The following is a 72,089-nucleotide window of genomic DNA, read 5'->3' as shown; positions in this document are numbered from 1 at the left end:
GACCAATAGCCCACTGACTAGGATATCGATTATACACAACCAAGGTTAACTCGAGGATAGACCAATCTAGGCACGACGCATACAAGACATTATAAAGTGAGAAATGTACTAAGAAGCAAAGATATATTCATTAAAGATTTGAAGGCAAAATGATGTGCGTCATCTAAGAGATAGAAAAAAAAAAAGCTAAAAGTGAGAAACTACAAAGAAAAGTGGGGTAAAGTCTATTACAAACCATCTCCGAGCCCGATGGACCCACCCAAGCAATCAAATAATGTAGGTTCCCCATCTCAATCCTCTCCATGCTAGGTCTTTGCCACGAGGTTGGCAGATCACTACCAGTGGGGCTTTATCATTTGCTTTCAACTCCCTCTTGGGGTCGGCAAGAGAATCCTCACCCTCACTTATAACAATTTGATCCAAAGGATGAATAGTTATTGATATGGAATACCCTTTAATCGTATGATTATACGTATGCTCGGGATTTGCGTAGGAAACTGAAAAGGTTATTCCCCAAACACTTCCGACCACCTCGTGCTTTTCCAGATCCGAGCCTAACTAGGGATTAACCCGTATAGGATTCATAGTTGCGCTTTATGTTAGGATTACGTGTTGGAAAAAATGGCATAAATGGCATTTTAAGTAGTCATTTTGTGGTATAAATATATGTAGGGTCCACATCCGATTTGGGTCGGGTCAAAGTGGATTCGGGTTCTTCATAGTTAGACGAAGAGATCGATATATTATACGCTCAAAATGGATAATGGGTGAATGAGAAATTGATTCTCAAAGTAGACCCATTTGAGATGGAATTTGTGTGGAAAAAGCTTTAAGTAAAGCCTTTTGTCCCACATTGGTTGGGAATGAAGATTTGACCCACTATATATACAAGGGTCTTTTTATGACTTGTTAACTTGTATAGCATAGATGCTCTCTCTCGCGCGCAGGGGGGGTGCAAATCAAATCCCAAACTGAGCCTGAAAAGGCTTGACTCGTGTACGCCGGCACCTGCGGGCACGAATGTCACCCCGAAATTGGCTGGCCTTGCGGTCTAAGTTATGTCGAATTCTGAGAGGTCGATCTCTCGCAGCAGCAGCGAGACATGGATGTCTCGAGGTTGGGTTACGCCCGCGCGACATGGACAACGTTCAATGTCTCGTGGAACGATGTTCGCGGCAATAACGTGATATGGATGTCTCGAGGTTGGGTTACGCCCGCGCGACATGGACAACGTTCAATGTCTCGCGGAACGATGTTCGCGGCAATAACGTGATCTCTCGCAGCTCACAGGTCAATCTCTCGTGGCTAAGAACTGGTCACTCTCAGTCCGCTCAAATCGACATCTCGATGCTATGAGTCACGTCTCGCAGGCGATCTTCCAGCGTGACCTTTGGGTGACCTCTGGTCACTCTCAGTCCGCTCAAATCGACCTCTCGATGCTATGAGTCACGTCTCGCAGGCGATCTTCCAGCGTGACCTTTGGGTGACCTTGTGTGGACAATTTCCGGCCTAAACATTTCACCTCCGTGGTGACCGTAATGGGGGTTAGTGGAGAACTGTTACATAGGTTACTTAGCCAGAATTAATTGCCATATTGATGTGCCATTATTCCATCATCTCTTATATAATTCTAGGTGGAGCAATAGAATTTTATAAGTTGAAAAATAAATAGCCTTTCACCTCGAAACTCTGCTCCCCCTTCCTTCAAGCCACCTGTGTTCATCCCACGTTCTCATTCGCCGGATCTCAAGTTTGTGTGCTCAAACGCAGGGGTCGTAGTACGTTTTATCCTGGGAAACCTAGGCCGCAACGCTCCAGCACCCCGGGATGCGGTAAATAAGGTTTTAAGGATAGAGGCAACTCGACTCGTGCTTACAACTACCCAAAATTCGTCAATCTTCGTCCGCGAGTTATTCCAGGTTTATCTAACCTTTGTGTAGGTTTAAATTCCTAGAATTATATATTTTTATTCATTGTGGATTTTCCATTTGCTCCATTTTTTTTGGGTTTTTCGAGAATTATTTCCAACATTACGACCCCCGAGAACGTACGATCGAGATCGTTGGGCGTTGACCGAGTTCAACTATTGCTCGATTCAACACATGGCATTGTGGCTTACCATGGAGAGATGTGGTTAAATGGTTAATGTCCACCTACACATCACTAATTGGTTTTAAGTAAGATATGACAACTAGGGATGTCAATCTTAGCCCGAACCAGATGGGCTAGCCCAATAAAACCGAAACCGACAGGTCGATGACCCGAACATGCTAGCCCGATAAAAAATATTAACCCGATAGGGTTAGCCCGAAATTTAATTGGCTAGCCCAATAGCCCGAATTATTGAAAGTTATTCTTTATTATAGAAGTGATGTGAAATATAACATATATGGAGTTTATAGGTAAGTTCATCTTTAGTATTTTTAATTACATTTTTAAATAAAATTTTAATAAATATATTACAAAATAAAGAGTTATTTCCAGTTTTCAAAAAAAAAAAAGAAGAGTTATTTCCAGTTTTGGTCTCACGAGTATGGGACCATTTTCACATTTGGTCCCTGACAATTAAAATTTCCACTTTTGGTTCCACGACTTTTAAATCCTACCACATTTAGTCCTTCCGATCAAAATTCCGGTCACCGGTAATTATTTCCCAGCGGATGAATTAAATCAAGGACAAATTTTTCATTTCATTTTTTAATTAACACCCCCCCAACCCTTCTTTCTTCCACTGCCGGATCTAATTTTCCAAATTATTTTCCACGAGTGTAGGTCTTCTTCTTGTCCTGGAATTTTACCTCACCTGCCTGCAACTACGTAGGTTTTCTTCTTGCACTTGGTGTTGGTCTTTTTCTTGCCTGGAAAGATTATGAAAGTGGGAGATATATGGGATTCAAGCCACCCTGTTGAACTGTTGAAGTGAGCCACTTCACAATTTCATATTTTAACCAAAACTTGAGAATCAAGTTAACTAGATACTCTATGTAACTAGGTTCAGAAGAAGTGCCAATTTCCTTGTACCTAAAAGAAACACAAAATTCGATAAACAAGAGATAGAATCAGCAGGGTTTCGATGAATAAAACTTAAGCAACTGGGGGAAGAGAATGGTCTTCTGGTGTGTCAATAACTGCAGGAGCTACAAACTACCACATCGGGATTCAGGGTAGCCAACGAAAGTCACCAGCTTGCCGCTTACAAGTTGATGAGGCGCAGGGAATGGAATGGTAGTTACAGGCGGGTGAGGTAAAAACCCAAGACAAGAAGAAGACATGTGAACAAAGAAATTTTGAATATATATTAAAATCTAAATTTCTTGTTACAATAAGTATTAATGCGGTGTGGGTATAAGTTCTGGATGGTCCTTCGATTCTTCAATTGATGTCTTGAACACTCCATTGTAGAGTCTCCGGATTTCAAGTGGCTTGATCTTCAAAGAAGAACTTACACTCCATTGAAGGGTCTCCGGATTTCAAGTGGTTTGATCTTCAAAGAAGAACTTATATGTTTGTTCTTCTAAAGGGCCTTCGGGTTCAAATGGCTTAATCTTCAATAGGAGGTTTGGATCAATATGATAAGCATGATCTGATCATGAGGCTTTTATTTTCAGGATCATAATCTCTAAATAAGCTTGAAAGCCGTTTTTATGATTTTTCGTAGTATGAATACATAGAAATGAGAGGTCTTATTTATAGTTGTAGGATAGAAGAGTTTTTATAAGTTTAAACTCTTTTGATATTATCTAATTAACAAATTAGATAATACCAATATTATCCAAACTCTATTTAAATATACTAATTTTAAAAAATAATCATATTTAGCAAATTTTATGTGTCAACAAATGCCCCTTCGAGACTTGTTGTACACCATTTGAGAGTATATACCACTCGAGAGTATGTAGTTTAAGGAAGTCTCGACACTACAGCTCATATGGTGATAATTAAAGATATGAGACCATTTTTAACTCGTGCCAAGGAGTATCTTGAAAGAATGGTGAGGCTATTTTGACTCGTGCCAAGGAGTCTTGATGGATATGAGGTCGTTTTAACTCGTGCCAAGGAGTTCTGATGGATATGATGTCGTTTTAACTCGTGCCAAGGAATATCATTTAGCCTCCTCCATTTCAAATTTCATACGGGATTTGCCCCCATATCTATTGAAATCTATGTGCCTATGAAGAGATGAGAGGCAGAGTTGTCCCACTGGGCGTGCCAATTTGTGAACAAAGAAATTTTGAAAGTTTTTAAATATTAAAATCCAAACTTTTAGTTAAACGAAATATCAATATAGTGTTTGAGATTATTATTGAAATTATTATTGGGCCTAATTGTGAGATTTATTATTGGACCAATTTAATTAATTGGGCATTGAATTAATTTAATTAGCCCAATTAAATTTCATGTTTGATTATTGAATTAATTAATTAATTGGTCCAAACCCAATTCATATTTGAATTTAATTATAATTATAATTTAAATATAATTTTATTATATTTGCATTTAATAATTATAATTTAATTCAAATTTGAATTAGATGATAGGATCTTGAACCTAGACTTAATAGAGCCCTTCATTTGACATTTGTGAATATTAGAGAACAACTTGAAGATTGAGGCCAAGGACCTTGTAGTCCAGTGGCATCAAACCCTTCCCTTTATATGGGAGGCGGTGGGTTCGAGCCTCAGTGGAGGCAATACTGACTCTTGTGCTTCAATAGGTTGAGAAAGTAGTTATGAACAGATACTGCATTGTAAATTGAGACTCGACTCTTGAAGGCATTTGTAGCAGTTACAGACTTGAAGATTGACGGTTTTGGTTGAAGATCACACCACTTGAATCCCGGAGGAACTTCATTCAAACACGTTAGTGAAGAATCAGAGGATGTTTAAATTACACAACGTAACCCAATTTTGTGAATATATACAATTTTGTCTTTTTGTGTTTATAGATTTTGGCACACCTAGTGGGACAGCTCTGCCTCTCATCTCTTCACTATTGACTTTCAAGCTCTACAAAAAATTCAAATGGCATCAAGAAATCACTTCTCCAAAAAAGACTTACGCTCAAGCTACCGGTTCTAGGACATATTCTGTTGCTAGTTCCGACGACAGTCGCGAAGTGCAAGGACCAATGACTCGGAGTCGAGAGAGAAACCTAGGGCTGGAGTTGAACATGACCCAAAGCATCGCCCGCAACATCGTCTGAAGGCTTGGAGGCGGCTCCACCAGGTCATGAAATGCTACATATGACCAGGGTTCATCTTTAAGAACAGAAACTATTGGTAGCAAAACTCCTACGAGCCCTACTCCCTCAAGTAGAACTACCAAAAGTCCTACTCCATCAAGCGAATCCCTTAGCAGCGGAAGCTCATCTCCTAAATCTCAGTCATCGCTTATGAGGAAACCAGCATGAACTCGTGTCTACACAGTTATGCCCGCTATGACAACGAACGCAGCTTCGAGGGAATTAGCGTGCTTCGTCACAGTCAAGAAAATAGGCTCAACGATCTCAGTGAAAAGATTGAAAGCGGGAGAAGAATGGAAGAGACACCATTGACGTTGAGTCACCACATAATCAAAGTAGGCTCATTACAAGAATGGAAGAGACAATCTCTCACCCACATCCCATTGAAAGGAGTGTTCAAATTTCTAGGGGCATGATACCTGTCGAGCAGTTGAATGATTACATCATGGGAGCAAGAAAGGGAAGGCTCGAGGGAGGACAACCTTCATACACTTACACCAAGCCTTAAACCTAGAGGATTGAAGAAATGAAGAAGTCGTTGGGCTACCAACCTCCCAAGTTTCAACAGTTTGATGGAAAAGGTAACGCAAGGCAGCACATTGCCCACTTTGTGGAAACCTGCAACGATGCTATGACATATGGAGATCTCCTTATCAAGTAGTTTGCCCGCTCTTGGAACATGGCTGCATCGATAGTTGGAATGACATGGAGCGTGAGTTCCTGACTCACTTTTATAGCACAAGAATGATTGTTAGCTTCTTGGAACTCACCACCACCCGCCAATGGAAGGATGAAGGCGCTGGCGCTTACATCGAAAGGTGGAGCGAGTTTCGCCTCAACTGTAAAGAAAGAGTATCACAAAGCTCAACGATTGAAATGTGTATTCAAGGCATGCACTTTGAGCTCTCATACATCCTGCATTGAATCAAACCTAGAACATTTGAGGAACTATCAGCAGTGCTCACGACATGGAGTTGAGTATTGAGGCCAATGGGGGGCTTAGCATGTCAAGTATGTCTAGCTCATCCAAGGCACTTATAAAGCAAAGAAGTCAAGAAAAGGGGCAAACCCTTCCCAAAGTAAGAGAAGAAGGAGGCTATGAACGTGAAAACAGGACCAGTGCTGGTTTTCACTAGAGTGACTGAGAAGCCTAGGCCCAGGTCATTCCTTGGTCCATCAAGGAGAACTAGAATCATTGAAGAGATGCAACAGAAACAATATCCGTTCTTGGATTATGACGTTTCACCCATGTTTGATGAGTTTTTAAAACTCAAGTTGATTGAATTGTCTGAGATGAAGCGCCCCGAAGAAGCTTCTAGGGTGGATGACCCCAAATATTGCAAATATCATCATCTCCTCGGATACCCAATTGAAAAATGCTTTGTTTTTAAAGATAAGGTGATGACGCTCGCTCGCGATGTGAAGATTGAACTTACTGATGCAACTGCAAGCTCTAACCAGATCTCATGTAGAATGTTTGCACCATTACCCGTAGACGATAATGAGAAGGATGGGGGCAAGCAATGCAAACGCCCGCTTCCATTGATTTTGAAACGTACGGAGAAATAACACTCAAAGCCGCCACAGGTTGATCCGGCCTACGAGAGGGATTGGGTACGGAACAATGCTGGGCCTGTTTGGCTATCAAAGAGCATGACGAAGTGATGGATTGAGAAAAAAGCCAGTAAGAGACCCCGTCTATGACTCGAAGAAGGGGCGGCCCAACAAGCCACGAACACTAGTTACCCTAGCTCAATACATGCCAAAGGCGCTTCATCTACATGGGACAGGTATTATTGGAATTGGCTTGAATACAGCTTGAAGCAAGAAAATGTTCTTTCCCCGTGATTGAAGGAAGTGGCAAGGTCCAAGCCCACAAGGCCACGTCTTGCACTACCGAGATAAGTACCCTGTGTCATGTGATACATCTTACAACCTATTGTTGGGTCGACCTTAGATACATGAGAACGGCGTAGTCCCCTCGTCATGGCACCAATGCTTAATGTTTGAGAAGGGTGGTGTGATAGAGAAGTTCGTCGCTGATGAATGTCTATTCACCGAGGCAGAGTCATACTTCGCAAATGCGAAGTTTTACTTGAAGAAACAAGTTATTAAAGATGACACTGATAAAAGCAATAATGATACACCTCCTGATCCGAAATGGAGGGGTAAACAAGTCGCCGACCAAGCTCATTGCAACAAGGGACTTGTATTCCCACTTGCAAGAATTGAACCATTGAAAGCTCCCTCAGTCAAACCACTTGTGTCAAGCATGTAAATTTCATGCAAATTTTATCCATCAACCTCCAGAACCACTTCATTCGATACTAGCATCATGGTTGTTTGATGCATGGAAACTTGATGTGGTTGGCCCTATTACACCGAAATTGTCAGCAAGCCATTCATATATATTAGTGGCCACCGAATATTTTTCAAAGTGGGATGAAGCAGTGGCTTTAAAGGAAATAAAGAAGGAAAATGTTATAGACTTTATCCGAGTTCACATTATCTATCGCTTTGGTATCCCTCGGTATATCTTAACTGACAATGAGAAGCCATTCGATAATAAGTTGATGGATAGAATCTGTAAACTTTTCGATGTTGAGCAAAGAAATTCCTCGGCTTATTATGCAACTGCAAATGGACTTGTCGAGGCTTTTAACAAAACTCTATGCAACCTATTGAAGAAGGTGGTGTCAAAGTCAAAGCGCGATTGGCATGAAAGAATGGAAGAGGCATTGTGGGCATACAGGACTACATATCGTACACCAACGCAAAGTACTCCATACTCATTGGTATACGGGGTCGAAACTGCTTTGCCTCTTGAGTGTCAAATGCTTCATTAAGGTTAGCTATTCAAGAAGGTCTTACAGATGAGGAAAACGCAAAGTTGCGGTTGGCCGAATCATAAGCTCTTGATGAGAAAAGGTTACAAGCTTAACAAAGCTTGGAATGCTATCAAGCCCAAATGTCTAGAGCTTTTGATAAAAGGGTGAGGGTTCGCTTATTCCAAATTGGTGACAAAGTATTAACTGTTCGTAGAACCATTATTATTACAAGGAAAACAGGGCATAAGTTTACTCCAAAGTGGGATGGACCTTATGTGATCCAAGAAGCATACTCAGTAGGTGCCTATAAGTTGATTAATAAAGATGGTGCATGAGTAGGCCTGATTAATGGGAAGTTCCTAAAGATCTATCACCCCTAAATGGAACTACTTGATGAATTGACTTATCCATAAAAAATGTTGCACGTGGTTAAACTGCTAAAACATCTCGCTTGTCTATGGGTGGGCCCAAGTCATAGACGCTCCTGACCCGCAAGAGCTTAAACTGTGTACCGTAAACTCCTGGCCCACATGAGTTTAAACTATGAACGACCCTACCTATTCAAATGGTTTTTTTGAACTACGTTTGACTTGATCTCTTTTGCAGGAGTATGTAGGCAGCTTAGAAACACTTTCTTTTCTAAGTTCAGTCATAATTAAAATAAACCCCTTTGTGTCAAGTCTAATAAAAAAAACTTAGATTCATTGGAGTTTAATCATTTCATTGCATGTTATGATTTAATGTAAATTCTCTTGTTAATTACTTTCGAAGTAACTCATTTGGGTTTAGACTTAGTTTTTTCTATTCATATTCAAATTCAGTTACTTCTCATGAAGCTCACTTTCGCGCTTGTGATCAAAGAAAATTGTTTGCAAGTCTTGAAAAAAAAATGATGAGTTCAATCCATGTCAAAGTCTCGTTTGCAAAAAAGAACTCATACAAAGTTGACAAAATAAAAAAAAAAATAAACAAATGAATAGAACTAAAGAAGTACGATAACTAGGCATCGAAGATCTATAGTATTCAAAAATTCATCACGTCTTCCTTGTCTACTTCTAGATCTTTCTTGATTGAGGAGAGTTTCTCTTCATCTTCATCTTCATCTGTCAACATGGGAGTCTCTTGAATACGTTTCACTTCTTCTTCAGCAGAGATCATAGCCTCTTGTGATGTTTTGTGTTGTTCTTGAGCCTTAGTCACGAGGTCTTGGAGCTTTGGCCTATCATCATGAATCTTCGTCAACTTCTCCCTTGAATCCTTTATGGTATTCTCGGCTTCCTTTATGGTCTTCTCAGCTTCCTTTATAACTTCTTCTAGGAGGGTTACTTGTCTATCAGAATCTTCAAGGATTTTTTGCTACTCCAATAGAAGTGTTTGAGTTTCAAAGAGCTTTTGTTGAGCATCCTTAAGAACACCTTGCGCTAGACATAACTCTATAACTTGAGCTTCAACCAAAATGGCTTCTAAGAGCTGGGACCGAATTTTATCATAATCCTCAGCCTTCTCAAAGAACTCACCTACTCTGTTCTCTAATGATGACTTCTAAAAGCTGGGAGTGAATGCTTCTTCATGAGATGGGTTTGAGGGCGGCGGTGATTGATGAGATGCTACCACTTTATCAAGGGAGTCAGAATTGTCTCTATTTTGCACCTCGCCTATAGAAGAATGTTTATTCGACGACCGGGCATCATTACTGACATGTGGCCCAGCATAACCCTATAAAAGGAATACATATGTCGACAAGGCTACAGTTCAAATCATTATGAAAGGAAAACGTTTGGGAAAGTTTCTTAACCTCGTTCGATGATCTTCTTCTGTTTCGTTTAAAATTGCGATCACTACTAGCATCTTCGTCCAAGCTTCGATGCCTCACTTGCTCCTCCCTCCTCTTTTGAGTTGCATGTCCTGATGCTTGATCGTGGGGGGCATCTTGTACTGGTGCCTTACCTTTCCTCAAAGTATCCAGTTGATATCTTTGCTCTTGAGTTATTCCCTCATTAACAGGTACGTTTGGGTCACCATTAACGACTATATCTAATATGCGAATCTCAAGGAGTTTTGCATGCACGTCGACCAACCAAGCTTTGTACTCGTCTGAGACATGTTTCTTTGGAGCAGTCGGGTTCAGGGGAAATGTTGCCTTGGACAAAGAGTTGAGATTATGATATTGGCGATGGAGTAGACATCCCTTAGTAAGCGAGACGCTACGTTTTTCAGTCAGCAACAAGCTGGGGGAATGCGCTTGGTAGAATCCGAATTGACGACTAAAGCATTGAGGTACATAAGGCTCAGCTTTACACTGGGATCCTTGGCGTAGAACGAGAAAACTAGGGCGCAAACATTGTAGTATTCAAAGTTCTCTTTGATCCCTCTCTTGTCGTCATAAAAAATGAAGTCTCTATCATTCTTATGAGATGTGCAGAGCCAAGACACGCATTCCCCATTAACGATCCTCTTACGAGCATTCGTCTTGTCGTAATGCTTTGCACCGCCTTCTCTAGAATAAATGACCATCTTTGGATACAATCACACGAGGCTAGGGGTATTGAACAGAGTTTGGAAGTAAGCTGATAGCCATCCATATATATAATGGATGGGGAAAGGAGTTCCCATTTGACCAGGAGAGGCAGACTCTGAAATTGAGTCTAAGCCATAGTAAATACTAGCAAGGACTGGAGGCGCGAGGCATACCTTATTCCCTTTCGCCATTTTGCATGACATCTTAAAAGTCTCAGGGCGAATGGTTGTCATTGGTTCGCTTGGTAGTACAAACGTACAAAGCCAACACGCTAGGAATGCTGCTAAGTAAACTTCATCTTCAAGATTTCGAGGGATGCCTAGTTCAACAAAGGGCGCTTTGCTCACGTGTGAACATCTGGAAACTTCAAGGATCCCGCTTGGGTTGTGAGTGGTGATATCTACTATTTTGTACAATAATTCACTCATTATTTTAGTTGTTTTGATGCTTATTTTCTTTATCCTAATGAAATTAAGAATTGTTTGTGTGTTATATTGTCCAAGGGTTGAATTATCCACAAGGAGCAGCAAAGGAAGAATTTTGGAGCAGTTTGGACAAGTTTTGGAAGAAAATGAAATTACCAAGAAAGGATAGGAAACAAGAATAAGAATTGGAAAAGAATTGGAAGTTGTCTCATGGGCCCAAGGCCCATATATCTCCTATATATTCTACATATTCTCTACAATTTAAGGAGGTTCCCTTACAGAGTTCTGAACCCTAGTTAGTTTTAGTTTATTTTACCCTTCTCTTTATATTTCCCTACCATAGTTTAGATTAGTTATACATTAGATTATTTAATTTCAAGCTTGGAATCTTGGATTATTGAAGTTGGATTTGTTCTTTATCAGTTAAGTTTCTCTTCCCTTTTAATTCTTGCAATGTTTATGGTTATTTATTATTGCTTTGCTGTGTTTACTCCCATCATGAGGGAGTAATCCATTGTTAATCTTGATGTTCGATTTATGATTAATTGCATAAAGGGATTGAATCTTTTACCTAGGGTTTATGTTGATTTGGGGATTTCTTTGCACTAGTTATTGGTTTGTGGTCAGAATTAATTGCTAGTCTAGGAGAGGGATTCATTACAACGACAGTTGGATGGAGATCTCGAGCCTTACCAATTTCAACCTAATTTTCCTGCTATGAAAGTAGAGGTAATATTGGGGGCTTACAATGCTTAGGTGCTTAAGGTTATGATTGATGCATCACGACAGTGGGGCAATCTTAGCCTAATTCTCTTATTGATTACGAAAGTAGCTGAGTAGAATTCTTTTGTACATTGCCCATATATCCCTTGGTTAATTATTCTTTCACTAATCCTGAGTTTGTTAGAACATCAAGGTTACAATCCCCCTAATCTGGCTCATACTTTTATCATACAGTTACACCTTAATCAATTGCTTTCTTTTACACCATTCAATCTTTGTTGCTTGGATTCTATTAATTCATATACTCTAGTGCTTGGTAATTCACACAATTACGTGCCATAGCCCCAATCCTCAGTGGAACGACATTACACCCTTTTTACACTCATCATTTATACCTCATCAAGTGGCCAAAGGGATTTCTTATTTTCCTTTCGAGGTGGAGGAGTTGCATATATTCGGGTTTTCCTACACTAGAAGTCGATCCATCGAGATGCTTAAACATAGGTGGTGTCATCTTCTTGTTGATTTAAATGGTAGAATGCCTCGAATAACCACGCACAACATTTGTGTGAGCCCTTAGCCAAATCCAAGGCATTTGGAATGCGCTTGTCGTAAATGTTCCCAGACAATGGCAACCCTCCGAGTATGTACAAATCTCGAAGTGATATAGACATCTCTCCCGAGAAGTTAATCAGGGTGTTGGTTCGTGGGCACCATGCTTCGCAAAAGGCTTGGACGACATTGATATCATGTTTGAGGCGTTATTTATAGTGTACTGTGAGAAGGTGTTAGAGTTGGATTACACTCCTAATATTATCATGATTGAATGAAGAATGAGATAACTAGATTTAGTTATGCAGCTGGAATCATGTATGAGATGAGTTCAAGTCCTGATTCGGTTATTTCATCACATGGTTGTTAGTGTTGAAGAGGAGTTTGATTGTCATTAGACTTTGAGTTAGCCTGATTTCATGTCGGGTTAGCCTGATTCCAAGCCTTTTGCGAAGCATGGTGCCCACGAACCAACACGCTAATTACCTCCTCTAAAGAGATGTCTATATCACTTCAAGATTTGTACATGCTTGGAGGGTTGCCATTGTCTGGGAACATTTACGACGAGCGCATTCCAAATGCCTTGGATTTGGCTAAGAGCTCACACAAATGTTGTGCGTGGTTATTCGAGACATTCTACCATTTAAATCAACAAGAAGATGACACCACCTATGTTCAAGCGTCTCGATGGATCGACTTCTGGTGCAGGAAAATCCGAAAATATTCAGCTCCTCAACCTCGAAAGGAAAATAAGAAATCCCGGCCAAAGGCCACTCACAACCCAAGCGGGATCCTTGAAGCTTCCAGATGGTCACACGTGAGCAAAGCGCCCTTCGTCGAACTAGGCATCTCTCGAAATCTTGAAGAGAATGTTTACTTAGCAGCATTCCTAGCGTGTTGGCTTTGTACGTTCGTACTAACAGGCGAACCAACGACAACCATTCGCCTTGAGACTTTTAAGATGGCATACAAAATGGCGAAAGTGAATAAAGTATGCCTCGCGCTTCTAGTCCTTGCTAGTATTTACTATGGCTTAAACTCAATTTCAGAGTCTGCCTCTCCTGGTCAAATGGGAACTCCTTTCCCCATCCATTATGTATATGGATTGCTATTAGCTTACTTCCAAACTCAGTTCAATACCCCTAGCCTTGTGTCATCGTATCCAAAGATGGTCATTTATTCCAGAGAAGGCGGTGCAAAGCATTACGCAAGACGGATGCTCGTAAGAGGATCTTTAAGGGCGAATGTGTGTCTTGGCTCTGCATGTCTCGTAAGAATGATAGAGACTTTATTTTTTATGACGACAAGAGAGGGAGCAAAGAGAACTTTGAATACTTCAAATGTTTGCGCCCTAGTTTTCTCGTTCTACGCCAAGGATCCCAGTGTAAAGCTGAGCCTTATGTACCTCAATGCTTTAGTCGTCAATTCGGATTCTACCAAGCGCATTCCTCCGACTTGTTGCTGACTGAAAAACGCAGTGTCTCGCTTACTAAGGGATTTCTACTCCATCGCCAATATCATAATCTCAACTCTTTGTCCAAGGAAACATTTCCCATGAACCCAACTGCTCCAACGAAACATGTCTCAGACGAGTACAAAGCTTGGTTGGTCGACGTGCATGCAAACCTCCTTGAGAATCGCATATTAGATATAGTCGTTAATGGTGACCCAAACGTACCTGTTAACGAGGGAATAACTCAAGAGCAAAGATATCAACTGGATACTTTGAGGAAAGGTAAGGCACCAGTACAAGATGCCCCCCACAATCAAGCATCAGGACATGCAACTCAAAAGAGGAGGGAGGAGCAAGTGAGGCATCGAAGCTTGGACGAAGATGCTAGTAGTGATCGCAATTTTAAACGAAACAGAAGAAGATCATCGAACGAGGTTAAGAAACTTTCCCAAACGTTTTCCTTTCATAATGATTTGAACTCTAGCCTTGTCGACATATGTATTCCTTTTATAGGGTTATGCTGGGCCACATGTCAGTAATGATGCCCGGTCGTCGAATAAACATTCTTCTATAGGCGAGGTGCAAAATAGCGACAGTTCCGACTCCCTTGATCAAGTGGTAGCATCTCATCAATCACCACCGCCATCAAACCCATCTCATGAAGAAGCACGACCTGAACCGTCCAATGTCTCTATCCTTCCTAGTGCAAAATCCTTTAGTCAAGGTATATGGTCGTTATCGCAGGCCTTTGGAATGATATCTGCGAAAAGTTAAGGGAAACTCCAGCTAAAACTGTATCCACTTTAAAAGGAAGTGTTGCGAATCAACTCCATTTTATGAAACGAGATGGGGTAGATTTGTCATCATTAGAGAACAGAATAGATGAGTTCTTTAAGAAGGCTGAGGATTTTGATAAAATTCGGTCCCAGCTCTCAGAAGCCATGCTGGTTGAAACTCAAGTTACAGAGTTATGTCTAGCATAAGGTCTTCTTAAGGATGCTCAACAAAAGCTCTTTGAAACTCAAACACTTCTATTGGAGCAGCAAAAAATCCTTGAAGATTCTGATGGACAAGTAACCCTCCTAGAAGAAGCTATAAAGGAAGCTGAGAAGACCATAAAGGAAGCCGAGAACACCATAAAGGATTCAAGGGAGAAGTTGACGAAGATTCATAATGATAGGCCAAAGCTCCAAGACCTCATGACTAAGGCTCAAGAACAGCACAACACATCACAAGAAGCTAGGATCTCTGCTGAAAAAGAAGTGAAACGTATTCACTCCCATGTTGACAGATGAAGATGAAGATGAAGAGAAACTCTCCTCAATCAAGAAAGATCTAGAAGTAGACAAGGAAGACTTGATGAAATTTTGAATACTGTAGATCTTCGATGTCTAGTTGTCGTACTCCTTTAGTTCTATTCATTTGTTTATTCTTTTTTATTTCGTCTAATTTGTATGAGTTCTTTTTTGCAAACGAGACTTTAACACTGATTGAACTCATCATTTTTTTCAAGACTTGCAAACAATTTTATTTGATCACAAGTGCAAAAGTGAGCTTCATGAGAAGTAACCGAATTCGAATATGAATAGAAAAAACTAAGTCTAAACCCAAATGAGTTACTTCGAAAGCAATTAACAAGAGAATTTACATTAAATCATAACATGCAACGAAATGATTAAACTTCAATGAATCTAAGTTGTTTCTATCAGACTTGACACAAAGGGGTTTATTTTAATTATGACTGAACTTAGAAAAGAAAGTGTTTCTAAGTTGTCTACGTACTCCTGCAAAAGAGATCAAGTCAAACGTAGTTCAAAAGACCATTTGAATAGGTAGGGTCGTTCACAGATTAAACTCATGCGGGTAAATGAATAAGGTAATACTTCCCCTTCTGGCGTAACAAAACAACTCCAGCTCCTGCTCCCTCTTTATGTGTCACTCTATCAAAGTACATCTTCCAAGGGGGTAAACCTTCAATGACAAGCACATCTTCATCAATTAGTTCATCAGACAGTTTCCATTCTGCAAGAATTGGATGATCAGCTAGAAAATCTGCTAAGGCTTGCCCCTTGATGAACTTTTGTGGTACATAAATGATTTCAAACTGCTGAAATAACAAGTATCATCTTGCAAGGTGATCGGAAAGAACAACTTTTGCCATGACATATTTCACTGGGTTTACCTTGGAGACTAGCCGGACAGTATGAACTTCAAAGTAATGTTTGGGTTTCTTGACCGCAAATACGAGTGCCAAACACAGCTTTTCAATCGGCAAATACTTGAGCTCGTTCGACGTCATCATTCTACTCAAATAATAAAGGGCGTTTTCTTTCTCATTATCATTTTCATGTGCAAGTAAAGCACCCACATTACAGGAACAAATGTAGTTGAATGGAACAGCAGGCGGGTTACACGTTCCGTTGTGCCGAGATGTGAGGTGCAGGTGGTGATGATCACCCCGGGGTATGCGTTAGCGCCCTTGACAGGCACTCCAGAACCCGCCAACGCTCGTGAAAACCCGGTCCGGTCGGTCCTCCATTCATCCGACCGGGGGTATGGATAACGAGGCCACCTTCACAACCTTCTCCCTTCTGTCCCTATGTTGTAATAAGGTAAGGCAGTTCGCTTGAGTTGCTCAACCGCCCCTTAGCCCGGTGCTCATGACGCGCTGCGGAACCTCCACAGAGCTTTCTTGAGCAGAGATGTAAAGAATCAATAATCATACTGGAATCGGAGAAGTTAGCACCGGCGGCTTCATTAAATATGACTTGATGCTTTGAAATGCATTTTTGCATGCCTCATCCCATATAAACGAGACACCTTTCTTCATTAATCGGCTAAAAGGTTCGCATCTCCCTGCTAGATTTGATATGAACCTTCTAATGTAGGCCAGCTTGCCTTGTAAGCTCATGAAGGTTCCTCGGTTCAGGCATCTTCATGATAGTGTCGATCTTAGCTTGCTCAATCTCGATACCTCCTTGTATTTATCACATGTCACAGGGTGCTTGTGTTCAATGTTCCGATCCTGAGATCAAGTCTGATGATACCTAGGGCCCTCTGTCCGCCTTGATTAAATCCTTGAATCATCAAGCGGCTTTGAGAGACCTCATCAGTAGAGATGCCAAGTTCTTTCATAGCTCAGAGTGATAAAATGTTCACCGCTGATCCTTGATCAATCAAAATTCTTTTGATCTTTTGTTCGCGAGCAAAACCTTCAACGAACAATGGACAATTGTGAGGTATTCCACCTAGCAATAGATCTTCATCTTTGAAAATTATCTCGGTGGTACAAGACGTGGCCTTGTAAACTTGGACCTCGTCACTTCCTTAAATCACGGGGAAAGAACATTCTCCCGCTTCAACCTGTTTATCTTTAGTATTCAAGCCAATTCCAGGAATACCTGTCCCATGTAGATGAAGCGCCTTTGGCATGTATTGAGCTAGGGTAACTGGTGTTCGTGGCTTGTTGGGGTGCCCCTACTTCTTCGAGTCATAGACGGGGTCTCTTACTGGCTTTTTCTCAATCCATCGCTTTATCATTCTCTTCGATGGCCTAATAGGCCCAGTATCGTTCCTTTGCTTTCTACGGGTAACATGAGATTTGGTTAGAGCTTGCAGTTGCATCAGTAAGTTCAATCTTCCCATTGCGAGCAAACGTCATCACCTTATCTTTAAACACAAAGCATTTTTCAATCGGGTGTCCGAAGAGAAGATGATATTTGCAATATTTGGGGTCATCCACCCTAGAAGCTTCTTCGGGGCGCTTCAACTTTGACAATTCAATCAACTTGAGTTTTAACAACTCATCAAACATGGGCGAAACGTCAAAATCCAAGAACGGATATTGTTTCTGTTGCATCTCTTCAATGATTCTAGTTCTCCTTGATAGACCAAGGAATGACCTGGGCCTAGGCTTCTCAGTCACTCTAGTGAAAACCAGCACTGGTCCTGTTTTCACGTTCATGGCCTCCTTCTTCTCTTGCTTTGGGAAAGGTTTGCCCCTTTTCTTGACTTCTTTGCTTTGTAAGTGCCTTGGATGAGCTAGGCATACTTGACATGCTAAGCCCCCTATTGGCCTCAATACTCAACTCCATGTCGTGAGCACGACTGATAGTTCCTCAAATGTTCTAGGTTTGATTCCTTGTAGGATATATGAGAGCTCAAAGTGCATGCCTTGAATACACATTTCAATCGTTGAGCTTTGTGATACTCTTTCTTTACAATTGAGGCAAAACTCGCTCCACCTTTCGATGTAAGCACCAGAGCCTTCATCCTTCCATTGGCGGGTGGTGGTGAGTTCCAAGAAGCTAACAGTCCTTCTTGTGCTGTAAAAGTGGGTCAGGAACTCACGCTCCATATCATTCCAACTATCGATGCAGCCATGCTCCAAGTCAGTGTACCAGTCAAAGGCAGTGCCCTTCAATGAGCGGGTAAACTACTTGATAAGGAGATCTCCATATGTCCTAGCATTGTTGCAGGTTTCCACAAAGTGGGCAATGTGCTGCCTTGCGTTACCTTTTCCATCAAACTGTTGAAACTTGGGAGGTTGGTAACCCAGCGACATCTTCATTTCTTTAATCCTCTGGGTGTAAGGCTTGGTGTAAGTGTTTGAAGGTTGTCCTCCCTCGAGCCTTCCCTTGATCGTTCCCATGATGTAATCATTCAACTGCTCGACAGGTATCATGCCAGAAATTTGAACATTCCTTTCAGCGGGATGTGGGCGAGAGATTGTCTCTTCCATTCCAGCCATGGGCCTACTTTGATGATGTGGTGACTCGACGTCACTGGCTTCATCTTGGGTTTGAGGCCGCTTCTCGGAAGCTTGACTTGTTTCGCCATTTCTCCCGCTTTGAACCTTTTCACAAGACCGTTGAGCCTCCTTTCTTGACTGTGAAGAAACACGTTAATTCCCTCGAGAGCTTTGGTGACGTTTGCTAGTTGCTCCTCCACCGAAGCTGCGTTCGTTGTCATAGTGGGCATGATTGTGTAAACATGAGTCCATTCCGATGCTGGTTTCTACATAGGCGATGGCTGAGATATAGGAGATGAGTTTCCGCTGCTAAGGGATCCGCTTGATGGAGTAGGACTCTTGGTAGTTCTACTTGAGGAAGTAAGGCTCGTAAGACTCTTGCTACGAGCAGTTTCTGTTGTTACGGATGAACCCTGGTTATGTGTAGCGTTCCGTGACTTGGTAGAGCCACCTCCAAGCCTTCGAACGATGTTGCGGTTGATGCTTTGGGTATCGTTCAACTCCACCCCTAGATTCCTCGCTTGACTCCGAGTCATTGAGCCTTGCACCTCGCGACTGTCGTCGGAACTGGCCACAAAAGATGTTCTAGAACTGGTAGCTTGAGCGTAAGTCTTTTTGGAGAAGTGATTTCTTGATGCCATTTAGATTTTCTGTAGAGCTTGAAAGTCAATACTGAAGAGATGAGAAGTATAGCTGTCCCACTGGGCATGCCAAAATCTGTAAACACAAAAAGGCGAAATTGTATATATTCACAAAATCGGGTTATAGTGTGTGTAATTTAAACTGTGCAGGAACAAAATCTCTGTGCAGTTCTACTGAAGTGCCTCCGGGATTCAAGTAGCATAGCCTCGGGGATTCAATTAGTGCAGCTTCTAGGATTCAAGTGGCGTAGCTTCCGGGATTCAAGTGTCGTGGCTTCCGGGATTCAAGTGGTGTGGCTTCCGAGATTTAAGTGGTGTGGCTTCCGAGATTTAAGTGGCGTGGCTTCCAGGATTTAAGTGGCGTGGCTTCCGGGATTCAAGTGGCGTGATCTTCAACAGGAACCGTCAAGCTTCAAAATAATCAACTCAGAGCTTCAAAGTATCTTCAATAGCTTCAAAATCTTCAAATGCTTCAAGTCCTCAAATACTTCAAGTTTGTAACTGCTTCAAATGCCTTCAATGCCTTCAAGAGCTCTCAATCTTCAAGTTTTTCTCTAATCTTCAAGTTGTGTTTTTAAATGTCAAATGAATGGCTCTATTTATAGTAGAATATGTAACCACCATCCCTCAACAAACTCCCTAATTATTTATTAAATTAAATTAATTAATTATCTAAGAAAATGAACATTGCCAACAATAAGTCTAGGTTCATTAAGATCATATCATCTAATTCAAATTCGAATTAAATTATAATTACTAAATTCAAATATAATAAAATTATATTTAAATTATAATTATTAAATTTAACTATAATAAAATTATATTTAAATTATAATTATAATTATAATTATAATTAAATTCAAATATGAATTGAGTTTGAAGCAATTAATTAATTAATTAATTAATTCAATAATCCAACATCAAATTTAATTGGGCTAATTAAATGCCCAATTAATTAAATTGGTCCAATAATCAATCTCACAATTAGGCCCAATAATAATTTCATCAACCCATTTCGAGTTCAAATTTTCTGCGTTTACAAGACTTACACTCGCCGAAAAATAATTCGGAAAATCATATCCGACGGCGAGAGAAAGAAGGGTTTGTAGTTCTTTTTAATTAAAAAAAATAAAATGACAAATTTGTCATTGATTTAATTCATTTGCCGAAAAATAATTACCGGTGACCGAAATTTTTATCGAAATGACCAAATGTAGTAGGGATTTAAAAGTCGTGAAGTCAAATCTGGAAATTTTAATAGTAAGAGACCAAATGTGAAAATGGTCTCATACTCGTGGGACCAAAAGTAGAAATAACTCCAAAATAAATTATTTTTATGATAATAAATCATGAAAGATTAAAATTTTACTGTAAATATTATATTATAGTGTAAGTATATTAACTATTTTTAATTGAAATTTAGAAATTGAAGTTTAGATTAATTGAATGATGAGTTTGTATTTATTAGTGTAAATGTCAAAATGTGCTTAGTTTAAAATATAATTATAATTTATTTAACATTAATATTATAATTTATATTTAATATTTTTATTTTTACTTTATAATTATAATATTATTATGTATGAAGTTTATAAAATGTATAGTTTAAAAATATACTTAATTTATGTAATAAATAAAATTTAAATTAATTATATATATAATTATATTAATATTATTATAAAATTACAATCCAACTTATTAATTAATACTTGTAAAAATTAATAATCATAATATGACTAAGTTATATATATATATATAGGATTATAATCAAGTGTGATCGCGCCTTAACGTGCGGTCAATATGGCCGCACCACTATGTATACAAATATACACCACCCAATGTTAGAAAATGCACCACACAAATATGCACCATTAAGGACGCATCACCAAAAATCACACCACTAGGTATGTAAATATACATCACACAGTGTTAGAAAATACACCATTAGGAGCAGGGGAGTTATGGTGCTTATTTTGAGTGTATGGTGTATTTTTTGGTATTTTTGTGTATTTTTATTATGGTGCATTTTCTAACATTGAGTGGNCGGTCAATATGGCCGCACCACTATGTATACAAATATACACCATTAAGTACGCATCACCAAAAATCACACCACTAGGTATGTAAATATATCACACAGTGTTAAGAAATGCACCATTAGGAGCAGGGGNCGGTCAATATGGCCGCACCACTATGTATACAAATATACACCACCCAATGTTAGAAAATGCACCACACAAATATGCACCATTAAGGACGCATCACCAAAAATCACACCACTAGGTATGTAAATATACATCACACAGTGTTAGAAAATACACCATTAGGAGCAGGGGAGTTATGGTGCTTATTTTGAGTGTATGGTGTATTTTTTGGTATTTTTGTGTATTTTTATTATGGTGCATTTTCTAACATTGAGTGGTGTATATTTGTATACACAGTGATGTGAACCGCACAAATATACACCATTAAGTACGCATCACCAAAAATCACACCACTAGGTATGTAAATATATCACACAGTGTTAAGAAATGCACCATTAGGAGCAGGGGAGTTATGGTGCATTATTTTGAGTGTGGTGTATTTTTTGGTATTTTTGTGTATTTTTATTATGGTGCATTTTCTAACATTGAGTGGGGTATATTTGTATACATAGTGGTGTGAAACGCACCGACCGCACGAGAAAGCGCGACCACATGTGAACAGAATTTTATCTATCTATCTATCTATCTATATATATATATACACACACACACACACATCCTGACATGCTTAACCACAAAGTTCTTTAACTATCTGATTGTCATATCTTACTTAAAACCAATTGGTAATAAATAAATTGACACTAACCATTTAGCCACATTCCTTCATGGTAAGCAACAACTCCACGTCTCGAATCAAACAGGGGCTGAACTCAACCACCCCGCGTTCATTAGTATTCCACGAACCAAACTTCACCTTATTCTCTAATGGGTTTGCTCCTGACTTCCTATTTGTAATGAGAAAGGGGACGTACCAAATTCTAAGACTTATCCCACTCAATTTGATCAATGTGGCCATTCTATCATAATGCACCATAGCTTTTTGCCTAATTGAAGTGGTTATCATGCTACATCGGAACTAAAGCTAATGAAAATTTTCACACAACCTAGTACCTACTAATCTAGGGTCAGCAATATTGTTTATAGCATGTCATAATTTAATATTTCACATGAAGATATCTTTGCAGCAATTTTCATAAGTCATAAACTCATAAAAGGCTACATATATTCCTACCAATTACTATTGATCAATGAAAAAACAAACACCTAAAAATACAAGTATATGTTAAGTCAATGGTTATCCACCATTTCTTTTACAAACCCCTTACCTCACCAGGCAGCAGGTTTCAAGTTTCTCCGCTCTAATTTTAAGGCAGCCACTGTGCCTAAAAATGCAATTCTGTTCTCACTTTTTTGATACTTCGCCTCAGAATTTATTAGCCACGCCCACGACCCCCACCTGTCACCAAAGTCAAATCAAGGGCAATGAATACAATTCTGAAATAAATAGACTCACAGACACATCTCCTAATAACACATTTTAGAAGAAATATCTTGAATTGGGCCGCCTAAGCATAAGATATGAAATTTTGATTTTTTTTTTTTCCCGGCAAATGGGAGGGGGAATGAGCCTTTGCAGAAGCCATTAACATTAAAAGAACTAGTATCAGCCTTTACTTAATAATATATAGGAATGGTAGAACTTAAAATATTTACAGATTAGGATGGCCTCAAAAATTAACCTAGGATATATTGGCGTGGATTTATACCTTTGCCACTAGCCTTGCCACTAGAAAATCCTTTTCCACGGCCCTTGGCACCTCCATCATCCACCCCACGCCCAATTCCTTTTGCCGGTCTTCCAGCAGCACCGTCATCCCTACCTCTTCCCCTTCCACGTCCTACTCCAGGTGGTTTCCTATCTGTGAAACCATGTAAGAATATATTATAAATGAAAAGAGCGACAAGATGGTTGTTCAAGCCTCAAGCACATTTAGAGAATGAAAAGTTTATCATAAAAAATTAAGATGGGCTATTGTATTCCAAGTACATTAATCTGGCATTATGTTTATTATTTTTCTAGCAAATATTCAACAAAATAAAAATAAAAAATAAAAAATTGATTAGAATTTCCCATTGAAAGCTTATCCAATCATACATCCACTCTCTACACTTAATGCCCAAGCCAAAACACATGTTTATGTCTGAAAACATATTCAACACAAAATATACTACTTTTTTTGGAAAAATGATTTGTCACTTGGTCCATATATTCTGTTAAATATGGTAGTATTTGGATGTGAATGAAATTAAATAACACTGGTTAAAGAGAACACAACTTTAGTAGCAGATTCAGATAAACGTATTGCAATAATTCAACAGTTGGGAATTAAATTTGTGTATATACCTGTTCGGCTTTTTGTTTCTTCCTGAACTTTATCAATCACCTTAAGAAAAAAATAGAAAATAGCACTATCCATCAGTAAGTATTGTAGAAATACAATTAAAAAAGTATTTACAGATTGCTGACTTCCAAAAATACTTGAGATTCCCAATAAAGGCAAAGTGATAAGATTCTAGAGGGAAAATTATTTTTTTTAAAATGAAAATATTTGTTCATAGGAACTTGAAATGACAACTAAGTTTAACACCATGCTTATCCTTTTAAGTTGCAAGGAATCAAAATTGAATGGATTGCATAATGAAAGATCTGGTCAGCAATCAACCAACTATATGTCTTTATGTGTTATCTTCAAAGAGATATACTTCTGCAGTTCTATCTAAGGTATCATTTAAAACAGAAATACCTCAAGGAGCACATCAACATCTAATTTGCCTAAATAGTATCACTCTAGACAGTTCTTCTAATGAAATAAGCAGACACAAGAACCTGCTACTGCTTCAATTCAATTTTTTTTAACCCTTTTATAGTGGTCTAGTGGATTAACAATGTAGTAGGACATCTGCCACTATCAACTCAATCTGCATATCATATATGTGACTTCGGCAAGGCAAAGGTGAATTCCAGACTTTAGAGACCAAAGTGGCAAAGTCAATCATCTTAACTCCAACACATTTCAACTGGAAGCAGACTCATGTAAACCTTGAAAAAACCTAAGAGGTACAGTTCCTTCTACCCAAGTAATTAAAAAATTAAAAAATATATAAAATAAAACCCAAGAAATGAGGATGCAAGTAGCACTAAAATTCATTCTAGATCTTCACATGCAAATTATATATATATATATATATATATAGAAAGAAAGGAGAGCCTAAATTGAACTTATGGAGCAATAGTACAATGATATAGTTTGGTTCATAAACTGCACCCACATATCAGAAGCAGGGAGTCCAGACTTTCTCAATCTCCTACTCAAGCAACTGGCATTTGTCTTACTTCTAAACTGAACTCACTTGAGAGCCTAAACATTCACTTGGGACACCTCAAATGGAAAAAAGCTGAATATAAGATCCCCACTATCAATAATCCTTCTAAATCAGTTTTCCACTATGCTTAATACTATAGGCTTGGTGAATCAACACAAACCAAAGCATCTGTGCATGAAGCTATGTAAATAAATATAGTATTCCTCAAATTAATGGCTCTGACCACCTATGATCTGATAGTTACTGTTAGGATGAGCACTTTGTTGCATGCACATGGTAAGAAGTGTAGGATTAAACAATTTTTAGAACAAGATAGGATCATAATGGTGTAAAGTAAATTGAGTAGGGACACAAACCTCATCTGGGACACGAAGATACTTAATTGTATTGCCGCGAATGTAACATTCTGGCATTCTCCAAAATCTATCTCCATCCTGCACAATACAGCAATAATTCATAATATACCATTATACCTTATAGAGACTTAGACCATATAATTCAAAAGATAATCTTTGACATCCAAAGGGATCAATGCAGAACACATGGTGTAGTACCTTTGATGTGCAGATGACTTCACGGAGATGGATATTCATCCATGTATCACAGTTCACCAAATGTCCATTATAAGTTTCCCCATTTTTTAGTTCCACCAGCTTCAACAATAAACAAATGTTTCAAACAATGCACTTCTTTTACAAGAAGCTGCAATTTCTTGCTAAACCAAACAGTTAGTACTAAATTATGACTACCACAAAATTTCGGAAAGTGAGGCTCTTGAGGAAGCAATACCACAATGAGCATAGTAGAAAGGAAAACTTGAATTATTCTCATTCCAAATTTCATTCTTATTCGGTTACCACATCAGCTACTTAAGTAGCCAAACTGAAATTATAGAAACATGTAGACTGTAGAGCATTTGAGTCATTCTAACAAATTTGGTGTTTACAAGAAAACATCTTGATCAATTTCATCCTGTTATCTGAGAATTTAGTCATTCAGAACTAGACAAAAAACATGTACTCAGAAGGAACAAAAACTGAAAAACAAAGTACATTCATGAAACAAATACATCAAAGAGTGGGTTTTATTTTATTTATTTATTTTCAGGAATCAGACAGAAGAAAGAGTGCAACTTACCATGGGATGACCCTGGGCAGTTTTGAGGAGAGAAAGTGGAAGCTGAGAAAAACATAAAACTTGTAATAAGTAACACGAACTTTTTGAAAATATAAAAATTTCAATAAATAATGAAACAAATTGTCAAAAACCTAACCCTACAGACAGTAAGAAAAATAAAATATACCATCTTGAGGAGCTCGACAATCCAAATCTTTCTGCACCAAATCGCCTGCAAAACTAAAATTAAAATTATAAAGAAAAAGTTAGAAATTAAACCATCAAGGCATTTTTTTTTCTGAACGAATTTAAAATTAAAAACATAATCTTTAAGAATCTTTAAGAAAATATAATACCTTTGGAGTTGAATCACTTCTTCTTGATCTTCTATCTCGACTTTGCCGGAGCTTGGAGCGTAGTAGGGTTAGAGAGTTAGCGTTACTTCAAACTTTCGACTTCATGGTTTTCTTTTGAAAGTAAAAGCGTAGAAGGGGTGGACTTGGAAAGTGAATATTTTCCTTTATGCCCCTGAAATTTATAACAAAATCTCATAGGTTGGATTTTATGTATTACACTTTTTTATATAAATAATACAATTTTCCTCATAAATAATTTTTTAATGCTTAATATTATATTTTAATTTAAAGATCCATTTAAGAACTTGAAAAATATTTTTCAGAAAATAATTATTATATTAAAAATGATTATTTTTTAGAATATAATTTAATTTTTTAATGTATAGTTGAAGGTTAGAAAATCATCTTTCTTTATTTTGTTAAAAGTTAAAAATTTATATTTTTTTGTTTGATGCATCTTCAGGAAAATAAACATATTATTTGTTATAAAATAATAATAATAATAATAATAATAAGTAGTAGTAGTATTACGATGAAAGGTGACTAGTGGTCTCCTTTTGCCGGAGAAGGCAACTGACGGCAAGTATTGTTACCAGGTATATTTGATAGAAGTGGAATATGGTATTATTTGAGTGTAATGGGTAAGTACAGTAGATGAGTGAGTAACAATTGTTCCAGTACCACAATGTAGATCTATGTATTTAGTGACAGTGAGTGATTTGAGTAAAGTATAGTAGTGTTGTGTATCATAAACAAAGTGTTCCCCATCCTCTACCACAAGTCTGCTACTTATACTATGGTTGCAACGGCTCTTCCTCTGGTGAGTGTAACGGAGTGCTAGTAATGGTGAGCATACATTGAGTGTTGGGTCATAATAATGGAGAGCGTTGGAGTAATTATCATCCCATCAATGTGTCGTCTTTGTGTAACGGGTGACCGTTTGTTGCCTTCAGGTCAATACTGATGATTCGGATCGGGTGCTGCATGCCCAATTATCCTGTCAACAACCAACTGATCGCCTCCTCTAGGAGACGGTCAAAATGACCCGTAATAGCAAGTTATTTATCAATTCTTGAACTCCATTGCCTCAATATAACATGTTAAAATGTGTAATTGCACTTTTTAAAAGTTTAGAGACCTAATTGACTTTTTAGGTAAAATTTAAGGGCTTAGTTGATATTTTTTCAAATAATCTATATCTATATATCTATATATATATATATATATAAACAAAATCCTCCAAAACGAAATCCTATTTCCGGCCCAAAATATTTTACATTAAAACAATTAAAACAATAAAATAATATTAAAAGTACAATAATATTAAAACACGAAATCCTATAACATCAAAACATTGTTATGCATTAGGATTAGTACATTGTTATAATCTTTATATATATAAAAAACAAAATTTCCCAAAACGAAATCTTCCTTTCCGCCCAAAATATTGTACATTAAAACAATTAAAATAATAGAATAATATTAAAACAATTCAATTCCTATACTACAATTCACTACAATTCCAATACAATTCGTATAAACAATAGAATAATATTAAAACAATACAATTCCAATACAATTCGTATAAACAATAGAATAATATTAAAACAATACAATTCATATACTACAATTCCAATACAATTCGTATAAAATAAATCTACTATTAAAACATGAAATCCAATACTACAGAATAATATTAAAACAATACAATTCATATACTACAATTCCAATACAATTCGTATAAACAATAGAATAATATTAAAACAATACAATTCCTATACTACAATTCCAATACAATTCGTATAAACAATAGAATAATATTAAAACAATACAATTCCTATACTACAATTCCAACACAATTCGTATAAACAATAGAATAATATTAAAACAATACAATTCCTATACTACAATTCCAATACAATTCGTAGCAAATAAATCTGCTATTAAAACACGAAATCCAATACTACAAAATGAAGTCTACTATTCAACAATTCCTATACTACAATTCCAATACAATTCGTATACTACAATTCCTCAAATAATCTATATCTATATATCTATATATATTATACTATATACACAAACCTCCAAAACGAAATCCTATTTCCGCCCAAATATTTACATTAAAACAATTAAAAATAAAAAATATAAAGTACAATAATATTAAACACGAAATCCTATAACATCAAAAATTGTTATCATTAGGATTAGTACATTGTTATAATCTTTATATAATATAAAAACAAAATCTCCAAAACGAAATCTTCCTTCCGCCAAAATATTGTACATTAAAACAATTAAAATAATAGAATAATATTAAAACAATACAATTCTATACTACAATTCCAACAATTCCACAATTCGTATAAACAATAGAATAATATTAAAACAATACAATTCCTACAATTCCAATACTATACTACAATTCCAATACAACGAATCCAATACTACAAATATATTAAAACAATACAATTCTATACTACAATTCCAATACAATTCGTATAAACAATAGGGGAATAATATTAAAACAATACAATTCCTATACTACAATTCCAATACAATTCGTATCAAATAAATCTGCTATTAAAACACGAAATCCAATACTACAAAATGAAGTCTACTATTCAACAATTCCTATACTACAATTCCAATACAATTCGTATACTACAATTCCTATACTACAATTCCTCCGTCAATTCGTATTATAAATACATACATCAATTAGAAAATTTATAACCTGTTCACACAAACCGAAATAGTAAAACGATATTGTCACGCAAATCTTTCAACAATATTGTTCTTTCACTAATGGGGTCTGTTTTTGTCTCTGCTTCCGACCTATCTCCCAAGACGAGAAGGAGTTGTATTAGACTCCGACTAATGCGTTGTTATTTGTCAAGGAAATATCACACTGGAGTGCTTACTCCATGACCCCCAGGTAAATGCTGTTAAGTTTAAAAGTGTATATAAATTAGGGAGAGCAGATTGTGCCTATATCGTGGCCGAATTTACTTCTATGAACTAGAGGAAAAAAGGTTGTGTAAATTTTGCGGTGGTTGGCATTTTGTAGTGAACACTGTAGCCATATTTAATATTTGCAGCTGGAGAGCATTACAATATTTTTTTTCTTTCTTCAGGGAACTTGTATCCACTTACAAATCCCTAAAGAGTTTGTGGTTAAATTCAAGAAACATTGAAGGCTCCCGGAGGAGTGGATAGCAATATGCTAATTGGTAAATTCTTCTTTAAATCTTATTCTATACTAGATGTGTTTTTATTTCTTTTTGTTATACTAAATTTCTAATAGTATATATTCATGAATGCCAATTTTAAATATTTTGTCAAGAAACATTTTATCAGACCAAAATAATATTAAATATACATGCATCCTTATTAATACTTTAAATATTTAGTTGCCAAAAAATATATAAATTTTAGTTTGGCAATATAGGATACAAAAGGTCCTTTATTTCGAATCTTTTGTTTGGTTTTTTGCAGATTTGATTGGCTGTGTTGTTTCCATTACTGAGCAAAAAGTTGTCCAAGTTAATTCAAATCCTCAAAGGTTGATTGATTTTGTCATTGAAGACTCTCGGTATGTGTTTGTTTGGATGTCGTTTTTATTTGTTTAAGTATAAATTTAGGCATCATCATGCTCATTGTTGTTTTCACTACTCAGGGGTAGTCGGCTCACTGTTACCCTATGAGAGGAGCACGTGGATTCTGTCTTGCCTTACTATAATGTTGATTTGGCAGAACCATTTATTGTCCTTCAAGTTCTAGCATAAACAATTCTCATTGATATTTGCATATGCATGACTATAAACAAAAGCTAAGGCCAAACACTAACTCACGTTGGGTTATTGCTAAAAAAATCGGTCTTTAGTCATGGTCAATTGTATGTGGCTTTCTCCCGAGTCAGTCATCCTAATGGTCTGAAGGTGTTAGCGGTAGACGAGGATGGACAAGATTGTGTTGCGACTTCCAATGTTGTCTACAAAGAGGTTTTCAATAATGTGTAAATATAATCGATGATATTATGTTTTTTTTTTCAAAATAATAAGGTTGCTATATATCTAGACAAAAAAATAATTATTATGATAATAACACTGGTCGTTGAATTTATTTTTATAATAATTATAATTAAATTATTTATCATTTTTCTCATATTTATTTTAGTAATAATATAATTACATAAGTCATATTACATATCGATCTTTTTAAGATAATTGTAGACAAACAAGTCATATATATTTCAATTAATTGAGTTATACTTTTGCACTAATCTTATAATCAAATAAATGTACACGTTCAATATTAGAATTTTTTATATAATAAAAAATTTATTTGTGCATCGCACCTGTTGTAATTGAACAATTATTTGCTCTAATTCAAGCAAGGAAAACACCAGACAACATAATCGATCCAACCAATTTCATCAATTGCGCTATACAATATTCGATGTTATAATTTATATAATTGTATATCGATCCAAATATTCTTAAAATATTATAACAAATCCATTTCGTGCAACGCACGGGCGAAAATACTAGTTAATACAATAACATGATGGCATGTTTTAGAAGAACAGAATTTTTGTTGTTGAAAAAAGGAAAAAAAAAATATTGAACAATAAATTTAATTTCAATGCATTTTTTTTGTTAGACCACATGTTTCCTCATCAAGATATATTTACCCTAGAAGTAGTAAGACATATAATTAAGTGTGAAAAGACTTACGATATCTTATACACACCTCCATGGGCTAGTTGCCTATTTCAATGTGTTTACTAGCAAGGAAACTAACTATCAATTTTGGGAGAAAGAAGCATATTTTCCATATTAAGTGATTTTGCTAAATGATTGAAAATATAAAAAGATCCTGATGAAAAAAGAAACGAAAATTAAGAAAGTTGAAAAATAAAAAGGATATTACTAATTGACTTAAAATTATTTAAAAATTTTGAAAAAAAATAATTACACTTTCCTTTTGAAAACTTTAAATTATTTAAACTTAAAAAAAAAAATTAAACATGGGTTGTTAGAAAAAACTAAATGCGGTATGGTGAAAATGAATATACTTAAGGTATAAAAGTATAATTGCACATATATTAGATATATTAGTGTAATTGACTAATAATAATTGCCTAATAACTATTATGGTAATTAAGCTACACATTAGTCGTTGAATTTATTTTTATAATAATTATAATTAAATTATTTCTCATTTTGAATAACTAGTATTTTCGCTCGTGCGTTGCACGGAATGGATTTGCTATAATACGTTAAGAATATTTAGATCTATATACAATTATGTAAATGATAATATCGAATATTATTTAGTGCAATTAAAGAATTGAGTTTGATCGATTATGTTTTCTAATGTTATCATTGCTTAAATTTGAGCAAATAATTGCCCCAATTAATAGTCAATGTGTATACATATGCATCCGATGCTGAAACTTTAGACATTTTATATATCAATATTTATGATTTCTATTAATTGGGCTAATTATCTCGTTGTCCAGCAACTCAGTTATAGAAATTATTTATACAGATCGATGATATATTTTCTATGTAAATATATAGCAAGTTTGTCATCTTTGTATAAAAAGAAAACATAATAGTATATCAATGTAACTGTTTTGAATTACACATTATTGAAAACCTTTTTGTATAAGACATTGGTAGTATATTATATATTGTTATTGTAAATTTTTATACTTATTTTACATCACTAATGAAGTAAATTAATCTAGAATTATAATTTTTTAGTGCTTTATTCAGAATTACTGGAATAAAATATCCAGAACCTTAGTACTTCATGGATTATAAGATATTTCTAAAGCAGGTATGTATAGATTAGCTCTGTTTTTTTTTTTTTAAAGTGTATAGATTAACTTTATTTCATGAATGTTTGATTTGCGGGCATGTTTTATTTGTTGTGTATTTTTGCCTAATAGTTGGGCTGTATAATGTGTTAAGAGCTATAATTCTACCTAAACATGTCAAAATTTGGCTCTTTAGGTTACACTTTATTTATCCTTAGGGTTTTATCTGTGTAATTAATTTGGTTAATTTTTTTAACGTGTTATAGTTAGACTTCTTAGAGTAAAATAATGATGTTTGCAAATAATATGGTAATCAGATGAAAACTGTATAGCTTGGAATTAAAAAAAAAACCTACATTGGATAAGCTAATTTATTTATTAATATTTAAAAAATACATTTAATTTTTTTTAAAATTGTAAACATAGAGTTCTAAAATTATGAACATGAACACGAGTCCACCTTGCAAGGTGGACCCGGGTCCATAGCATAATTTACCCACCCCTACCACGACCGTTCCCCCCTCTCACTCAATCTGAAAAATCAATTTCGCTCCTCTCTCAATTTATCCGTGCGATGCATGAATAAAAAATTTTTATTATATAATTAGATAATAAAATAAAAAATTAAATTATAAACAATTTTAATATTTGAAAGTGTACATTTATCTGAATATAAGATTAATGCAAAAGTATCACTCAATTAATTGAACAATATATGACTCGTTTGTCTACAATTATCTTGAAAAAATCTATGTGTAATTATATTATTACTAAAATAAATATGGTTAAAAAGGGAAATAATTTAATTGTAATCTTTTTTTATCGTAAACAATTTAATATTTGAAAGTATGCATTTAATTGTAAATAGTAAAGGTAAATTAAAAATGGAACGGAAATATTTCACAATAATATTTTACATCATCAATTAAAAATGGAACGGAAATTAGGTAAATTGAAAAAAGAAATGAATATTAATAATTGATTGAAAATTAATAATAGAAAAGAGAACGGAAATTATGTCAATTGGAAAAGGAAATGAATATTAATAGTTGACTGGAAATAAAAAAAATATCCATAATTAATTAAAATGGAAAAGGAAATGGTCAAATCATTGCATTTAATAGAATAAATCAAATCACAATTAAATCGTAAATCTTTCACAATTTTAAACCATGGAACGGAAATTAAAAATGAAACGGAAATATTTCAATAATAATATTCTACTTCATCAATAGTAAAAATAAATTAAAAAGGGAAAGAAAATATTTCAATAATAATAGTCTACATCATCAATAGTAAAGACATATTTTAAATTTTAAAAAACAGTAAATGTACGCATGCGGTGCTAGAACTTTAGAGATTTTATATATCATTGTTTATGATTTTTATAAATTAGGCAAATATTCTCGTTCTCTAGTAACTCAATTATATTATTCAATTGCTATTCTAATTCATGTGTATGGAAGATATATTTTTGTGTAGATATATTGCAATTTTGTCATCTTAGAAAAAAACATAATATCACCGGTTGTATTTACACATTATTGAAAACCTCTTTGTAAACAACATTTGTAGTAGCAACACAATCTTGTCCATAATCGTCTAGAACTAATTAACACTTTCAGGCTATCAGGATGGGTGACTCGGGAGAAAGCCATGTACAATTGACCATAATTAAAAACTGGTTTTTTCAGCAATCTACACGAGTCTTCCTTGCATGCAACAAATATCACAAAAATTCAGTGTTCTAAAATAAGTGTTTAAATGCAATATGTAGATAAGTTGCATTACATTATATATCATTAATTTAATTACTTATTGGTTAGTTATTGCAAAATCTTAAGGTACACTTATATTTTGATATTCAGTAAGTATAACTATATTAAAGAAAAATTCACCTGGGAGTAATGGGATAATCAGTTGAGTGATTGTTGGTTGACCATAGAGCGTTGATATTCTCTTGACAAATAAATGTTGGAAAACATAGCATAAAATGGCATGTTAGTGGCTATATTGTGGTACAAATATATGTGGGGTCCACTTTCGATTCGGGTCGGGTCAAAGTAGATTTGGGTTCTTAGTAGTTAGACAAAAAGTTTGATATATTGTACGCTCAAAAAGGATAATGGGTGAATGAGAAATTGGTTCTCAAAGTTAACACACTTGAGTTAGAAAAAGGGAGATGTTGACACTGAAAATTTGCTAAATATTGTTATTTTTTTAATATTAGTATATTTAAATGTATTTGGATAATATTGATATTATCTAATTTATTAATTAGATAATATCAAAAGAGTTTGAATTTATCAAAACTCTTTATCTTACCGCTATAAATAGGACCTTTTATTTCTATGTATTCATCATAGGAAAAATCATAGAAATAGCTTGAAGCTTATTTAGAGAATTAGAGATCATGATCATGAAAATAAAAGCCCCATGACCTTGAAAGTCCAAAGCTCCTCCATGCCTATCATATTGATCAAAATCTCCAATTGAAGATCAAGCCATTTGAACCCGGGGGCCCTTCAGAAGAACAAACATATAAGTTCTTCTTTGAAGATCAAGCCACTAGAGATCCGGGGGGCCTTCAATGGAGCGTCAAGACATCAATTGAAGAATCAGAAGATCATCCAGAGATATTGTACCCACACCCATATTGATACATATTGTAACATGAATTTTGAATCCCATATATATATTCAAAATTTATTTGTTTACAGGAGAGAAAAAGCTTTCAAGTAGCTTTTGTCCCACATTGGTTTGGGAAGTGGGTTTGCACAACTACTTATACAAAATTCTTTCTAAGGCTTATTGAATTGTATAGCATAGAGACACTCTCTCGCGCACAGGGGGGTGCAAACCAAATCCCACACCTGTCGTTCATAAAATTAACTGGCCTTGGGGGTTGTCGTTCGTAACATCAACCATGTGTTTTTATTGCAGGGAAATATATGTACGATTAGTAATTTTAATCTAGAATTGTATTACGAATAGGAACGTAGGTAATAATATATAGTAATATTTTAATTTACAATTGTATTACGAATATGAATTGTACTACCATATTTTACAATATTACGCAAAACTTAACAGTATATGAGTGTTTTGGGTGGGAATTTAAAGTTGAGAATATTGTTTTTATTAATAGTATAGATTATAATTAAATTATTTCTCATTTTTCCCATATTTATTTTAGTAATAATATAATTACATAAATCATATTACATATCAATATTTTAAAGATAATTGTAGACAAACAAGTCATATATTATTTAATTAATTGAGTAATAGTTTTGCACTAATCTTATAATCAAATAAATGTACACGTTCAATATTAAAATTTTTATAATTTCATATTTATATTTATTATCTAAATATATAATAAAAAAATTATTCATGCATCGCACGGGTAATTGGACAATTATTTGCTCTAATTCAAGTAAGGAAAACATCAGAAAACATAATCGATCCAACCAATTTCATCAATTGCGTTATATAATATTCAATGTTATAATTTATATAATTGTATATCGATCTAAATATTTTTAAAATATTATAACAAATCCATTCCGTGCAGCGCACGAATGAAAATACTAGTAAAAAAAAATAAGGAAACAATTTTAAAAAATGATAAGGTCGTTGTATTTACACTTATTTGTTTTTAGAAAATATACAAAAATTCAAATGACACATACTAGAATATGGGATAAACGAGCCGAGTCGAGTTCGAGCTCGGGCTTAATAAACAATAGGTAGGCTCGAGCCGAGCTTTGACCGAGAGGCTCACAAGCCGCTCGATTATAATTTTGTGTATGTATGTATATAGCTCGTAAGCCACGAGCCTAAAACATTTGAGTTTGAGCAGCTCATGAGCCGCTTGGCTCATTTACACCCCAATAAAATTATGGGAAAAGGTACAAATAAGCCATCGAACTATTTGGGAATTAGCAATTACACCATCGAACTCAAATAAGCTTCAAATAAGCCACTGAACTCAAAAAAACAAAACAATTAAGCCACTAAATCGGAAAAAAATAACAATTAACATTTTTTACAGTTCATTTGTCTATTCCGCCCACCAGCGACGACTTTTCCTGCCACCGTCGCCGCCGAAAGTTTTCGCCGGTCACCGGAAAAGTCATCGCCGGTGGCCGGAATAGACAAATGACCTGTTAAAAATGTTAATTGCTATTTTTTTTTCGATTTAGTATCTTAATTGCTTAGTTTTGCTGAGTTCAGTGGCTTATTTGGAACTTATTCGAGTTCAATGGTTTAATTGCTAAGTTTTTCTAAGTTCAGTGGCTTATTTGGAGCTTATTCGAGTTCGATGGCTTAATCGTTAATTCTGAAATAGTTCGATAGATTATTTGTACATTTTCCCTAAAATTATTACTAGCAGCACACACAAACCACACATAGCAATGCCTTCAATGTGTAATTAATAAGTTCATGTATTTCAAGAATTTTATTAATTTCATAGTATAGCATATGGTAATTAAGGCTCTGTGATAATCATGGGTTCTTGCTTCAATAATTTTGTCATTTTGATACTCAACTTAATAGAAGTATTTTGTATATTTTGTATTGGTCGAAATGTAAGACTTAATAGAAAAATAGAACACAGAATTTCATCATTCCGTTGTCGTCCAGCGGTTAGGATATCTGGCTTTCACCCAGGAGACCCGGGTTCGATTCCCGGCAACGGAATTGTGTTTTAGTTCCTTTTATAATGCGTTGGTGATACCAGAATTCCTTGAACAATAAATTTTAAAAAGTACAGATTATATATTTATTATTAGAGATTATTAGAGATTCAAAACACAATAAGATGGATATTTCATTTTTATTTCTGACTAGAGTGATATTTTCACTTTAGAACGCATTTAATTTTTATTATTTTGATTCTTGTAGAGTTGTAAAATTTAGCTATGCTCTTTTAATTTTGTTTGATTATGTTTTTGACTTTCACTTACTTTTTTTATAATTAGTCTTTTGTTGAAATTTTTATCAATCAACCAGATGGTTAATATGTACTTTCATTACTCAAATAAAAATGTTTATAAGAAAAAGAAAGGCATTACATGTTGAGCTAATTAGAAATTTGAACGATGAAATTACATGCTAGTCATTTTTGTTAAATTTATACCTTCATAAAGTTTTCATGCAACATACTCGATCTCGATTATGTAGTGTTGGATATGGTACCAAGTCCCATAAGAATAAAGGCCCAAAATATATAACGGTCCAATCCGTATACACAACCCAGTCAAAATTACAACAATCAAGATCAATAATGTACTTTTAGTAGTATTAAAAAAAATAATATATGCCAATGGTCTTGTGATCTAGTGGCATTTGGTTGCTCCCCACGTTGGAGGGGGCAGGTTCAAAAAAAAAATATTTTTAGTATATTAAAAATGTATTTTTTATTTATGATCTACACAATTGTATGGACTATGATCCATGTAATAATGATTGCAGATAGAATGAGCATTATTTTATTATTAATGTAATATTTTATCATTGAATTATTAATGTAATACTCCGTATCTATATCTATATCTATATATATATATATATATATATATATATATATATATATATATATATATATATATATATATATATATTAAAACAGAAGTGCTAGCTTTCCCGCTCATTTTAGTCCTAAAATTTTGAAATCGGTCAACATAATATTATATAATAATTCCTTATCAGAAATTCTAGCATTCCTTATCATTCCTTATTTATGGCTAAAATTGACAAAATATTTAAAATATAATTCCATTCCTTATTATACACGAAATTAATGAAATATTTTATTCAATTCCATTCCTGTATGGATTCCTTAAACAAAATAGTTTAACCTTGCGTATTATATATATATATATATATATATATATATATATATATATATATATATATATATATATATATTACTATATGATGTATATTATAGTATTCAAAAAAAATATTATTATATTATGTTAATGTACGTAATTAAATTCCTCTCATGATAATATTCAAAAAAATTCCAATAATCAAATTACTATATGATGTATATTATTGTATTAAAAAAATATTACTATATTATGTTACTGTACGTAATTAAATTTCTCTCATGATAATATACCATGCAATTCAATTATGGTTCAAAATATTTTATTCTTGTGTATTTTTTTATTCTATATTCGTAAACAATCAAATTACTATATGATGTATATTATAGTATTAAAAAAATTACTATATTATGTTAATGTACGTAATTAAATTCCTCTAATGATAATATTAAAAAAAAATTCAACAATCAAATTACTATATGATGCATATTATAGTATTAAAAAAAAATATTACTATATTATGTTAATGTAAGTACTTAAATTCCTCTCATGATAATATTCAAAAACATAAGTGCTATTTTCACGCTCATCCTAAAAAAAAATACTTATGTTTTAATATTTGAAATTACAATCATTTTTACATAATTAAATAATTACAAAAAATGCTATATATGTTAATTTAATTTATAGTAGTGATTACCTAAAATATTTATTATACCATGAATCATGGTCTACTTTTAAGGTACACTAAACTAACACTCAGTATATTCTTTTTCAACTTAAGTTCAGTTTTTTTATATACAAATAAAATTAATATATAAAAAATATATTATTAAAAAGTTCTAATAAAAAACTTTTAAATAACACCTATATTAATATTTTATTTTAATGTATTAAAGAGTAAATACCAGTGGAGGTCCTCCGACTTTGATGGCACCGCCACTTTTAGTCCTCAACTTTTAAATTAACCACTTTTAGTCCTCCGACTTTGATGGCACTGCCACTTTTAGTCATCAACTTTTAAATCAACCACTTTTAGTCCTCTTACTTTTTGTTTTTAGCCACCTATGGTCCTTCATTTACAATTGGACATCTAATGTCATTTTCTCAAGGGCAATTCAGTCATTTGGTCCAAAATTTAGTGTTAACAAAGGAGAGTGGAGAATAGGGTTTCTTCAATTATTTTGATGAGGAAACATAATACTTAATAAATTAATTATGAAATGACTGAATTGCCCTTGAGAAAATGACATTAGATGTCTAATTGTAAAGGAAGGACTATAGGTGGCTAGAAACAAAATGTAAGAGGACTAAAAGTAGTTGATTTAAAAGTTGAGGATTAAAAGTGGCGGTGCCATCAAAGTCGGAGGACTAAAAGTGGTTGATTTAAAAGTTGAGGACTAAAAGTGGCGGTGTCATCAAAGTCGGGGGACCTCCACTTGTATTTAATCATGTATTAAATTAACATATGATTCCATTCCTTATTATACACGAAATTAATGAAATATTTTATTCAATTCCATTCCTGTATGGATTCTTAAACAAAATAGTTTTACCTTGCGTATTATATATATATATATATATATATATATATATATATATATATATATATATATATATATTACTATATGATGTATATTATAGTATTCAAAAAAAATATTATTATATTATGTTAATGTACGTAATTAAATTCCTCTCATGATAATATTCAAAAAAATTCCAATAATCAAATTACTATATGATGTATATTATTGTATTAAAAAAATATTACTATATTATGTTACTGTACGTAATTAAATTTCTCTCATGATAATATACCATGCAATTCAATTATGGTTCAAAATATTTTATTCTTGTGTATTTTTTTATTCTATATTCGTAAACAATCAAATTACTATATGATGTATATTATAGTATTAAAAAAATTACTATATTATGTTAATGTACGTAATTAAATTCCTCTAATGATAATATTAAAAAAAAATTCAACAATCAAATTACTATATGATGCATATTATAGTATTAAAAAAAAATATTACTATATTATGTTAATGTAAGTACTTAAATTCCTCTCATGATAATATTCAAAAACATAAGTGCTATTTTCACGCTCATCCTAAAAAAAAATACTTATGTTTTAATATTTGAAATTACAATCATTTTTACATAATTAAATAATTACAAAAAATGCTATATATGTTAATTTAATTTATAGTAGTGATTACCTAAAATATTTATTATACCATGAATCATGGTCTACTTTTAAGGTACACTAAACTAACACTCAGTATATTCTTTTTCAACTTAAGTTCAGTTTTTTTATATACAAATAAAATTAATATATAAAAAATATATTATTAAAAAGTTCTAATAAAAAACTTTTAAATAACACCTATATTAATATTTTATTTTAATGTATTAAAGAGTAAATACCAGTGGAGGTCCTCCGACTTTGATGGCACCGCCACTTTTAGTCCTCAACTTTTAAATTAACCACTTTTAGTCCTCCGACTTTGATGGCACTGCCACTTTTAGTCATCAACTTTTAAATCAACCACTTTTAGTCCTCTTACTTTTTGTTTTTAGCCACCTATGGTCCTTCATTTACAATTGGACATCTAATGTCATTTTCTCAAGGGCAATTCAGTCATTTGGTCCAAAATTTAGTGTTAACAAAGGAGAGTGGAGAATAGGGTTTCTTCAATTATTTTGATGAGGAAACATAATACTTAATAAATTAATTATGAAATGACTGAATTGCCCTTGAGAAAATGACATTAGATGTCTAATTGTAAAGGAAGGACTATAGGTGGCTAGAAACAAAATGTAAGAGGACTAAAAGTAGTTGATTTAAAAGTTGAGGATTAAAAGTGGCGGTGCCATCAAAGTCGGAGGACTAAAAGTGGTTGATTTAAAAGTTGAGGACTAAAAGTGGCGGTGTCATCAAAGTCGGGGGACCTCCACTTGTATTTAATCATGTATTAAATTAACATATGATTCCATTCCTTATTATACACGAAATTAATGAAATATTTTATTCAATTCCATTCCTGTATGGATTCTTAAACAAAATAGTTTTACCTTGCGTATTATATATATATATATATATATATATATATATATATATATATATATATATATATATAGACTAATGATCACATGAGTCCTATTTGTTATATGAGTCCGTGTGCAGAGTTCTTGACCTTCTAAATAGTGAGATTAATGGTGTAGATTAAAAGAGGTTTTTTTTTTCTTAAAATACTTATTTTTAGACTAGATAATTGGGGTGAGTATTTATGGGGAGGGTGAACTCAAAGGAGCAGTGGCCTCTATATATATATATATATATATATATATATATATTACTATATGATGTATATTATAGTATTCAAAAAAATATTACTATATTATGTTAATGTACGTAATTAAATTTCTCTCATGATAATATTCAAAAAAAAAAATTTCAACAATCAAATTACTGTTTTATGTATTTTTCCTTCACTTAACAAATCAATCAGAAAATCAAGCAATTCCTTCCTATTCTTCGTTTTTCCTCTACTTTCTCTTTTATCAATTTATTTTCACCAATTCAATGTATACGTGTTGACCTGTTGTTGACTAACCCAATATTCACAAAACCAACATGTAGCTTTAAAAACAACAAAAGAAAAAAAAAACAAAAACAAAAACAAAAACAAACAAAAACAAACAAAAAAAAAATCAGATTTTTCACTTCCTCATCCTGCAGCAATACACTTCACTACCAATGAGCTATGAATATAGTAGAACACACTGGAAAATATGGGCAATCCTTTTAATGCTTTACAATTCTCAACAACATATGTTTCATAGTTCAACTCAAAGGAAATACTTTCATCTCCACAAGACAACCCACATCCATGAAGCAATTCAAGGAACAAAGAAAATGGAAGTCTCTAGAAGAAATACACCAGATGAAGAAAGAAGGATGTAAACTCGCAAACTCGGGAAGGAGAAGTTGCCCTATTTTAAGAAAAAGCCTTGTTGTGTTCCAATAATATTTACGTAAACACGGCAAATGCTTCTATTTTCCGACTCCAAGTTCTTTGGAAATGTCTTTCACAAGGTTGAACTGCATAGTGTTGTGCCACGGGAATAATGTCCGAGTCACAGGAAGCTTCCTTCGGAGGTCCTGCAATATTTATGAATAGTTACAGAAGTTAAGCTCATAATTAGAAATACATATATTTTTTATTTTTATAAAAGAAATTTATTAACAAATTATAGACCAAACTATGCATTTGCATTCCTCATTTGTCCAAAGGAGGCTTTGTAATGGCATCTTATGTGTCCATCCCACATTGATGAGCAAATGTAAGAAAAAGTTATGAGTTTGAGGAATACCTTGAAAGTAGTATCTGACAAATTCAAATAGGATTTCTGCCAGTGAAGGAATTAGGAATATGTCAGTAGATACTCTAAAAAGAAAGCCGAATGAAAGAGAAAGAAGGTAAAGCATGCAAACCTGAAGAGAATTCAGATACTCAGTCTCATGCTGTCGAATAATGTGGACCAAGGACAGGGCACTATCATCTGGGGACTGACAATGTGGCACAGATCAAGTCAATTAAATTCAATCAACTAAAATCAGACAGTGCATAACTGCAGATGATCTAGTAAGTACAGCCTGAAAGATAAAAATTGTCCTTTTATGTTTATCTTACCCCATGCTATCTTCCAATCAAATTGCTCTAGTGCCAAAACTCTCCTACTCCCTCCATCCCAAATTGGTTGTCACATTTGCTTTTACACGCTTTTTAAGGAATTAAAGTACGTAGTAAATGATATGTGTTTTTCAATTATACCCCTCACTTTTCTCACTTTTGGAAATAAAAGCAAAACTAATAAGGGTAAATTGGGAAAAGTAGAATGATGGAGATGTTCAATTTTGGAAAGAGGACAACATTTTGGGACAAACTAAAAAGGAAAGTAAGATAGGTAAAATGGGATGGAGGGAGTATTTATTTTGGCATTTTAATCATATTAGTTCATGATGAGGAATGCAAAAACATTTTCCACAAGATCACTGTCAGTTTTTCTTCTTTTAATTTAGTCTGACTTTATCTGAATTAATGATGTATCCTATGCATAATTAATCCTTTTATGTTTCTCATAAGTCTTACTATCTCTAATCTTCCAATCAAATTGCTCTAGTGCCAAAATTTCATTTTTATTTTGGCATTTTAATCATTTTAGTTTGTGATGAGGAACACAAAAGGTTTTCTGCAAGATCAGTGTCAGTCTTTCTCCTTTCAATTTAGTTTGAATTTACCTGAATTAATGTTGTATCCTTGCATTCATGTTTTGCATCAAACTGGACATTTCCCTCTTCAAAGTAGTGCGCACCAACCTGAAGCAAAGTAGGAATAAGGAAATGTTAGCAAACATCATGTTTTTTGGTTTTGATACTTGGGCACTGGTAGTAGAAAACCAAATTCTATCCTTTTATCAGAATGCCAATTTGTCATATGAAAAAGTGAAACTGTCGGAATATTATTAATGCAGGAAAAAAAAATCATACCTGCATTCTCCCTCTCACTTCCACCATTTGTAGCTCATCTTTAAACTCAGCACTCCATATTGATCGCCAGCTACCATTGCTACGGAATAGGCAAAAAGACATCAGATTCTACTAAGAAACAAGTCAAACATCATATTATGCAATAAGATTGGCAATTAACATGTAAAAAGTGTAGCACTTGTTTTTCTCTCTTTTCTTCTTTTGTTGTTTTTTAGTTTTAGTTTTGTTTTCGTTTACGTTTTTTTTTTTTTTTTTTTTTTTTTTTTGGTGTTCTTTTATTAGCCTGCGGTATTATGAAGGAGATGAGACTGGGTGTCTGAGCCTACCTAGTGAAATTATTAGAAGGTTGTAAAATGTGTTAGGCACCCATCGGGGGGTTGATGAACACCTAGCACCTAGGCCGGCTAGGTGCGAACAAGGCACTGCCTAGGCGGGTGCCTAGTGGCTAGTGCCCAACTTGAAAATAAAAATCAAAGATTGGAAGTGGCAAGATAAAGCCCTAGTGTAAAATAAAACCAAGGCCCAAAAACATGGAAAGGTAAAAGTCCAAGTGACTAGGGTTTTACTTTTAATTTCAAAAATGGAAGAGTCAGCCAAAAAGAAAAGTTGAAAACCTCTGGCGGCAACTTGGACACTGGTGTTTGGCTATTGATGGCGTCCTGAGAGTGGTGACTCAGTGTCGTCACCAACTGTTGAAGGCGTCCACACCTCAGGTGATGCCAGATTGCGATGGCGAGCGGAGCTGCTTCTTCGATTGTGACCGACGATGGGGACAAGGGGTCATTGTGAGCTGTGCAGCGGTCAGCAAAACTGGTGAAGGCTGAGGTTTGAAGGGTTGTTCTTCTGTTTGATTTAGTCTGGTTGTCTGCTCTTCATTTTTTTCTTTACCCGATTTTAGGGTTGTTTTGCTACGTCATTTTGAGTTACACAACCCTAATTAAATAAAAATAAATAAATGGCCAAATAGGCCATCTGTCTGGCTAGTTGGCTGACTAATAGGCCGAGGCAGCCAATTAGTCGGACAGCCAAATAGGATGGCAATTAACGGAAAAATCGACTTGTCCTAGGGGAACCTAGGCAGGCGGCCGCCTAGGCTGAGTTTTACAACATTGATTAGTAGTCAGCTAAGGGAACTTCAAAGAAACATCAATTACTCTGGAAATTTAGTGCAATTGATATTCAAAACCACCTTAAGAGGGAGCCAACAAAGTGGATCATGGAATGTGGACGAAATCAAATAGCTATTAAAGGTAATAAATCCAAAGTATTGACAAGGAAACACTAGTATGGTTTTAGGGATAGGAGTCTCAAACTCTCATGTTTCAAATAAGGAGAGGGAAAGGACAATCTAGCTGAAGAACTTCATTTCTATAATAAAGTTTCAAAGATAAAGGGTTATTTGTCAAAAGCTTGCACATTCGTTTCAAACAAAAAAAAACTTTCTATTTGCCAGGAAGATGGTACGTCTCCAGCACATTAAGGTTTGAAACTTTACATTCATAATAATTTGAAGCTTGATTACAAACTCGATACCATGGTGTTAACTATATATAGCTAAGTTCTCTAGTCCTAAAACCTTAAGATCAATAGTTACTGAAAAATGGCCATCAAATATTTAAATCCCCTAATTAGTTTGGAAAAGTAGTATATATGCCAATGAATTGCATTCAAAACACTCAAATACAACTGTGATTGCATCATGCAATACTGTGAAGCAACAGAGTAAGTTGAATAAAAATTGTCAAAATCACCAAACCATTGAAAATAGTCTGGACAACAGGCCACAATGCAGAAACAAAAATTAAGATGAAATGATGATAAAATGCAGAGTACTAGTAGGACTTGATTTGATAGTTATGACATACCAAAAATTCTGAGGGCTGTGTCTAGCAGCTGAAATCACTACAACAAGCTCGAAGTTAGATCCTTGTTCTTCCACATCTTTTCCTTTGGTACAGTATACCGCACAGACACCTTTTGGATATGCTTCACTGACATACTTCGTTGCTTCTGCTTCCAAGGCACATCTGCCAAACAAAGAGTGACATCAGATAAAATTTGGCAAATGAAATAGATAACTGCAGTTTGATTAACAAGAAATGAAGCAGCAATGGGGTATAGAAGTGCCACTAGTGCATCATCCACTCAAATAATAATACATGCAGAGTAGCCTGCATAGTGTGCTCAACTCATTTTAATTTATTTGTACTTAATGCTATATCCTCTGGATGAACAATTTTTATTTTTTTTTTGGTAAATTTACAGGGTATTTCTCTCCGTCCGTTTAACGGTCCGGGGTCCACCCACGTTCGCTCCGAGAGGCACAGGAGCTGGCCCAGGGGGAATTGTCACTTGTGGGAATTGAACCCGGGTTCTCCCGAAATTCCTCCCCACAAAGAGAGCTCACTTGCCACTTGATGAATGGAAGTGACTTAATTACAATGATTCAGTAGTAGTAGTAGTAGTAGATATCAAACAGTTACAGCATTACCGATAATCTTCAACATATGCTGATGGAAGTTCCTCATCACTTGCTGGTCTAACCTCTTTACATACCTAAAGAAGTTTCAGCACATGATGCAATTAAAACAGTAATACATGTTGGTAACAATGCTTTATGAGTATTATTGAAGGAGAAAAGGATGAAATCATAAATTGCATGTTCTGAGTTAAGGGGACATAAGTTTGATAATGAACTTGTTACTTGAAGGTACAATAGCTATGCTCACTCCACATCCACCACTATGGCAATTTTTAATTAATGACCATGTGGCAAATATACATTTCACCCTTCACTTTTGCATCTTCAATTGTGCAAAAGGGGCATATAGCCATATACCAACCAGTTCCATAACATTTTTGTGATAGCATGTTCATTCTAAACACAAGCAATTTATAAATTTCAACCCAGTGTCCAAAGTCACATGCATGCTATTAAAATAAGGAAGGCAAGGTTGGGGGTAATCCCAACCAAGATGGCTAAGGATACAAAACTTGTAACCACAAGGTCACGAGTTTGAATCCTAGCCCTCTTGGTTTAAGCCGGTCAGCTATGGGCAACCTAGACTGGTTTACCTATTTGTGGTCCTTTGCCGGCTAGGGTCACAAGGCGGGGTTTACCCAGTGCACACCCTCAAGTAGTGGCTGTGGGTTTCCCTTGTCACCCAAAAGGAAGGCAAGGTTAAGTAATACAAAGAAGAGTGGAAAAATGAAGTAATCAAAATACAAGGTAACCTATTTATTAGTTTATGAAAGAAAGTGTAATTTTAAATCACAAGTACCAAATGTCTCGTGAAGCCACCTTCATAAAATGAACCCTATTTACCTTGAGATGACATTGTTCTCATCTTGTGAGAACATAAAAACGAAGATATTACTCAATCCAATAAATAGGGAAAATCAACCCTAAAAAGCAAAACCAATTGAAAGAGAAAAAAGCCAGCTACTAAAGGCTTCAAGCAAAAGAGAAACCCCTAAATGTTTCTTGGTAATCTATCAAAAAAGCATGAAGACTTGAACTCACATATTTATGGAATTAAAAGAAATAGTATGCTAATGATTTTACCATCAATGGAATTGGTGCATAAGCAACTAAGGGAAAAAAAATCATAGAAAGAAAAGAATAGGGTGAATGTGTTTGTGTGTGTCCAGCAAAAGGCCGAATGACAGCAAAAGTGTGTTTGATTTAGCATGTTTGATTTAATCCAGGACCAAACCTGTTGTTAATGCCATGTTAGAATATATTATTGACAAAAAATCTCTTTGTCTATTATATGACTTATAAAGACCCTTTATATAGGGATTACATGACATTGAATGATATTCAAACTATAATAACTAAACCAGCTAGACTAACTAGAACTCTAACATAATGACAGTCCTATTCTAATATGATGGCATATCTATATGTCCTGAAGTATCTTTAGGAAAAAATTTTCCAATACTTATATTTGTTCTTGTTATGTAATTGGATTATTGGGTTTTTAATACTAGGAACCACCTCTCAAAGTTAAACAAAGTTTCAAACAGGTGACAAAACTACTCGTTAACAGAATAAGGCCCCCAAGTGGGTGCTGATTTGTATTTTATGGTATAATTTCTGATTTGGTAATCTTGAATAAACAGCATCTTCAGTGTGGAGTTTGAAAGCCCACATTGAGGCTCTAGCATTATTCAGTTGGCTCCTCAAATCTTTTTGCTTGTGATAACTTGAAAAATAAGTTCCAAAACTGAGAATAAACTTCAAGAACAGATCAAAATACATTCACATTTGAAATTCCAAGATAATTTAAGAGAGGAAAAAGTACTCACTTGTTTGACATGGTCAACTATTGCAACATTGGCAGTCCTAGGATCAATATACTCATTTTTACTAATCTCTCCAAATGATGTAATCAACACCTGTACACATGACAGTCAAGAGAATTCAACATAAAATTGCAACAATCTCTGGCTGCTTTATATCTATGTTAACAAAGGAGGTGATCCAACCATTGTGGTCCAACTTAAGATTCAATAAGACTGAACTGAAATATACCAAATTAAAGACAAAACACAGCTTATCCATAATTTCAATAAATTTATTGATTATACCTTTCAGCCGTTGTTATTCAATAAGGAAAAATGTTCATGCACCATTTTTTCTTACCCTCATACTTCCATCTTATTAGTAAAAGTTCTAAAAGTGCATTACAGACAGCAGGTCATCAAGTACAAAATGTTCTTCTGCCCAACTTTAGATTTTGCCATTTTGGGTAGAAAAATCTGTAACGAATTTGTAATCAAAGCAGTAGCTATGGGAAGGAAAGGAGTAGCTATGGTGGAGTACAATGTAAGTGTTAAATGAGTTTTACCATTTTTGGTCCCTAATGTCCGATTTTGACAATATTGCCTCTCAAGTTTGTAATTGCCTAGTCAACACTTTCATTGTTTACAAAGTATTCTCATAATTGTATCTCCATCACTAACTTAGTTAACTGCTAATTCAGTCCGGTCCAAGAATGGGCAAAGTGGAGATTGAAGAATGGACAAAGACCACCAAAATCGAAACCATTAGGGACCAAAAATGGAAAGAAAAAAAAATGATTTTAAATTATGATTAATTAATAACTAAGTTTAGATTAGAAATGTGAAATAAATTGAACTTGTGATAAAAATTAAGACATACATTCATATGCTGGTGATTTACTTAAGCAATAATTTCAACATTATCTTTTGAACCCCTTGATTCCTAGCCTTGTGGATTGATCATTGGGTAAACAAGACTGTGCATACAAATCAAAAGTACAAAAACTGAAATCCAACAGTTCAAAGTACCTAAAATGACAGTCAGAAGAACAAAATTTCAGAAATTGAAAAAGAAAAAAACAAACGATAAGCGAGGTAAAAAGGGACTAACATCTCCAGTTCGGTCGGGCAATTGGAGGCAAATCAAGTGCGACTTGTTGTACAAGGGAAATGCCTCTTCAGCGGCCATCGTATATACATTCTCATCATTCAACACTGCTCGAATATCTGAAACTCAAGAAACTTTAAAAAATTCAAAACTAAAAATGCAATTAAATTTCTAAAATTGAAAAGACAAAAACAGAAGAAGTAGAAATTAACAGAGAAAGAAGGAAGGCGTTACCTTTGGAAACGTATTGAATTTCGCCGGCGGGGGAGTTAAGGAGGAACCATTTGGCAATCTCCACCTTCTGCTCAACGCTGAGCTCCGCTTCTGCTTCGGTGTCGTTAAAATCTTCGTTTTCTGACATCTCATTACCATATAAATACACCTGTCTGTAAATTCAAGTCAATTCAATTCTGGAAATGGAAGCATTTAAGGATGCGCACTCTTTCAACCTAATTCTGAGGATTTTGCACACTCGTTTTCCTCTTCTGCCCCCACATTTGTGGCTTGATCTGTAAACACTAAACACAATTGGAAAAAAAAAAATGTAAGTCTCTTTCCCTCACCATGTTACTCTTTATTTACATTTCTTTTTAATTATTAATAGTACACTTTTTTTTATATACTTTTACTATATCATTGTTTATGATTGTTATAACATGTTTTGATAGTTTATGATTGTTATAACATGTTTTGATAGATTATAAAATATTATAGTTTTTAACTTTTTAATCATTTTTTTTAAAACAACTTTTTATTCATTTTTTTTTCTTTTCAATAAACGCACATGTAACTCTTATTTTACTTCTGAGTTTTACTAAAACAATGTTAGATTTAAGCCGCCGTAAACCCCTCTCTAACAACCCCTCTCTCTCACCCCAGATTTAAGCCGTCATAAACGCTAGCGTTAGACTCTCTCGATCTCTCGAAACCTTGCTTGGTTTTTAGGTGTTTTTTCGCGTGGCTGTGTTTAACGGAGCTTCGTGCCGGCGGTGTCCTTGGTCCGTGGTCTCCTATTTCCCTTTGTATTTTGCTTTTTAGTTTCATAACATCCACGGCTGATTCAAGCCATCACGCGTCAGATCTGGATAAAGAGCTGGATTGATTTTAGTGGATCCGTAAAATAAAGTTGAGGTGGTGTATGACTGCTTCCCTTTTCTTTTGTGTTTGTGGTTTTTTGGATTTTTCTCTCGTTCGTGTGACGAGTTTGTTTTCCTCTCGTTTCTTTTGACGAGTTCTTTTTTTTTTTTTATAAGTGCAAAACATAAAAATTGGTCATGGTGTATGTGAATTTTATCCTGGGTGACAAAGATGACAATGAAAAAGAGCATCTGCAGTTTAGCTCGATGGAAATATTGTCAATGAACGGAAGAATGAAAACAGATACTCAGGTGGTGTGCAAGACTTTTCAACCAAAGTCAGTCTTGACTACGTTTAATCAATTCATCAATGATATTAAAGAAGTATTAATTCCTCCAACGAATTCAGCTTCAAATGTGTGAAACAGTTTGCGAATCAAGTTCTCTGTAGTATTGCTGGGGAGTTTGTTTCTGTAAGGAATGGTATACCATTCCATCGATCCTATTTGTAATCATTTCAGCTTATGATTAAATGAATTAGCTTCAAAAAAAAAAAAAAACAATGTTAGATGTCCCTACAAAAGTCACTCATTTCTTTTACACTTCATAATGTATCAAATTTTAATAAATTAAACTAACAAAAAATTAACTACACAAAAATACTTACACCAAGGGCAAAAATTATAATGATTTTTGTTGGGATGTGAAGCATTTTTCTTTTTTCTTTTTTTTACATAATACATAAAAATTCAAGCTTAATATTAAAATTATAATCATATTTAAATTATTTAAAAATAAAATTAATAATTTTAAATTTTAGAAAAATAAAGTTTACCAAATATCAAATTTTAATTTATGGTTATTCTTCTAACCAAGTAACTAATGGCGGGTAATTATGGCGCAAAAATAATAATTATATTTTTTTAAACACATTAGTCTTTACAATGTAAAACCTGTTCTATACTCCTGTGGCCACCCATTTAGAATAGTATTAGAGGTGTCATCACACTTAAATACTAGTTATATGTTTATATTATATCAGGAAGAATATAATTAATTAAAAAAATGTGAGGCTAGTAATTATGAGATAAAATTAATAATTTCAGTTTATGGCAAATAATTATAGTTCATAATTATCGCATGATTAACTACTTTCGCTATATTTGAGCTTAAATTTGAAATTTTCATTTATGAAATTTTTTTTAGTGATATTATCTCATGGATCCTCATCAATGAGACCAGATCAAGTTTTTATAAGTATTACAATTTTCATCAAAGTTTGGTTTTGATGCATATTGGATCAAACTTGTTATGGAGTGTGTCACCTCGGTTGACTATCATATATACATATATATTTGTTAATGAAGAAGACGTTGGCTCCATTATCCCACAGCAAGGACTTAGACAGGGTGATCCACTCTCGTCTTATCTCTTCATCTGGGTTCTTGAAGGCTTGAGCAGCATGATCAGAAAGCAAGAGCATAGAGGCTTTCTTCATGGTGTTTCCATATCCAAAAATGGCCCTAAGGTATCCCACTTACTCTTTGTAGATGATTGCTTTATATTCTTTAAAGCAAATTCTAATGAAAGCTATATATGTTGTTAAAGAAATTTTTGATGAATATGCAAAAGTTGGCCTCTTGATTATTAATTATTCCAAATCCTCCATTTCTTTTAGCAAGATTGTTCAGTCAGACCTTCACGTTATTATGAGGAAATTCTAAGGATTAAAAGATGAAGGTGTTCAAGGAATTACTTGGATCTTCATTCTTTCTTTGATTGGGAGAAATAAAAGAGAGATATTGGGGTTTGTGAAAGACAAAATTATGAAAAGAATTCAAAGTTTGAACAATTTGTTCTCGTGAGGGAAATTCTCTTAAAAAATATAATGTTGTCTAGGAAATTCCTTCTTTTGCAATGATTGTTTTCTTATTGCCAAATGGTATGACTCAGGAAATTGAAAGAATTATGAATACCTACCGGTGGGGTTGTTCAAATAGAAACAACAAAGGGATTAGCTAGGTGGAAATCTTTGGATAGTCTTTGTGTTCCTAAAGAATGGGGAGGGATGGGTTTTAGAAGCCTATACTAAGAGATTTTAATATTGTTTTTTTAAACAAACAATCAAGCCTGGAGGATCTTCCAATGCCCTACCTCTCTAATGGCTAGGATGTAACACCCCCATTTTAGAACCAAAATTAATTAAACCTTCACATACCATGTGAAATGTAACCGGTGCTAGGTGGCTGTAGAGTGGTGGATTAGGGAATCATTTTACCTCTTTATTCTGTCGAAAAGGGAAAGAAACATTTCGACAAAGAAACAGACATGAGAGAGGAGTGGTGAGGGTGGATGGCTGCAAAGAACCACGAAATTTTGGGGAGAATAATGAACATTGCTCTATTTAAATAGCTAGGGTTTTAGAGTAAGATTATGATTTTATGAGTTTGGTCATGGGCTTAGAAATTTAGGCTATTCTGGGCTCACAAAATATTATTGGACTTAAAGAACCTAAATATGTATGGGATTGAAACTATGATATAAAGATCACAGGTTCGTCTCATATAAATTTTGAGTAGTAAAATCATGGGCCATAAAATAATTTTAATTAAACTTTATCGTAAAATAATTGTTTTGAAAGTATGTAGGCTAAAATATTTTAGGATTGAAAAACAAATTTTACTCCCGAGAATATTTTATTAAAATAGGACTGTTTGAAATTACGGGGTGTCACATAGGATTTACAAAGGCAAATACTTCCCTCATTTTTCTTTCTTAAAGGCAACTAAGGGTAGCAACATAACCCATCATTTATTTGGAGCAGCTTCCTTGAGACTCAAGATATCATCAGAAGGGGAACAAAATGGCAGGTAGGTGGTGGTAATTCAATCAATATCTAAGGTGATGCTTAGTTACCATACCTTGTGCATTGGAAATGGATGATGAAACATGTCTAACAACTTGTATTCGGGTGCCTTATCTATAAAAAAAAATAAGTATGACACTCTGGCCTCAGTAGGACTTCTCTATCCATTGCCAATTCCAACAATTGTTTAGGAAGATATTGCCATGGATTTCATCACGGGACTTCCTCATTCCAACGGATTTGATTGCATATGGGTTGTCATAGACCACTTCACTAAATATGCCCATTTTGTGGAACTTCGACACCTATTTACCGCAAAATCTCTAGCTGCGATATTCGCAAAGGAGGTCGTTCATCTATATGGAGTTCCGAGGTCAATTGTGTTTGACCGTGGCCTAATCTTTTTGAGAAATGTTTGGAAAGAATTATTTATAAAGTGGGATATTGATATTATCTCATTTGTGCATATTTACAAACATGGTCTAATGCTTGATTTGAATGCATTTATGGTGTTTATTAGTCTTTTAAAACCATTAGAGAGCATATGCCAAAGCAAGGGAACCTTTAAAGCATGTTTGGGCCAACAAGGATGAGAAGTGCTGATCTTAAAGGCTCGACGCGTCGAGAGGTTCCAAGGATCAATGTTTTGGGTGATGAATTATTCTTGACGCGTCGAGAGACCTGTTCTGCGAAAATCAACTCTACAGAATTTCCATTTCTACCCCTATTTTGACTTCCACTATAAAAGACCATCTTTCTCAAACCCTATAAAGAAGGTTATGTTTTTGGGAGACAAAAAGTGAGAGAAAGTAAGCGTATACTATTCAAAGGTGCAAGGAGGGATCTACATACTTTTGGAAGAAAATAGTCACATCAAGGAGTTTCAAGTGACTTTGGAAAACAAAGGAGGAGCTAGGAAAATCATCATTTAGGAGATTTTTTTTCCTTTTTCTTATACTTTCTTTGTTTCTTGTATATTCCTTAATATTGGTGTAATGAATACAATGCTAGTCATGATTGGCTAAAACTACTTAGAAATTTTTGGGTAAAAAGTGTTTATGAACCTATATGCTTGTTGGAAAAATGGCATAAATGACATTTTAAGTGGCCATTTTGTAGTATAAATACATGTAGGGTCCACATCCGATTTAGGTCGGGTCAAGGTGGATTCGGGTTCTTCGTAGTGAGACGAAGAGATCGATATGCTATTCGCTCAAAATGGATAATGGGTGAATGAGAAAATTGGTTCTCAAAGTGACCCATTTGAGATGGAATATGTGTGGAAAAATCTTTAAGTAAAGCCTTTTGTCCCACATTGGTTTGGGAAGAAGATTTCACCCACTATATATACAAGGGTCTTTTATGACTTGTTAACTTGTATAGCATAGATGCTCTCTCTCGCGTGCAGGGGGGTGCAAATCAAATCCCAAACTGAGCCTGAAAAGGCTTGACTCGTGTACGCAGGCACGAATGTCGTCCAGAAAATTATTTTTCCATCTCGCAGGCGAGCAGTAGCACGCGAGGCATCATTATTTTTCCATCGCAGGCCATTGCCCGCGAGAGATTATTTTTCCATCGCAGGCCATTGCCCGCGAGAGATCAACCTCTCGCAGGCGAGCAGCAGCACGCGAGACATCAAGCAATGCCACTATGCTGGCTGGGCAGTTCGAGACATCATCAAGCAATGCCACTATGCTGGCTGGGCAGTTCGAGACATCAGCGATGTCTCGCGACTGGCAGCGCGCGAGGTTCGAGACATCAGCGATGTCTCGCGACTGGCAGCGCGCGAGGCTTGTTCGCAGGCGAGCAGCAGCGCCTCTCAGGCCATTGCCCGCGAGAGATCAACCTCTCGCAGGCGAGCAGCAGCACGCGAGACATCAAGCAATGCCACTATGCTGGCTGGGCAGTTCGAGACATCATCAAGCAATGCCACTATGCTGGCTGGGCAGTTCGAGACATCAGCGATGTCTCGCGACTGGCAGCGCGCGAGGTTCGAGACATCAGCGATGTCTCGCGACTGGCAGCGCGCGAGGTATGTCGATGTCTCGAGGCGCAGTTGCGATGGAAGCTTGCGATAGCGATGATTTCCTTGTCGCACTGGTCGATTTCTCGCGGCTAAGAGTTGAACTCTCGAAGTTTGCATAGGTCGGTCTATCGTAGCTCTGAGTCACCACTCGAAGGCGATCTTCCATGCGTAACTGCAGTGACCTCTCGCAAGAGACTCTGGCTAAAACAGTTCACTTCCGTAGTGACTGTTTAGGTGATTAACTCAATACATTATGGAATTAATAACAGATTAATTCCAATATTTATTTTTAGAGTTAATACCATGTTCGTGGCAGAGTTATTACTTGGCTAGTGGGAGGAGGTTGCAAAGCCAGAATTGAATGCCATGTTCAATGCTATTAATCCTTCATCTCCTATATATTCTTCTAGGTGAGCAGCAGATTTATATAGAGTGTCAAGAACACGAACCAAAAATCACTCTGCAAAAGTGAAATTTCCACCTCGAAACTCTGCTCTCCTTCCTTTCAAGCCACCTGTGTTCATCCTACGTTCTCGTTCGCCGAGTCCCAAGTTTGTGTGCTCAAACGTAGGGATCGTAGTACGTTTTATCATGGGAAAATTAGGCCGCAACGCTCCAGCAGCCCGGGAGGCGGTAAATAAGGTTTTAAGGACAGAGGCAACTCGACTCGTGCTTACAACTACCCCAAAGTTCGTTCATCTCCTTCCCGTGTTATTCCAGGTTTATCTAACCTTTGTGTAGGTTTAAATTCCTGAAATTATTTGTTTATTTTATTTTATTGTGGACTTTCTATTTGCTCCATTTTCTTGGGTTTTTCGAGAATTATTTCCGACAGTGCCTAGTTCTTCAATTCCTTAATGAACCAAGAGGGGTTGAGGAAGAAGACAGGGAAAAAATAAGGTCGTGGTGGCAACAACAATATCTCCCAAAACCAGCATAAAAAGCAAAATGATCCAACTTGTCAACTCTGGACCATCAACAAGTATGCTCCAAGTGTGGATGTAAAAGGAGCTTGTCACGTGCGTGCCACACCCTGATGCATTTTTGTTGAAACCTAAACACACATTACAATGTTGAATCCAACCAAGATGCCTTACCTGAAGCAAACGCTCTTGTTAGTATACCTCCAAACCTTCATATGCTGTCTCAAATATAGCCCCTCAGAGAGACACAATGGATACACTGACTGTATGAAGATCGATAACACGGACCCAGAGTTTATCTTCACTAGTGTTCATTTGCCAAGCCAATTTCGCCAGTAGCGCCTCATTAAAATCAACACACTTCCTAAGCCCTAGGCCTCTTGCATTTTTGGGCTTACAGACCTCATTCCACCCAACCAGATGTATCTTGTTTTTGGCTCCTGTGTCACCCCAAAGAAAGCTCCTACAGATTTTGTCAACGTCGTTGAAGACCCCCTTCGGAAGTTTAAAGGCTTGCATAGAGTAGACCGGTAAAGTTGCCAACACAGATTGTACAAGCACCCTGCGCCTCGCAAGGCTGAGAGTCTCCGCCTTCCAATTTGCTAGCTTCTTCTTCATGCCTTCCAGGATATACCCAAAGGTCTTTTTCGTTACTCGCTGCTGAAGGATAGGGACCCCTAGGTAGTTCCCTAAATTGTCTGAGACTGGAATGCCCATGCATCTCTTCAACTCTTTTTTAGTCCCTGCATTGGTGTTAGGATTACAAAAAATAGAGGATTTATTCACATTAATGATCAAACCTGATTTTCTCAAAAAATCGTCAAGGCAATCCATGATGACCCAACCCTGGGTTTGGGAAGCTTCAGCAAAAAGCATTAAATCGTCTGCAAAGAATAAATGAGAGACGCCAGTTCCACCTCTAGAAATCTTGATAGGCTTCCAGTTCCTACTCTTGACCTCGGACTGGATTGCCCACGAAAGCTTTTCCATGACTAGGATGAAAAGATAAGGAGCCAGATGGTTGCCCTGACGAAGACCACGACCAAAACGAAAGGGAGCAAGCTTTTCCCCATTCCAAAGTAAGGAGATGGAGCTTTCCTTGAGAGAGAACATAACCAAATTAATAATTTGCGGTGGAAAATCGAAGTCTACTAGAGTCGCCTCTAGAAAGTCCTAGTTGATACTGTCGTAAGCTTTATGGAGATTAATCTTGATAGCCATAGATCCTTTCTTCCCTTTCTTATGCCTCATGGAGTGGATGATTTCCTTAGTAAGGATGATATTATGCATCGTGGACCTTCTTGGGAGAAAACTGTTTTGGAAAGGACCGATGAGCTTCTTCATGATCGGTCTCATCCTGTTAACGATGACCTTCGCGATGATTTTGAAGCTAACGTTGAGAAGTGTGATTGGTCTAAAGTCAGCTGCAGATTCCGGGCTATTCTTTTTGGGTATGAGGGTGATGAAAGCCTCCAGGAGCTTAAGTGGAACCCTTCCTGTAGCTACGGCCTCATTGACAAAGGAGGTGAGCCGAACTTTCACCCCTTCCCAAAAGGTTTGGTAGAACACCGCTTGGATTCCATCCGGGCCCGGGCTCCCAAACTTCTTCATTCCCATTACCGCGTTCTTCACTTCATCAAGACCCACCACCCGATAGAGAGCCCTTGCTTGGTTCTAGTTAATTCTAGGACCATTATACGTAAGGTCAAGACTATCATGCTCCGGGTTCCTCCTGTTAAACAAATCAATGAAGAAGTTAGAAACATGTTTTGAGATGGTCTTAAAATCATAATTCCACTCACCATTGATTTTGAGCATTCTAATTCTAGCCCGGTTCCGTCTAATGAGCGTGGACTTATGATAAAAAGCAGTGTTCCTATCACCATCTTGAATCCACAGCCTTCTTGATTTTTGGAACTAGAGGAGTTCCTCTTCTTCTAAGACTTGATTCAACTCAGCGATTAACCTCTTTTCCAACACGTGTAGGCTTCTCGAAGAAGGATAATAAGCAGACTCTTGGATCCCCTTGATCCTAGCTTGTAGATTCGCCTTTCTTTTGAAAATGTTACCAAACACCTCCTGATTCCACACTTTACTCTGGGTGGTCACCTCATCAATCGTACCAACTAAGTCCAAGTTTGGATCATTCTAGATATTGTCCCAAAGGACCTTGTAATCTTCCTGCCTTAGCCAAGCCCCTTCAAAGCGAAAGGGTCTATTTTCTTTACGGGGAGGTCTTCCCGCCATTCCAATGAATTTGAGGGGATGATGGTCCGAGTGGGTCCTCGGGAGGATGACAGATTTAGCCTCTGGAAAAAGCATTTGGGCATCCGGATTCTAGAACACTCGATCCAATTTTTTACAAAGCACAGTATGCCTACCTTCCTGCCTAAACCAGGAGAATCTAGCCCCCATAGTACCCGTGTCAAGGAGCCCACAGGTGTTGAACTCCTCAACAAAGTTAACACACCTATTCATGTTGACTACAACACCACCCCATTGCTCACTCTCATCCGTGATATCATTAAAGCCCCCCATCATGATCCAGGGGCCACTGCTATTATTAGCGTAGGACTTACAATCCCTCCAGAACATATGTTTGGCCAAAGGACTAGGCCTCACATATGCAAAAGAAAATCTAATCGGAGTCATCCCCGAGCCTCCCACAATTCCATGGATTGCTTGAGTCGTGTACCTAACGATAGTGAAATAAAAAATGCTAGGCCTCCAAAAAAGAGCAAGTTCCCCAGCAAACCCCAGCGGGTCAACCACAAAATGCCTATCAAAACCAAGCTTTTCAGCCATTTTCCTGATTTTACCGACATCTTTAGTTTTCGTTTCGAGAAAGCAGATAGCCCCCACCTCTTGGTCTCACATTAAAAGCCTGGAGTGGTTCACCGTTTTTTGATTCCCCACACCTCTACAATTTTCCAACTGATACAAATCATTGGGAATTCGGACGCGGCAAGGAAGAATTAGTACCGCCTTCCTTAAGCGTCGCCTGATTATCCATCAGAAAATTTCCCTTCGAAGAATAAGCCGTGTAACCACCTGCATTAACATTAGTGCCAAAGGAGTTACCAAAAATGAAGAGTTGACCCGGAGCCGTGCCCCCCTTGTCGAGAGATCCCGCATGGTTTTGGGTTGCCCCTGGTGCCGTAGCCGACTGTTTTTTACCCTTGCCATTCTTGCGCTGATTTTTGTGTTTGGGAGCACCTTTTGTCAAAGTTCCCTCATCAAGCGAAATAGGTGTGTCTTGCAGTCCTTCCAAGTCTTGCAAATAAGAGAAATCATTGGAAACGGGAATCTCATCCACTTGTTTCGACTTACCTGAGTGTTTTTCGGCCCTGTGTACTGGATGCGCCGATCGACTAGCATTGCCGATCCCGCCTCTCGCACCCCCACTTCCGGCTGCTGTTTGGGCAGTTCTTGCGCCCTCAGACGATTTGTTAACCTTTGTCTTGACTTCTGATAAGCATTATTTTTATTGTTATTTTAAATAATCTTTTTATAGTTAATCTGCAATTAGTGCTTAACTTTTATCTAATTTTATTTATTATTGCTATAAGTAGTTTTTAATAATATTGTTAATTTTTGGGGTTGTTTTTATTATTAAATTAAGTTTGTTATTAAAATTTGTCAGTCCAATAATTTCTTAAAATAATAATAATAATAATAATAATAATAATAATAGTTTTAGTAGTACATGGTCTGTAGGAAGTATTAATTAGTTTAGACTATTGGGATAAGGGTCAAATAGCCCCTTCTACCACTCCAAAAAGTTCAATTAGCACCCCGAACTAAAAAAACATCCAATTAACTACTACAACTCTTTTAAAAAGTTCAATTTCCATTTTTTGTAGGTTTATATGGATTTTCAATTCTAATGCTCTGTTTTTTTTTTAAGAAACAATACTCCGTGTCTAAATTCTTTAACATTTATTATTATTATTATTATTATTATTATTATTATATTATTATTATTATTATTATTATATTATTATTATTATTATTATTATTATTATTATTATTATTATTATTTGCATGTATTAGCTTGTTGAAACTGTGTACGTATATATGATTAAACTAGTAATTTTCTACAATATATTAGTTTGAAATATGCATCAGATACTAAAATTTATGTACACAGTACACTTAATGGGGTATAGTATACGAAGTATAGTGCATAATATACACTTAACAAAAATCTGAAATATATATAAAAAAACTTCTAAAATTCTGCACACCACTTAATCAAAATTTGTCATAATAGTATTGCATCTTGTACTCTTAACCAAAAACTTAAGAGAGTCATAAAAGTGCAGTGCAATCCAGAATCTAAAACCATGGCATTCAAAAGTTTTAACAAAACAATATACCATAATCAGATTAACAAAAACATAACTTTTACTACAAAAATCACTATCCAGTAAAGCCACCTCTACTAGTAGATCCACCCCTGCATTGAGATCCACCCTTTCCAGTAGAACCACCCCTTCTAACTGAGTTTGGTTGTTGGGTAGATAAAGTTGGGCAATACATTCTGTTATGTCCCTTTTGGTTACATATTTTGCATGTCATCACTCTTCCTTTCCTAGACAAGTGAGTTCCAGTTGGTTTTGCTACCTCACTAGGCTCTCGGTTTCTTTTTTTCTTTGGCCTCCCACTCATTCTCTTAGGAATAGGTGCCTTAATCTCCTCCGATTGTGTTTTTTGCCAAAAAAGTTCTCCATTCATTGGTTGAAGTGCATGCATATACGTTTTCTTGTAGACTTCCTTTGTGTAGCAATCATCAATATATTCTTCAGGATATCTTCCTTTATCAAATATAGCACATATAGCATGTGAACATGGGATACCTGTAAGATCCCAAGACCTACATGAGCAGGTTCTTCTCTCCAAGCTAACCTTGACTTGGTGCCTTCCTTTTTTTATCTCATATCCATCATCCCCATTGAAATCCACTTCCCAACCAACACTTTCTAGAATGTTATTGTTCAACTTTTTCATAATAAATGAACCATAATTACCACTCCATTTTTCTATAGACAACATCTTTTTTGCAATCCTTTTCATAACTGCAACTCTTATATCTTCAAGCATAGGAATTATTGGCTTTGATCTGGCTTTAATTAGAGTACTGTTGAATGCCTCGCATAGATTGTTGTCAACTATATCACACTTTGCGGTTGTTCTAAAGTAAGCCTTGCACCACAACCTTAAAGGATATTTCTCTAAATCTTTTTTGGCATTGTTATCTCTCTTCTCCAATGCCTGTAACTGCTCTTGAAGTTCTGGTTCTGATGTTGACTTAGCACATTGCCAAAAGTGTTTCTTCATTAGTTTTCCTCTATGATTCTTGCTCCAATTGGCATGTATATGCCTTGCACAATTTCTACTCTCAACTCCAGGAAACAACTTAGCAATCACATTAGTTAAGCCCTGCAAAATAAACAAGTAGCAGTTATCCATATATTATAATTATAGATGATAATAAATAAGGTATAATGTTAAATTACCTTTTGTTGGTCACTCATTATTGTCCATTCACTTGTATTTATGATGTTTAAATCAATCTTTAGTAATTCAAGAAACCATCTCCAGGATGAAGTATTCTCAATCTCCACAACTGCCCAAGCAACGGGGTACATTTGATTATTTGCATCTCTTCCCACTGCAGTTAAAATTTCTCCCTTCAACAATCCTTTTAAGAAACACCCATCAAGTCCAATTATCTTCCTACACCCTTCTAAGAATCCTCTCTTGAGTGCCCCAAAGCATACATATATTCTTTGAAAAACACATGGAGCATCAGGCACAACTCTATTTGTTTCTATCACCACTGTGCTGCCTTGGTTTGAGTTAAGACACTCTTGTGCATAATCCCTAAGTCTTCTAAATTGATCTTCAAATCTTGCATTTACTTTCTTCTGAATATTCTTGATTGCCCTTCTAACCATGCTGATAGATACATTTATTTTCAACTCTGATTTTATATGATTCTTCAGTTCAACATGACCAATGCAGGGATCTTTCCTAACCTTATCCTCATACGTTTCTTCTAACCACTTTTGGCTAACCACCCTTAACTTGAACTTGCAATTACATCTATGTACCATATGAATTGACTTTATTTGGAAGCACTTGTACCTCTCTTCCCAACTTGCACTGCAGTAAAATGGGCACCCTTCACCAGTGCATTCTGCTCTTACTCTTGTACGCTCATTCTTTTTCCAGTAAATATTTCTTTTATTATATACAGCCCACTTAATTATTGCACTCTTAAATTGGATGTTATCGACAAATAGCATTCCTAATTCTATCTTAGGTGGCTCAGATCTCATATTATAAAATGGATGTCTATATTCAATTTTACTAGATTGATCCACTTCTTCATCATCACTATCATTCTCTAATATAAGGCTAGGTGGATCATCAGAATCATAATACTCACTCAAATTTCCATCATCCTCATTTACAATAAAACCACCTACTTCTTCTAGTTCATGTTCAAATTGATCATTCTCTTCAACATTTAACATATCTTTATGTTCAACATTTCCAGGTAAAGCTAAGCTAACCAAATCTTCCTCATCTCTTCCATGTTCAACATAGATTTCACATTTTCCACAACTTTTTGCCAAGTTAATTAAGTGTAATGTGGTGGCATCATCACATAAGACTTTTAATCCTTCTAGAGGTTCATGTGGCAGTTTATAGAAAAGAGATATTACATTTCCATATCCTCCATCTTGCATTGACTTCAATAGATGATTATAAGAGATCAAATCTGGATCTAATTTGACATACTGAACCTCACCATTTTCATATAGTATCCTTGGGTATTTTACAAAGGTTCCATCGTGATGTATTATTAACTCCACAGTCTCCCACATTTTGAAATAATGAATAGATAAAGCATGTATTTAGCGACACATTCACCTTCTTTAGTATACATATATTTATTGATTTAACAGGAAACTTTAATTTATCACCTTGTTTGCTGAAAGATTTTTTGCTGTTGATGTTCGCCGTTAGTTATCCCTGACTTCGTTCGCCGTCTGTTGTCCCTAACTTCGTGCGCCGTCACTGAATCACAGCTTTGCTTAAACTTACTTTCAATGGCGGTGTGTACCAAAGCTCTGGAGAATATTGTCGACACCGTATGAAGATTGTCAACGCCGTATGAAGATTTTAGACAGCTTGACGTCGTATCAAGGTTGCCGATGCTGTATCAAGTTGTTGTTGTCGTCTGGGATTTCTTTGTTGAAGAGGCAATTAGGGATTTAGGTTTAGATACAGAGCATTGCCGTTGGGATTTCTGTAGCGTATTGTTTTGTTTTTTACCATTAAATTATTATTATTTTTACACTCATAAAAATAAACCTACAAAAATAATATAAACCTACAAAAAATGATAATTGAATTTTTTTAAAGGGTTGTAGTAGTTAATTGAATGCTTTTTTAGTTCAGGGTGCTAATTGAACTTTTTGGAGTAGTAGAAGGGGCTATTTGACCCTTATTCCTAGACTATTTCTATTTGAATTATTATTTTTTTAGAATGAGTCCAAGTCAATAACAGTTGAGCCAAATGCTGGAGAAGTTTCTGTGAGGAAACTAGGAAACACGGTTGGACTGAAACAGTATAAAAAGAGGACTTTTGCGAAGAGGAAAGATCACCAATCTATTACGTTCTAAACTTCTAACCCGTACAAATTCCGGTGGCGGTGATGGAATTCTGAGTTCGACAAACTTGGGCGGTGATTTCGTACGGCTTCAATTCTCCAACAGCGGAAATCTTGGTTCAGCGCACCTGCAAAAGCTAATTACAGCACAACATGGTTCCTTTTCTTTATTCTTGAATTGTTTTTTGTAATTTAAACTTTTAATTTCCAATTGTGAATTGTGAGCAGTGATTTCTAAAGCTTAGGTTACTGTGCAATTTTCTTGAGTTTTATTGCTGTCGAGATTAGTTGTTGATTTAAAAAACAATGATTTGCTAAATTTGTTAATCTGGGAATGTGATGATATTGCCATGACATCTATGTATTAATTTATGTTTAATCTTGCCAATTAATTAAGTTTTATCTTATAATTTAGGTTGCGATTAATTAAGTTAAATTTGGCCAGTTTAGCTTTTATTAGTCTGTTTGAGAGAACTATTAAGTACATACCATGCTTAGTAATTTAATGCTATGTAGGATAAAAAGATAAATAATTTAGTTGACTTATTAAATTATTTATTTGGTTCATAAACCGGGTATTTCGTAAGTTCTTCCTGACTTAATGGGTTTTAACAGTTTAAATAAATGTCTTTAAGCATATGAACCGTTAGAATACGTGACTAAATCTGGACGCCATACGGATTAGTCAGACAATAGCTAGAACGAACCCTTAATTTGATTGGCACTTAACATGCAGAACTAGTAATGGTTATTGATTCATGTTCCTAGAGCTTCATTCCAGTTAGCTGTTAATCTACTTGCAACATTATTTTCATTGTTTTTAATTTCTTATTTATGTTCTTGGTTCTCTACATAGCATTTGATTTAATTTTCACTATTGATATTGCACTTATATTGCATTTTGAGCACTACTTTAAATCATTAAGTCAATTATTTTCAAGTCTTTAAATTGCATAGTATCAATTCCCTGTGGGTTCGACCTTGCTTTTGTACACTATTACTACAATGATTCGTGCACTTGCGAGGACATAATTAACATTGTCCATCAACTTCTTCCTTTGGTTTGCCTTTAGATTTTGTCGCTACCTTGGCCGAACCTTTTGCTTTTTTTATTCACGATCATCCATGCACCATATTTCGCAATGGGGGTAGGTGTCCGTTGTTCTTCCACATGCATATTCTCTGCCAATCCTTCCTCCTGCGGAGTTCCCTGAGCCATGTCAGCTTCACTGCGGTTTTTCGGGCATGATCCTGAACGATGACCAACCTCCCCACAATCAAAGCATATAGTATGAAGCCCTTCAAACTCAACCTTTCGGGGAAGATCATCAACCATCACCACACCCACTAGGGGTTTAGTTAGATCAATCTCGATCGCACCTCTTGCAAATTTACCTCTTTGAACGCCTGCCGTAGTCATGTCTAGCTTCAGAGGCGTTCCCACCGTAGCCAAGATCTCCTTGATCGCATCCTCGTGGAAGTATTCGATTGGGAGGCCCGGAACACAAACCCAGACCGCCATTCATTCCACTTTCGCCATGGAGGCGTCAAATTTTGGTTTCCATCTCTGGGCGACAACATACTGATCAAAGAGCTTCCATGGACCATCTACAAGCACATGCATGCAATCCGATTGAAGTTGGAATCTGAGTATGAACCAACCCGAACCCACATCAATAAATTCCGGTTTGCCTGCCGGATTCCATAAACGAAGTATGCGTTGTTGGAATAGGGAGAAAGCCACCGGCTTCCCTAAGTATTTCACCAACAAAGCATTCTTCCAAGGCTTAATGAGATCTTCTCTCACCTTCTTGGAGAACCTCACCACTGGAATACCATCATCAGTCTCACTGGGTTCATCCTCCATGTCAGAATCAACGAGGATGTCCTCTTCGAACCAGTTCGTTTCTTCCTACCGAACTGGAACCTCCGTCTCAAAAGAAGGACCGTCCGCCGCAACCTCTACAAACGACCGCTTTAGGTGTTTAAACATCTTCACTGTCCTGGCACCACCATCAGAACCCTCGGTTGAACCTCCGCCCGTGACCGGCGGAGGCACTGCCTCAACTTCCATTGCCGAGCCCAACCCCGCCGCGAAAAAAACTAACCAAAAATAGCGCGAAACCCTAGAGCCGTTGAGAGCGAAATTTTGGTTCGCACCCTAGTGCTAAGTTGCTATACGATTTTAGGAGTATTTGGTAAATAGTTGTTAGCTGATTAGGTTAGTGGGTTTGACTAGTTGATAGCATTAACTGATTTTAGAGAGATGTTTAGTAAATTAGCTGTTAGTTGATAGTTGATTATATGCAAAATAACTTTTTAAAAAACTGTTCGAAAAAACTACTTTGAGCTGCTTTTTGAATTTTAATTTTTTGGAGCAATAAGCTGTTACAAAAAAACTAATAAATAAAACACTTATATTGATTGTTTAACCAAGTCAAACAACTAATAGTGGTCAAATAAGTCAAAATTGACTGATACACTAAATATGTTACCAAACAAGACCATAATAGTGATTTTATGAGCTTGAAATATTAACTTTATGAACATGCATTATTAATGACTTTAATTTATTAACCTACAATAGTAATTTATGAATCCGCCACTAGTACAAAAATGATCATAAATATAAGACAATTTGCGTCCGGAGTTAAAACACTAGACGCGTAAAGCGTAAAGTGACGTGGTGGCATTTTTGTAATTAAAAATTCACTATTTAATTAATTTTTTTAATTTCTTTTAAGAATGCCTGACCAGCTGCGTCCGAAGTGCCCACTTCGGAGGGCACTTCGGACGCAAATGTAACGCGTGTGTTACCATCTGCGTCCGAAGTACCTACTTCGGACGCAGTCAATTATTATTATTTTTCTACTTTAGGCCTTTTCGTTCATTAGATCTGGGTTACGATTGTTTTCCCCACACCATAGCCACACCATCACAGCACCATCTCCACACCTCCGCCGCGCCGTCCATCGTCTTCCCTCTCCGCCGACGCACGACAACATAAAGGTCGCTGGTTCTCTTTCATACAGCATCTCGATGGCCACCACAGCACGAAGTAGACGTGAAACAGAGACGGGAGTGGTAGACGTTAGAAGCTTGCCTAGGGTTTTCACTGACTGTACGCAGAGAAACGGAGATGGATTGGCCGCTATGCTTTCTCCGGGAGGATAGTAGGCTTTTCAATGACGTCGTCGCACAGCTCCTCGCCGATCGTCACTGCCCCTCGTCGGTCACTGCAAGCTAGGTACGTACGTATTTATATTTAGCTCAATTTCATTCATTTGATTTATGTTGACATTTACTTTGCCCCTTTTTGTATATTATTGTATAGAGTTTATTGTGTATATTGTTTGCTAAATTGCATTGCATTTTCCATTGTTCTGAAAATTATGGAATTCCAATACTGATTGCATTTGTTAATTGACAGAAGATGTTAATTTTATGAAGGATTCGAGAAATCTAGGGTTTATGTTTTTTAGCTTAAGGACTATATGTTTTTATTAGGGTGACTATTGTTATTATTATTAATATTATTATTATTATTTGTTGCATTTGAGGTTTTAGGTTTTCTGCAGTTTGGAATGTTTAGGTTTCATGTGAGCAAATTAATTACAGGAAAGATGCTACTTAAGAGACTAGGGAGCTGCTTTGAGCTCTTATTTGATTTGCATACTGAAGTTGTAGTTGATGTCAACACACAACCTTCATTTTTGGTTTCGTTTTTGAAGTTCAAACTTGTTTGCAGGTATAAAGCTATAGGTATTAGATTGGACAAATGGAGAGTTGAATAAAGTTGATCAAGATCCGATTTCAACTACAGAAGAAGTGGCACTGAAAGAAAAATGATTGACATTTACCTGGCTTGATGGGGAAAAACAGAAAGTAAATGTATAATTGTTTTTTTAAGATTTATAGTATAAACGTGTCACTATTTCTGTAAAGAAAATACTCCTTGAATATTGTACAGGAAAAAAATTGTATTTATTATTATTATCAATTTAAATTTTTATCAAATAATTTTTTTTTAATAATAATGACTATCTGCGTCTGGTACTGGTAAGTTCCAGACGCAGATAGTCTATTTAAAAAAAATAAAAAATTACTAGCTGCGTCCGGAACTGCTAGCTGGTGACTATCTGCATCAGGGCAACTCCGGACGCAGATAGGCCGGACCAATTGCGTCTACGGCATATGCGTCTGGAGTATTCCAGACGCAAAAAGTCCAAAACTCCGGACGCAAATGCCCCTTTTTGTACTAGTGGGCATTAGTGATTTTATGAAACTACAATAGTATGACTTTAACTTGACCATTGTAATTTTATGAACTTACATTGTGGTTTTATTAACATGCAGTTTTGACTTTATGATGAATTTAGTGTAGTAACTTTATGAACCTATACAGCTATACTAGTGACATTATAATATTTAAATTTGTTAAAAACTTTTTTTAAAATATCAATTCAATAGGAGTGATATTTAAAAGATTTTAATTATAATTTTTTAATGATACATTTTTATACATTAATTTTATTTGTACAAAAATAAAAAATAAAAAAAATTAAGTTGGAAAAATAATTTAAGGAAAGAAATTATGGATGATTTAGGTTCATGTTGCTACATTCACCCTCATCCATGATATAACTATTGATAGAGGGCGAAAGAGGGGAATCCAAAAGATGTCTTCAAAGTAAAAATTGTGGAAGGTTGTTGAAATTTTTTTCAAATGTACAAAAATTCATGATTGAAAAAATCGCTAGGCGCTCCTCGGACAGCTCGGGGAGCGCCTAGGCGCCCGTGTATTTATTTTTATTTTTTTTTTATTTTTTTTAAAAATTATTTTTATTTTTTAATTTTTGTTTAAAACTTAATAAGTATAAACTATTTAATACTTTAATAGTTAATACTAAAATATTAAATATTAACTTAAAAAACAACTGTTTATATGCTTTAGGATTATTTTGCTCAAAATAACGTCGTTTTGAGTGAAATAACTCATTAAAAAAAGAACAATAGCTAATCGGTCAACTAGGCGGTCTAGGTCTAGGCCGCCTAGACCACCGATTATGGTGATACGTAGTACTGTCAAAGTGGGCCGAAGCCCGCATGTTGGCCCACACCCGTCCTACAGTGGGGCAGGTTAGGGTTACAAAAAAGATGGTCCGCGACCCGCCATATTTTTTATTTTTATAAAAAATATATATACACATTGTACATGAATATAAATATATATATTCATGTGTACACGTACTGTACGCATGAATATATATTCATCATGTGTACACTTTGTGTACACAATGTAATTTTTTTAAAAAAGAGCAAAACCAAAAGCCCGCGAGCCCGCGAACCCGCGTGGGGCCGGCTAGGGTTGTATAAATTATAACCCGCGGGTCTAATGGGTTAGCCCGCAAAAATCGGTAAAAAAATTAGGCTCGTGGTGGGGCGGGCCTAATGGGACAGGCCGGCCTGCTTTGACAGTACTAGTGATATGCTAGGCGGCTAGCCGATACCTAGTGCCTAGGCACGATTTTTGTAACACTGCAAAAAGTAGGCGTAATATACAATTTATGATTATATCAACACATTTAGGGTGTGTTTGGTAATCCGAAAAATGATTTCTGTAAATCATTTTACGGGCTTTTGGTGTTTGGCAACATCCGGAAAATGTGGTCAACGGAAAACATTTTCCGTTAACCACGGAAAATGAGCTCATTTTCCCCGAAAATGACTTCCGGACAAAAAATTCAGAAGTGATTTTCCGGAAACGGAAAATGGCTTCGTGCGATGTTTTTTTGTAAAAAAAAAAAAAATTATTTCTAATTTCTAATAAATATTATTAGTTTATATATTTTTATATTTTAAATAAAATAATACAAATATATAATTATACATTTCTACTCATTTTCGGGAAAATGAACCAAACACACACAAACAGTTTTCCAGGGTACATCCAAACACCGAAAATGAACTCATTTTCCAGAAAATATTTTCTAGAAGTCATTTTCCTACTTTCTAAACACACCCTTAATGGAATCATGAGCTAATTCTATATTGTATCATTGACTCAGATTCATTATAATAATGTTGTAGCTTCAAATGTATCAAATATGAGTGCATGTTCATTATAACAATACCAAATGTTCATTGAAATAACATAAATTGACCAATTATCACTTAAATATATTATTCTCTATTTGTTTATATAAATTAAATTAAAGATGTTATTAAAAAATTCATTGACATATTTTAAATGATACTCATATTAATCTATTGTTTCAATAATTGTGTGATGACCTATAATAGTGATTTAATGAACTTGTGCTAATGATTTAATGGATCTATATTAATGATTTGATGGTCATATAGTAGTAATTTAATAAACTTAAAGTAATGTCTTAATGAACTTGTAATAGTGATGTAATGAACCTAGTGTTGTGCATTAATGATCATACAATAGTTGCTTAGTAAATTTGTAGTATCAATTTAATGGACTTTCCGTGATTAACTTGCGGTGGTAATTTCATAAATATGTAAAAATGGTTTAATAAACTTGTAGCAATGACTTAATAAATCTATAATAATGAATCTATATTAGAGAGAAAGAAAAGCAAGATTTGGAATCTTAGTTACTTTTGGAGTTTCTTAAAAAAAATTAAGAGTAAAACTAACTTTGTTTCCAAATGTTAATAAATAGAAATCATTAGTCTTAAAAAAAAAAAAAATTGAAATCACAAAAAGACCGTTGAAGCTGGCTTGCGGTAGCCTATTTAAAACCCTGTCTTCTCAATTGCTCTTAAGAAAAAGAGAGAAAGTTGGAAGTTTTAGGCAAGCAGGGGTTTTCTTCCTAATAGGATCGTCGGAGTCTTGCAGGGAATTCCATAAATGGAGTCTAAAGCAGCTGTCAAAGACCAACCTTTGAGAGGTATATCCAAGAAATGAATTTTTTTTTTTTTATGTTCTTCTGAATCTTCTTCTACGGCTTGTTATGCTTATGAGAATATGAGTTTGTTGTGGACATATCTTGAATAAATTTGAGGGGTTTTGAACGATTTAAAATTTAAACTTCTGTTCTGAACTAGAAATTTATGTTCTTGATATTGGGGTTTATGTATTTTTGGTGGCATTGATTGATCATGTTAAGAATTTCCCTTTGCACTTACAGTTCTTGTTTTAATTTATGATGTGAGATAGTTTTCTATGTTATTAATGTTTGTTTCTAGTTTAATTTATTACTATATTTGCAATTTGTGTGGGTTGGTGGCCATTTTTTGTTCTTATCTATGATGCTGATGATTGTTCTTTGAGAATCTGAATAGGATTGGTTTTCTCCCATTTACTTTTCCTTAATTGCCTTGAAGTTATCATGGTCCTTTTCTAGATCAAGAAAGTTGTTATCTTGATGGAATTTTTTTTATAGGCAACTTAATTAAGTTTAACATATATGTGGGTATGCAGGGGGGAGAAATAGATGGGCACTTGAAGATATTGGAAATCTTGTGATTGCTCCTGTTGTTGATAGTAAACCGCAGAGACATATCTCTTGTCGCCCCATCACAAGAAGGTTTGCGGCACAGTTATTGGCTAAGGCACAAGCTGCTGTTGACGAAAACAATGTAAGTTGGGATAACATGTGTTTTCTTTTTATTTTTATGTGTTTGAATATGAAATTTTTTTCTAAGGATTTGCCTATAATGTCTGATTTGCAGAAGGCACTTGCACAAGTTGTCAATGGAATTGTTGCGGGGAAAAATTGTGTGGGAACAAAAGCAGTAGTAGCTAGTGCTGAGAAGAAAGTAACTCTGAAAGAAAAGACAAAAACGGGTAAGGTCATAAGCCCCAATGCCAAAGCTGTTGTTATGAAGAAAAGCCCCTTGTGTGGGAGGAAAACGAAAATGACTGGAAAGTCATACACTTCTGTCCTAACTGCTCGAAGCAAGGTTTTCTATTTTACTTCACACTATTTCACTACTTTTGAAGTTTTATAGTACAATGTCGAAAAGCATACTTTACCTTTGTTTGTAATTTGGCGTTTTTCAGGCTGCTTGTGGAATTGGTTACAAACTGAAGGAGAAGATTGTGGATATTGACTCAGAAGATGCTGATAACGAACTGGCTGCCATGGAGTATGCGGAAGATATCTATAAGTTCTACAAGCTCACAGAGGTATATATATGGTGGCTATTATATTGTTTTTTTGTTTCCTTTTTTAGTTTGTATGTTTGCTCCTCATGATCTGTTCTCTTAATCTAGGCCGATGCTCGAGTGAATGACTATATGGGCTCTCAGCCTGAGATCAGTTCTAAGAACAGGGCAATTCTAATAGACTGGCTAATTGAAGTTCATAAGAAGTTTAAGCTCATGCCCGAGAGCCTCTACCTGAGTATCAATATCATGGATCGATTTCTCTCGACCAAGACTGTTCCTATCAGGGACCTCCAGTTGGTTGGTATCAGCTCTATGCTCATTGCCTGCAAGTACGAGGAAATATGGGCACCGCAGGTACAATAAAAAAAAAATCCATTTCCAAGTTTCTGAAAATTTGTCGCTTTTAGCTGTTCTGTCGAACTTGAATTTGTGGGTTTTGTGCTGTGTTGAATGGATGATTGCAGGTCAGTGACTTCGTGGATGTATGTGGCAATGCTTATGCGAGGGAGCAGATACTCGCGACGGAGAAATCCATTATGGGGACACTCGAATGGTACTTCACAACTCCTACGATATATGTCTTTCTGGTGCGGTTCATTAAAGCTTCAATTCCAGCAGATAAAGAGGTACTAATAAATAAAAATCTCAAGAGAAACATTGTATTTTGCATACTGTTATCTGCCCCTGCGGGATGAAACTAATCCAACTCCC

At 35.5% G+C, this 72,089-nt stretch overlaps 3 protein-coding genes and 2 non-coding genes across 6 annotated transcripts in view; 2 read left to right on the top strand and 3 right to left on the bottom strand.

Moving 5' to 3' along the window:
- Positions 1-22,309: 22,309 nt before the first annotated feature.
- LOC116032632 (probable U6 snRNA-associated Sm-like protein LSm4) lies at positions 22,310-26,180 on the bottom strand. 2 transcript variants are annotated; one of them, XM_031275296.1, is made up of 8 exons: positions 26,033-26,180; positions 25,864-25,916; positions 25,698-25,739; positions 25,115-25,213; positions 24,917-24,994; positions 23,581-23,620; positions 22,943-23,095; positions 22,310-22,632 (listed from the first exon to the last, which is right to left on the bottom strand). In XM_031275296.1, the coding sequence occupies exons 2-8, from the start codon at positions 25,864-25,866 to the stop codon at positions 22,610-22,612; spliced, it is 438 nt and encodes a 145-aa protein (XP_031131156.1). In that variant the 5' UTR covers positions 25,867-25,916; positions 26,033-26,180; the 3' UTR covers positions 22,310-22,609. The 2 variants fall into 2 exon arrangements, with proteins under 2 accessions (XP_031131156.1, XP_031131155.1); XM_031275295.1 differs by having other exon boundaries at positions 25,864-25,908; positions 26,033-26,178.
- On the bottom strand, positions 23,883-24,028 carry LOC116033760. The gene has a single exon (XR_004100931.1). It is a non-coding gene; the product is annotated as a small nucleolar RNA snoR127 (small nucleolar RNA).
- Positions 26,181-36,497: 10,317 nt separating the features above from the next.
- Positions 36,498-36,569, top strand: TRNAE-UUC. The gene has a single exon. It is a non-coding gene; the product is annotated as a tRNA-Glu (tRNA).
- A 4,846-nt stretch (positions 36,570-41,415) lies between these two features.
- Positions 41,416-49,185, bottom strand: LOC116031343 (F-actin-capping protein subunit alpha). Its single transcript, XM_031273501.1, has 10 exons — positions 48,892-49,185; positions 48,661-48,776; positions 47,574-47,663; positions 45,754-45,818; positions 45,128-45,289; positions 43,263-43,341; positions 43,014-43,091; positions 42,207-42,281; positions 42,086-42,121; positions 41,416-41,873 (listed from the first exon to the last, which is right to left on the bottom strand). The coding sequence occupies exons 1-10, from the start codon at positions 49,016-49,018 to the stop codon at positions 41,766-41,768; spliced, it is 936 nt and encodes a 311-aa protein (XP_031129361.1). The 5' UTR covers positions 49,019-49,185; the 3' UTR covers positions 41,416-41,765.
- Positions 49,186-70,023: 20,838 nt separating this feature from the next.
- LOC116033248 (G2/mitotic-specific cyclin S13-7-like) overlaps positions 70,024-72,089 on the top strand; it is a 5,402-nt gene continuing 3,336 nt past the window's right edge. Inside the window, exons 1-6 of the mRNA XM_031276002.1 lie at positions 70,024-70,155; positions 70,689-70,846; positions 70,940-71,170; positions 71,271-71,396; positions 71,484-71,732; positions 71,843-72,004. Coding sequence (XP_031131862.1) covers positions 70,116-70,155; positions 70,689-70,846; positions 70,940-71,170; positions 71,271-71,396; positions 71,484-71,732; positions 71,843-72,004 — 966 coding nt within the window. The 5' untranslated portion in view covers positions 70,024-70,115. The remainder of the gene's footprint in view (positions 70,156-70,688; positions 70,847-70,939; positions 71,171-71,270; positions 71,397-71,483; positions 71,733-71,842; positions 72,005-72,089) is intronic.

This window comes from Ipomoea triloba, chromosome 10 (assembly GCF_003576645.1).
Source record: "Ipomoea triloba cultivar NCNSP0323 chromosome 10, ASM357664v1".
In the NCBI taxonomy this organism is placed as follows: Eukaryota; Viridiplantae; Streptophyta; class Magnoliopsida; order Solanales; family Convolvulaceae; genus Ipomoea; species Ipomoea triloba.
This window is presented reverse-complemented; position numbering and strand designations above follow the sequence as displayed.

What these genes read in the sequence shown, in the direction of transcription:
- LOC116032632 (XM_031275296.1), bottom strand. An exon ending in CTGCCCAGGGTCATCCCATG is followed by an intron (nt 25,214 to 25,697) that starts GTAAGTTGCACT and finishes TTATTGTTGAAG; the next exon opens with CTGGTGGAACTAAAAAATGG. An exon ending in AGAAACAAAAAGCCGAACAG is followed by an intron (nt 23,096 to 23,580) that starts GTATATACACAA and finishes ATGGTTTCACAG; the next exon opens with ATAGGAAACCACCTGGAGTA.
- LOC116031343 (XM_031273501.1), bottom strand. Translation starts at nt 49,018, where the DNA reads ATGTCAGAAAACGAAGATTTTAACGACACCGAAGCAGAAGCGGAGCTC. An exon ending in GCATATGTTGAAGATTATCG is followed by an intron (nt 45,290 to 45,753) that starts GTAATGCTGTAA and finishes TTTGTTTGGCAG; the next exon opens with ATGTGCCTTGGAAGCAGAAG. An exon ending in AGTATCTGAATTCTCTTCAG is followed by an intron (nt 42,122 to 42,206) that starts GTTTGCATGCTT and finishes CTTCACTGGCAG; the next exon opens with AAATCCTATTTGAATTTGTC.